Consider the following 72,089-nt stretch of genomic DNA (forward strand, 5'->3'; position numbering starts at 1 on the left):
AGTTTCCAGGTGGTGGGGGTGAAAAATTTTATTTGATGAAACAGAGTTTGGGAGCCACAGAGTGGCCCCGCTACATGGTCGGCGTCCGAAGCATATGCCGACTGTGGTCTCCAATGTGCTCCCGCCAAATCAGAGCTTCTATACGTCAGGACAAACCACAAGGACAACACGTCTCTACACATATCTCTGTCAGGCGGTCCCATCAGAGAAGTGGCGGAGCTCCGGATCCTGGGTCTGTTCATCAATAACAAACTTAGGCCGGACTCTACTATAGCGAAACTCAAGAGCATAGGTGAACATGTAGGGCGCATGATCCGCCGTGTTTCCAACAAGCGGGGTGGTCTGCGGGGCAGGGACGCGCTACGGCTCGCCTATGCCTTCGTGACCAGCCGGATCCTCTACGCCGTGCCGTACCTACGCACCACCAAACAACAAGACGAGCGCATTGACGCCATCATCAGGAAGGCAACAAAGCGAGCACTGGACCTTCCGGTGGCTACCTCCAACGCCAAACTGAAGGTGTTGGGAGTGGTAAACTCCTATCAGGAGTTGCGGGAGGCCCACCTCGTGAACCAATATACGCGGCTATCGCAGACGGTGCCTGGGCGCCGCCTGCTAAACCGCTTACACATCCAACACACATGCATACCAGAGGGGACGGAGAACATCCCGGTGCTGTGGCGCCACATGCTCTTGGTCGCTCCGCTCCCGCGTAACATGAACATGGCTTCACATGAAGGCAGACGACAAGCGCGGGTTCGCACGCTTGAGAGGCAATATGGGTATAAAGAGGGCGTCTATTACGTGGACATCACAGGGCCGTCGCCCGCGGGATTCTTCACGGCTGCCGTAGTCCACCGGGGAATGAATGTCGATGGGCTATCTTTTCGGGCCCCAAATTCAACACGAGCGGAGGAAGTCGCAATAGCTCTCGCTGCCGCCGATCCAAAATCGAAAACGGTTATTACAGACTCTCGCCGGGCCTGTGAACATTATCTTGCAGGCGAAATATCACCTCTGGCCTCGCAAATTCTAAGACGCGCTCTCGCCGATCCAACTCGCACAAAAGTGATCTGGGCTCCTGGCCACCAGGGTCTACGAGGCAATGAGGCCGCTGATGCGGCCGCCCGAGCGCTCACACACCGGGCTCCTCATCCTAGCTCTCATGGCTCAGAAGCTCATAAACCGCTTCTGCGGTTCCGCGAAATCCTAATTTATTATTGCGACAGCCACCGTCTCTACCCGGCACCTGCCAAAGGGCTGAGTAAGGCGGAGGAGCGAACTCTGCGGCGCCTGCAGACAGGAACCCTTCTCTGTCCTGCAATAGCAAAACACTTCGATCCGAACACAGATGGGCGCTGCCCGCACTGTGGAGAGATCTGCGATATCTTTCACATGGTGTGGGCATGTACTCAGAATCCTCACCTTCCCCCCTCCCCCACCCCCACCCGAGAGGCATGGGAGACTGCCCTCCTCAACTGCTCCACACTGGAGTCCCAAAGGGCTCTGGTCAAGCGGGCGCGAGACGGGGCCTCGTCATGCGGTGTCCCGGACTAAGGATACCGACCATGCAGCAGGGTTATTTATTTTTTTTTTTTAACCCTCAAGCTCTCTTTGATTAAAGTTTTTCACCACCACCACTAGTCCGGGACACCGCATGACGAGGCCCCGTCTCTCGCCCGTTTCACCAGAGCCCTTTGGGACTCAAGCGAGGAACAGTTGAGGAGGGCAGTCTCCCATGCCTCTCGGGTAGGGGACGGGGGGAGGTGGGGATTTTGAGTACATGCCCACACCATGTGGAAGATATCACAGGTCTCCCCACAGTGCGGGCATCGCCCATCCGTGTTAGGATCGTAATGTTTTAAGGCGAAAGCCTTTAATGTCTCATCGTTGTAAGCAGCAGTTGTCGACAGAAATGTCACGCTTTTCAGTTAGTCGAAACGGTCGTGACGTCACAGTGCGCGAATTTCAAACGGGGTTAATTGTACTTTGGCTAGTAACCAGGCAACCAATTGAAGGGATCGTATAGTGATAGTCCAAGTAAGTGAGACTGAGCTTAGTTAATTGCTTAATTACTCAGTTAGCCTAATTAACTTTTCTAGTCAGGGCATATAAATAAATAAAACCGAGTAAGAAATTGGTCGAGCTCGGGAACCGAACCTCGGTCTTCGGAGTGTGAGACGAGCGCGCTATCCACTCCGCCATGCCTGCTCGATGGTTTGGGAAGAACAAAGGTGCGTCTAATGAATACGGTGTCTTCGCTCACTTCCATCCTCCTCCCTTCCCTTCCGGTGAGGTTAAGGTGTCCACCGAGATATGCGAGACAGATACATTTCCTTTCCTCAAAAACCAGTTTACCGACGAGCGAGGCATAGAACCGAATGGGCGATGACGTTCTATGGACTCCTGGAAGTGTTGAAAGACGCTGTCGCGTTCCACTCTAAGAGGCGAAGCTTAACATCTTAACCACACATCAGTGACCGCACTTTAGGTCAAAAAAGTGCCCCCCTGAATTTTGACGGGTGTCCACCGAGATATGTGAGACAGTTACTGCGTAATTTCCTTTCCTCAAATACAATTTTCATTTTCATCCCTACGGGCCATCTTTGTCTTTCTTCTTCCACTCCCACTTCCTCCTTTCCTCTACGGTGCGGTTCAGGTGTCCACCGAGATGACAGAGAATTACTGCACCATTTCCTTTCCTCAAAAAGCGTTCAAAGGGCAAGGCATCGCGCCGAACGGGTGGTGGCGTTCCGTGGACTCCCTGGCAGCGCTACTACACGCTGTCGCGCTCCACTCCTAAAGGCGAAGCTTAAGCGTAATTAATTAGCAGTTAATTTGTATTCAGACACAATTCAGTAATTAACCATTAATTAGTGGTTTGTCGTCACTTAGTAATTAGTACTCAATTACATGTGACGCCACCAGTGCCACAGAAGCAGTCAAAGTGGTGCGGAAAACGCTTTCGCCTCTACGCACTTTAGACAGTCAAAGTGCCCCCTGAATTTTTTACGATTGCAGGACAGAGTAGAGTACCTGTGTGCAGGCGCCTTAAAGTTCGCTCCTCCGTCTTACTCAGTCCCTTTGCAGGGTCCGGGAAAAGGCGGTGGCTGTCGTTATAATGCGTTATTATTTCCCTGAATCGCAGCAGCGGCTGGTTAGTCTCTGAGCCAGAAGAGCTCGGATGAGGAGCCCGGTGAGTAAGGGCTCGGGCAGCCGCGTGAGCGGCCTGAATTACCTCGTAAGCCTGGTGGCCAGGAGCCAAATGATTCTTTTCGGTGTTGGATCAGTGGCAGTCCGTCTTAGAATACAAGCAGCTAAGGGGGAGATCTTCCCTGCCAAGTAATGATCACATGCTTTTCGGGAGTCCGTGATGATGATTCTCGAATTGGCGTGGGCGGCAGCAAGCGCTATCGCTACCTCCTCGGTTCGCATTGAATTCGGGGCTCCAAAGGAGAGTCCATCAACGTGCATTTCCTGATGAACGACAGCGGCCGTGTAAAATCCCGTGATCGATGGCCCTGCTACGTCTACATAATATACACCGGGTCGGGAGCAGTGTTGTCTCTCAAGAGCCAGAGACCGCGCTTGTATGTTTTCGTGCATGTCGGTGTCCATGTTACGGGGGAGCGGGGAGACCCAGAGCATATGGAGCCACCGTACTGGGATACGCTCCGCCTCCTCTGGAGTGCAGTCGTGTTGGATGTGTAAGCGGTTTAGCCGGCGGCGCCCAGGGGCCGTCTGCATGAGCCGCCTGTATTGGTTCACGAGGTGGGCCTCCCGCAGCTCCTGGTAGGAGTTTAGCGCCCCCAATGCCTTGAGTTTGGCATTAGAGGTAGCCACCGGGAGATCCAAGGCTCGCTTAGTTGCCTTGCGGATGATGGCGTCTATTTGCGCCTCATCTTGCTTAGTAGTGCGGAGATATAGCACGGCGTAGAGGATCCGGCTAGTCACGAAGGCGTAGACGAGCCGAAGCGCGTCCCTGCCCCGCAGACCGGCCCGCTTGTTGGAAATGCCGCGGATCATGCGCCACACCTGTTCGCCTACTCTCTTGAGTTTCGCAGTGGTGGAGTCCGGTCTGAGTCTGTGGTGAATGGAAAGGCCCAGAATACGGAGCTCCTCCACCTCTCTAATAGGACCTCCTGACAGAGAGATGTGTATTGCTGTTCTATCCTTTGGGTTCGCTCTGACATGCAGAAGCTCTGATTTCGCTGGAGCACATTAGAGCCCACAGTCAATATCATACGCATCGACTATGGAAGCGGCCTGCTGAAGGCGGTCCTCCATGTCCCCAAGGCTCCCCTCAGTGGTCCAAATTGTAATGTCATCTGCATATAACGCGTGTTGAATGCCTTGCAGCCGGGCCAGTTGGCTTGGGAGGCGCATCATGGCTATGTTGAACAGGAGCGGTGACACCGCTCCCTGAGGGGTACCCCGTGTTCCCATCATGTAAGGGCCGTATTCCCCGTCCTCAATCCGAAGAAAGGTCAAAGCGATCGTCAGTCCTGAAGGCACAGAAAAGAGTGTTTCGGATTTTGAAGGAGCTAGGCCTGGGCCACTAATTACGAATTTGAAGCACAAATCTCCTTACATGATGTCCTTTCTTCTTACGTTATCTCTCTCTTCTATCCCTTATAGATTTCCTCTCCTTTTTTACGATAAAAGGGTACCAAACCCGAACATCTCTCTGGCTAATCTCGCTCATTTTCCTGTTCACTTCGACTCTCTTTTATGTACATTATAATGGGCCTAACACTTCAGAAACTTCGGTTTCCCGCATCTACCTGCAATCATAAACTCTTATAGGACATCAACCGCCAACAGTCAGTTATTCTATGTACAAACTGTCAAACTACTGCACTGTGGTCGGGGAAATCAAATTTGCAGTTCTAATATTCTTAGCTTGTTCCCACTCATTCCGCCAAGACAAAGTTTTTATCCACTAAGACACTCGACTTTAACTGTTGCGTCGACATCTGTGTAAAACCGCAAAAAACTGAGTCACTCTGCTCAATGTGAAGACCAAGAAGCAGCATGACATAAAAGTCGTGTATGTGCGGTGTGTGACGGACCGGTCATTTCAGACGGCCCGGGGTCCCATTGCTGCAGGCCGGCGCACCCCCACGCAGGAGTGGTCTCCTGGCCAGAGGGCCGCTGAGCCGGGCGGAGGCCGGACATCCTGGGGCGCGCTTTCTCCCCGCCCATTCGCGGCCAGCCAGGCGTCTTGCACGGCAAGCGAGCCCAGCGCGGCGCTCTTCTTCATTACGCAGGATTCGAACTCCGTGGCGCGTGAACCACGCTGTGGCGGCGTGCAGCCCAATTTGGGAGGCGCCGCGTCTCAGATATTCTACTGCGGAGGAGGCACAATGCTCGGCGGGGGAAAGCACAGGGCCACGAACAATCGGCCGGGAGGGAAAGAGCGGTGGGCAGCAGAGCAAATAAAGGCGCGAGTAGGAAGAAGGTAAAGGAAGTAGAAAAAAATGAACGACACGCGCTAAGGACGAAAACCTTGCGCGCCCGGGCCCTCAGTTCTGGTCAAGCGGAAGAAAGGCGAGAAAGAGAAGAATAAATGCTGGAAAAAAAAAAGAAGGAACCCGGACGCCCACGCATTCGCGCCCCGTGATGCGGTCCTCCGGGCCCCACGTGTGAGGCATAGGCCTGAACCGGTCGCTTGCGTTGCCCGGCTTATTCTCTAACAGTGCTATGCGATGACAAGCTCGTTTGGTTAGAGCTTCGAGCATGAGGGTGTCTGTCCTTGCGAAGAGCTAGCTGAGGCGCATGCGCTCCCGGAGAAAGGTCTTTAGAATGCTCAGTTACGACTATTTTTAATGGGCTAGAATTACAAGCCCTACGGGGCGAAAATGTATCGTCGGTGGTAAAATTCGCTTATTGGCTGAAGGAAGGTAGCGTTACCCGACAGGAGCATTCTCATTGGCTGGGCGGAAGTGGCCCCGCCATACCGAAAATGACGTCACTTTTGGTAAAGGCATGCGTGCATGCGATGACTTACACTGCCATCGCATTGCCGACACATAATGAAATTATATGCCCCTGTGATTTTTTAAAATTTGTGGTTGTTCTTCAAAAGTGCAAAGACATTTTATCGGCCTTGGAACCCTAAGAGTTTACATAACCGATTCAGCCCTGTTGGCATGAATTGACACCAAAATATAAATGTTCCACTTGCACCTCGGAACCAGAAGAAAAAGATAATCGTTTTTACTAGGAGACCTCTTCTGGGATTCTTGTTGATATAAGCATCCCAGTTCTCGCATTACTACTCCACTCTGCGGTGCTGAACAATGTCAATAAGCGCAAATAATGAATGACAGGAAATGAAGACACAAAATTCGACTTCACAGACGGGGTTCTTAACGATTTTTTTGTGATTGGTTCTTTTCCTCTCTGTTATTGCTACGCTGCACATTTGGTGCCAACTCCTGGCACATATCGCTGCCTGAAATGACCTGCTGTGGTCATTTCAGCACTCTAGCACTCTGCCACTCTAGCATTAAATTCACCTTCAACTCCTCGAAAACGCAAGTCAATTTCCTTGACACCACTGTCCGTTTAGAAAATAGCAAGCTCAAAACCACACTTTACAGGAAGCCCACTGACCGACAACAATACTTAGATTTCACTAGCCATCATCCAAGACACTGCAAACAAGGTATATTCGTAGGACAGGCAACGAGACTAAGAAGAATATGTAGCGACGACGACGACTACCTGAAACACCTACACTCGCTAAAAAACACACTAATCACCAGAAAACATCCACAGACAACCCTCAATAATGCGTTCCAACGAGCAACCACTTTGAAACGAGATGTAGTTCTTAAAAAACGAACAAAAGCTAACAGTCAACGACCTCCTGCACTTATAACGAAACACTCAAACGCGCTTCCAAACACAAACAATATCCTGCGGAAATACCACCGCATTTTAACTGGTAACGACCGTCTCAAGAAAATATTTCCCGACGCACCAAGGGTAACATACAGACGCAACACAAACCTGAAGGACATCCTGGTGCATGCTAGGCTCGGTAAGAAACCACCACCGACAGTAACTTCATGCTCTAGACCTAGATGCAAGACATGCAAACATTTACAAAGGGACACTACGGTTAAAAGTACGGCAAACGACTTCAGTTTCGATATAAAGACTAGTTTTGACTGCACATCGTCCAATATTATCTACATGCTCCAGTGCTCCTTCTGCCAGAAACAATATATCGGGGAAACCGGGCAAACAATGAGTGCCAGATTAAACGGGCACCGGGCTGACACAACACGGAATGAACAGAAGGCAGTGTCGACCCATTTTAATCAACGCCATCACAAATTCGACGAACTCAAATTGTTCATTCTTCAGTCAGGCTTCAAATCGACTAGGGACAGAAAATACAGAGAAGCATTCCTAATCCACAAATTTAAAACACTGCAACCAACAGGGATTAACATGTCTAGAGGAAACCTGGAATCACTCAGGTACATTCCAGGGTTAGCATAATTTTAAATTAACAAATGTCTTGCACGTGCTCAGACCATTTCCTAGAACCTCGCAGAAGTATATTATCTTTTCAGGAGGACACAGGGGCGGGATGGGCGGCACGGGCGTGGAGGTAGACAGGGACAAGGGCTTGTCCCTGTCTGCTTCTATGTCCGGGTCTTTTGTTGCGCCCCTGTGTCCTCCTGAAAAGTTATGAACCAACACGGCCAAATACAAGTACTTCGGAGTATACTATCGCTCTTTGCACCCTTCCCACGTCATATCTTCCACCACATTTCCGCCTTCTCACCGTCTCCCTGTTACTCACCCCCCCCCCCTTTTTTTTCTCCTAATCCCCTACTATCAGTTCTCGGAAACCATGACATTCCTGTTACCCCCTCCGCCTCACCTTTTTCGCTTTCTCTGAACTCGAGCCATTCCCCCCCCCCCCCCCGCCCCCCCCTGCCTTGTCCTTCCTTGGAAATGCCCCTCCTTCCAGTGCCAGCCTATGTTGTTTGCCTTCTTCTCATTTCACTGTACCATGCTGACTAATCCTCTTATCTGAGTTTTTCAGGTCCTACAGCGCCTCCCCCCGTCGCAGCCCATTCAAAGCCTTTGTTCAATACACACCCCCCGGATATAAGTTTTTTCACTATTGCAGCTTAACGAATCAAGGTTCACCTCCCTCCCCTTCCTGACACGCATCCCCTCTCACACCACTTTCCTTCCCCACCCCCGGGGCCTTCCTCCTCGGAGCGAAGGCCCTATTTAATCCCTGCCAATGATGAACGCTTTGCCCAGACGAAGACAAGTCCCCTTGTCGAAACGTTGGCTCAAGCAATCTGAGGTTTTCCCCTCCCTTGTTGATTTTTGTGATCGCAAAGGACCATCAACCACACCCTCTCTCTACCATGGACTGCTGTGGTAATAAGTATATATGGCACAAAAGAATAGACTGGAAACTTATACAAGGTCTGTTCGGAGCTCCCAGTTCTTGGCAAAGTCTTTTTACCATCCCCATGTAGAAGATATTGTGTAGTAAAAGAAATTGCGTCGTTATTTAAGTTAGTTTTTGGTACCGTGCCTCAGGTATCGTGCTGTTCGGCAGCCGAACAAGAGGTCGCGGCATCGAATGCCGGCCGCTGGTTCCACGTTTCGGGCCAAGTAGAATGCAATAAGACGCCGAAATATATTCCTCCACTTTACCGACTGCTTTACTTTCCTTTTTTTCTCCCACTCTTTCATTTCTTTCCACAAGGCACGATGCGGGTTCCCTCCAGGAGCTACAAAGTTACTGCGTATTGTGTTTCCTTGCAATCAGTTATCACTATTATAATTCACAGAATATAAGCGCAGCTTCTCTTGGAGCAGTCAATCTCAAGCCTCACAGGCTGATAGGGGTAGAAGGCGAGAACGAGAAAAACCAGTCATCAAAGGCACGAGCCAATGACAAACACGGAGCAGACTACAGCATTATTGATCTCAAGTGTCAGCAAAAAAACAAAAATTCAGACACGTCCTTCTTTCACTCCATGACTGTTTACGAAGTCTTGTTAAGAGCCACGCAAATAATGTGCCCCGCGACAACATGCCCGCGGTAGTCAATGCGATTTGGTCGTGCATTTTTTTATACTATGTATATTGTGGTTACAGAACCTTTCTATTAATTTTCTTTCAAAGTTTGAGATTCTTTATTATCTGGGTTGTTTCTTTTGTGCCCTTTTTGAACGGCACTCGCCACCATACCTTTGTCTTTTTTTTTTCGGGCACAAATCAACATACTGCGCGAATCTTGGAAGCCTTCCCGATCGTGTTCGACTTAAGACGTACCAGGGCTCTTTTTATGCGAGAGAATAGAAGGCTAACCGGAGTAAAAAGCCGGCGCCTTTCTGCATCGTCCCGAAAAATCCTGATTGGTTTGGTTTGGTTTATGGGGTTTAACGTCCCAAAGCCACTAAGGCTATGAGGGACGCCGTAGTGAAGGGCTCCGGATAATTTCGACCACCCGGGTTTCTTTAACGTGCACTGACATCGCACAGTACACGGGCCTCTAGAATGGGTTGCGTTGGGAACGGTGATGTCTTTGATTTAAACTGATAGTTTTCAGCGCAACGGCACACGGCCAAATAAAAGACGCAGGAAGAGAAGAAGGACGAACACAGCGCTGAAATACTATGAGTTTAAATCAAGGATACCAACCAGTCCAAGAACTAACTCTACTGAGGTGATGTCGTCAGTGTCGTCACCAAAGCGGTGAAATGTCATTAGAATTTATTTAATCAATATATCCTCCAACTCTGTTACTTTATTACGTTGTCTCAACTGCTCACCATAAACGCTTTTTAACGGTTTGGAAGCACGCGACTGCTTTTCTAAATAAGGCCTCTTGGTGGTGGATGAAACAGTTTCTAGAACGCGTGCCGCACGGCTTTATGACATGTGAACTTCTTCCCTCACGTGTTTTTCTCGGTGGTCCTGAAACGTTAGTGATTTGCAGCAATGTCTGGAGAGTAATGGCGGATGTGGGAGGCAGTTCAACTTCAGGCATTAGGTAGGTACCACTACTGCACAGGCAGTATGGGGCCGCTTGTTGTGCTGCTTGAAAAAAAATGCACTCGGGAGGTCGAGTCATTTCAACAGGATTGCAAGTCACACGTGACTTTCAGGAGCTCTGAGTACGTTACAAAGATGACGGATTTTCGTTTGGTTTCGCAATCAACCCTTTTTAATCTCAAAATATGTCCAGCATTGACTTTCTAGGAGATGGCTGAGTCCGGAATTATTTCGGCATTCGCGAACTAGTTTGGTGTCTTTCTTTGCTAGCCATGTTTGCGTCAGGCTGTAGGTAACACACCAATATTTCATTGCATGTCACAATGCCCCTTAAATTGTGATCGCCTGCAGCTTCAGCATTATTTGAGGGCAGGCGTCAAATCGCCGGTATTTAGCTCATCTGGGACGTAGAGTGGAAATCATCTTATGAACCCTTTGTGGCGCTGCTAAACAGTATGGAGAAGCTGGTGTGCTTAATCATGCTCCACACCGAGAATGGCGGTTAGTTCGACTCTTTTAACGCATCGGCCTTCTCACCTTCTCCATTTTTTGTGACCGCTATGACGATGTTTCTCAGCGCAGTCACCTTGTTCCTGGGTTTGCCCAGCGCACTAGTAGGCATCGTTTAGCGATAAACGGACTTTATATTAATCATCTTTCGTTCGACGGCGAGCATTATTTGGCTTCACTCTTTCGCTATACAATAAATTGGTCGCAGAAGGTCGTCACTCTTTCACTCACGTGACAAGCGCAGGTGGAGTGCCGAAATTCGTAATAAACCATTTCGCAACTCTGCCGGTCTCGATACCACCTGCTGGTCACTCTAGGAATGAAAAAAAAGCGCTTTCAGGATAATTCTGCGGTTGTACAAATTTTAAAGAAATATCTAAGGCTTTTTGTTGACTCATGCCCAGCATAGAGATAGGTTTTATGCGTCATTTTTCAAAAGTAACAAATACATACGCTCCACACCACCTATATAATATTAAGTATTTCTGCCTGCCGGTTAGCATTCCACCACATATTTCATGTGCAAGAGTTATTCAGCACATATGTAGAGTCACAGCCTTTTTTTGAGACTTCAATTCATGCTTCCATCAATTATCTGTTGTCTTATGTCCATCCCCAGGATTTCCGTTCGTTAGAATTTCTAGTGACAAACATAATTTATGTTTGTTTGTTTGTTTATTGGGGTTTAACGTCTCAAAGGGACTGAGGCTATGAGAGACGCCACAAACATAATTTAAAAGCAGAACAAGACAAAGTATAAGGTTTAAGCTTTGAGAAGGTATGACATGATAAAATAAACTAGTTTAATTCACTGCACACTTTTATTCACCTATCACGTCTACTAATCTTGATGAACTGCACAAGAAATACTGCAACTGCGTCAGCTCACTTAAAAAGTTTACCGAGTGCACACAAGTAGTCTCTGCCAAAAATTCCAGCCATGCAAAAGGAGGAGCTTGTGAACGAAATAATAACTAAGCTCACTATTCCGCTGCTGAGAACTAACTAGCAGTTTTGTGCAAGGCAGGGAGTCTAAATAATAGTTCCTTTTTGCCGCTAAGGTATTTTTAGAAACACGGTACTACCTCCCGCAGATGTAGTTTTTCCCTATAAAAAAACGCCAATGTGGGCAAGTCACGACAAATACAGCGGTATGTATTAGGCTTATGTATTTGAGATGCGTTTTGCGGAAAGTCAACGCCAATATGCAGCTGATCTGATCGCATTCGTGTCAAACAATGAAGAGCAATATTGTGTTTTGACGTAGAGTAACTTACTATTCACGAAAAAAAAATTGTGGTGAAACATAAACAAAAAAAAAAAACACCGAGATCCGGCCAATTATTTTATTCGGCATTCTTCGAAATAAGTACTGTGGTGGAGCCCTTTGTCCAAGCAGTTATGTTCTGAAGTGATCACCTTCGCACTGATTCTCACTCTGCATGTCTGGCTTCATGCATGAAGTACATACTCATTGATTTCGAAAATCACTAAACGAAAAACAAGCGAAATTTCTATGGAACTACGCGCCCACGAATAAAAGCAATAATGTGACACGGATCCTGCAAACTTTATGAGAGCCGTTTGAGGAGCAGAAACCCACACGCTTTGTGAGCAATTTTCATTGACGTAAGGGGTTTTCTCTCTCTTCGGGAAGGGTGGTAATGAACCTTCGAGGTCCTTAAAATATCTCAAATCGAACAACGTCTTTGTAACGGAGCGACCTGTTGTAGCGCCGAAGTTAATTTCCGCGTTTCAAACACACACACATATATATAAAAAAAACAAGAACAACGTCGTGTCATCGCTGCGCACAGCACAATGTCGTCGCGGAAAGAGGTAATAGCGACGTCTTTCACAAAGGCGCCGATGGAATCCGGATCAAAGGCGAGGAACGCCGATGGGGAGGAGTGGCTCCCTATCGACTGGCTATGAAAACGGAGGAGAGGGCGAGCGCCGGGAGTAACCGCGTACCTCCTCTCTTCTTTTCATTTCTGGAGGAGAGTAAACGGAAGATGAATTCGACGGCCCATTGTCTAGGCGGACCCTCTCCCGTCGGCCCGACTGGCTGTCTGGCCGGTCGGCTGGGTGGCCATTTTTAAGAGGCGCGGGACAAAGGGAGCGGCCGCGGACACGAACTACAATGGAACGGGGGCTTCGGCGAAAGGGAGTCGAGAAGATATGGCGCATGAAAGGCAACGTCATAAATGCACCGCGCAGAAAGAGAGTATAACGGCAAAAGTTTCCTAGGGACTGGAAGAGGAACAGGAGACGGAAGGCAAGGTAGTCAGTGTCCTACGTGGCGCTATCGGCTTTGTTTGGAGATGCTTACTTACGAGGAGAGGAGGAGGCTTGTGGTGGACTTTCATTTTAGCCCGAGCTTTGATCCCGATCTCTCACTGAGTTGGGTTCTAGGAGCTCGTTTGCAGTCTATCTTCTTCTACGGGTTCCTTTAAGGCATAGAGTTCTCTACTTCATAGAGCGATACGATCTACTGAAACGATCATTACCCTCGTCGCATGAAAGAAAGCAAGAAATTCATGTTATTTCTTCGCAAGATCACGCCAAAACCGAGCTATCTCGAAAAAAAAAAAACATTTAGGACCAAGAAGCGTAGCAGGTTTTAACTCACTGCGCTTTATTGCAGTTCTTTGCTTTAAGAAGTAAAATAAAAGCTCACTAGCAAAGCATTTCAATTTCTTTGAAAAAAGGCAGTCTTGAGAATTTCAGCTACATCAAGGGGGCGTTTTAATCTTATCTTTTTTATCTACGTGCGCAATTTTCTTTCAGGACTGTAGCGTAATGCTTTCGGCTTAAGGATACGTTCGGTTATAGAGAGAGAGATCCTGAGTAGCCTGGAAACAACGGAAGCCAAACCTGCGGCGTCAGACACCGTGACTTCGCGTTAGAACGATAATGCTTAGGTCACTGTTTACATAAACTGGGAAAGCGTATTTCAGCCACATGTGGCCACTACGGGAATAGCTAATAATGAATTGGTCACAATTCTTCTGAGGTTAGGTGAATCCGACGATCAGCACCTGCGTAGTTGGCGTACCATACTTGGGTAGACCTCGTTGCTTCGGTAGCTCTGTGCGGTCAGTCTTGAGTTAATCCTGGCGCTTATCAAACAGCGGTCCGTGCATATCCTGCAGATGCGCAGTAGTGTTTTCGTCACATTCACGGCCAGAAAGTGCATTTACTGCACACTGCACTTAAAGAAAAGACTCATAACGAGGGGCAGTCTTGCAAGAAAAGCAGCTGCAAGTCCTAGAACCCATACGGTGCATGAAAAAACGCTGAACACGTGTCAAACTGGCGTCGATGGCGATCAGCGGAGGGACGAATGTTACGTATAGGCGCATGTTCAGTTGCAGCACCAGGTAGGCGACTACTGGTGGCTCGTTCGTATGCATGTTCTCCACCGTGTGTTGTGTACTTTCACTTATTACAAGCTACAACTGTTCAGTGCCGATTCTTGTGCTTCGCATCGGTGGAGTAGTAGTAGTTGGCTTAACCGCTCGGAGGTTGCCATGGGAATCATCGGGATGATGGTTACCTTGAAAGAAGCAGGGCATGAGGAGAGGTTTGGTTTAGGTTTGTTGGTTTATTGGGGTTTAACGTCCCAAAGCAACTAAGGCTATGAGGGACGCTGTAGTGAAGGGCTCCGGAAATTTCGACCACCTGGGGTTCTTTAACGTGCACTGACATCGCACAGCACACGGGCCTCTAGAATTTCGCCTTCATCGAAATTCAGCCGCCGCGGCCGGGATCGAACCCGCGTCTTTCAGGTCAGCAGCCGAGCGCCGTAACCACTGAGTCACCACGGCGGGGCAGCATGAGGAGAGGGTAAGAATGGGTAACTGAAGGGTGGTTACCACCAGAATCAATTGCAGGGTGTTTAGCGTGGAAAGAGGAGGGTTACAGTTGAAAGAGGCTATGGCTGTAGCAGAATGAGTGCGCAACCGGGAAGTGGTTACTGCGGGTACCATTCGGAGGGCGATTACCGCGGAAGCAGGAGGATATGGCCAGCGCAACCTAGTGTGGTCGTCACCGGAATAATTCGGAGCATGGTTGCTCTGGAAAGAGGCGAGATAGTAATACCTCGAAAGCTGCCCCTGAATCTCGAGTTACAAAATGGTAACAGTCCTGTGAATTTTTTCTCTCTCCTAATTCTCCCCCCTCCCACACTTTCCTTCCATTATGGTGCGGTTTTGGTACGTATTCGGCATGGGACAAACATCGGTAAGTCTTCTTACTCTTTTTCTTTGAAATCTACGTCATTTCTGTGACGTTGCATCCCATTGAGCAATTGGTAAATCAATGTCGAGGCGCTTGTAGCACAGGGGAGAGGCCGGAAATGCCAGTATAACGTTTAAAGAAATCAACGCAATAAATGCAAGGAATTCGCAGCTTTGACGTCCTTTCCCTGAGTGCGTTGCATAATCAGCTTTCATGCTGCTACTGCTGATGAAATTTCGGTCGGAAAAGCTGGGGTGCACTTTGAGCCGCGTGCAGATTGAGCTAGCCCTCAGCACCCGGATCACTGGTAACGTTGCGGCCGATGGCGCCTCACTGATGGGAACCACTTCATCCTCGAACTATGCGCAGCGCGGAGCTCTGACTCGCTTCACAAGCACGAAGCCTAATCTTGAGAAAACGCGATGCGTTACATATGATGTGAACGAGCCGCTCAGACGGGCCTACTTGTAAGCTAATTGGTACAAGAGAGCTTTCAAACAAACTGCTCCCGGAAGCACCACGGCCAGACGCAAGGATGAATTCCCAACCTTGGGTGAGACAAGAACTGATGGTGAAACATTGGGAAGTGAAACAACCCTTCGCAGACGGGATAAAGCTTGGTAGTTCTCGAGAAGCTGTCAGGCGGTTTATCTCTTGACCTCGGACTTGACAAATGCCTTGTCAGCAGGCATTTTTGTATGCACTGCAATTCCTTGTCAAGTTTAGTGCTCTCAAAGGCTTGATAATACGCGTATCTGTGTGGGAGTTGACGGAGAACACCTGACCGAAAGAAAACCTATCGGTGTGCCGAATAGCCAGTGTAAAGTAAGGCGACGCCGGATCTTCGACTAGAGGGAAAACTAAATCACTTGAAATCTCCGACCACTCGAGCCCCTCCTATACTACCAAACCCCGAGAACTGAATCCTACGAAGGTGCTGCGTACAGTACTTTTAAACATGCCGAGTGGGGCGACTGAAAACTGAACAGCGGTCGACATTCTCATATACCAAGTGTTTCAGGGGACGCTAAGTAATTTTCAAACATAGGCTTCTGGGTAAAAATATGGATTTGCGGCGTAGCATTACGAGAGTTGGCGGACACCGGAAAGCCGCTGAATTGCCTTAAGTAGTAAGATGGTTGAGCAATTTCTGATCCATCTTACTACTTAAGACAATTGAGTAATTTCTGATATTGGCATGTTAGGCTCATAACCAGGCAGACCTCTCCTTTATTCATTCAAGTCTCTCTCTCTCTAATTTCTGATAATCAACTTTTAACTATGACATCTAGACAACTGGTTGCAATTAGAGGTTTGTAGACGGTCGTTAGTAATCATCGCTCTGCCGCGGTGGCTCAGTGATTACGGCACTCGGCTGCTGACCGAAATACGCGGGTTCGATCGCGGCCGTGCCGGCCGAATTTCAGTGGAGGAGAAATTCTAGATGCCCGTGTACTGTAAGATGTCAATGCACGTTAAAGAACTCCAGATGGTCGAAATTCCGGAGCCCTTCACTACGGCGTCCCTGATAGCCTGAGTCACTTTTGGACGACAAACCCTAATAAACCAAAGCCACACCGTTAGTAATCACCATGTCAGTTTTTAGAATTTCGAAAACGTGATTGTCCTCGGAGCTCTGGCTCGATAAAATTCGGCGATATCTTGCCAAAATACGCGCGCTTTCGAAAAACATGCAGGCAAGGCACCCTTTCCAGTGCACGTGACTGGTCAAAAAAGCCAAATCTTGTCGAGCCACAGCGCCAAAGGTAGTAACATTTTCTAACTTCTAAAAACTGATGTGGCTATTACTAACGACCGCCTACAAATCTCTAATTTCAACTAGGCGCCTAACTCTAATAGTTAGAGTTGTTTATTAAAAATCAGTTAATCGACTCACTACTTAAAATGATTCACTGGTTTTCTGGTGTCCGCCAAGACTGGTAATACTTCGCTGAAGAAGCCGTAATTTTATCTTAAAGAAAAGCTATTTTTGAGAATTACAATCTTCCCTGAAAGACCTGGTACTATCTGGAGTGGCAGTGTTGCTTTTTCTCTGCTGCGAAGTTACTTGCTCGTAAGTATAGTATTCCACATAAAAGCATTAACTATTTAAAGCCAGCGGAAGTGCAAGTGAGTTTCCGCCTGGGTACATTTTTTTAACATTTAACGTACTTTAGCTTATCAAGCTCTATCCCCAGTAAAAATTACATATTTGATTCCTTTGCAGACTATTATCACAGTCTAGCTTGATTAACACCCCTTTCAAATGGGGTATAGTGAATCGCAGGAGCACAAGTTGAAGCTATGCTTCCTACGTAGTTGAACTATCCTCAGTTGTGGTTATGACCGGCGTAACGTACCAACTGCTTTTAATTTTCCCTTGAAGGTGCACATGCACGCCTTCAACCTTTACACCAAATGCGCCGCATGAGTGCAACTGGGTAAGCATAAGTCATGAGAATTACCACAAGGTGTGCCACAAGTGCCAAGCGTTCAGTGGGTGCCTTCGCCCATTGGTCATCTGGGCCATCAGAAAGCTAGCAGTCTCGCACATTAAGCGACCAGCGCTAACCATATAAAAAAAAAACAGAGAACTTACCTGACGGCACCAGGAGGCTCCTCACAGAATACGTGAACAACTTGTTTTGATCCGTGTAGTGTGCGTGCATCCAGCCTTCCGTGACCAAGGGGTTGAAGGGGGCGCATTATGATAGCGCATCTGCACGGGAACGGCTTGGACAGCAACGTGGATGCACAAGGCACGAGTGCCATCATGTCCAGAGTGTTATGTGGTGCTAATGGTGATATCGAACAATACTTTGTCTGCTTCCCTGAACAAAAGGCTGAGAGGTGTTTCTGACAGGGAAGCTGAAAAAGGCTCTTTTTGTTCGTTTTTTGGGATTTAATGTCAAAAAGTGACTTGGGCTATGTGGGACGCCGTAGTCGAGGGCTCCGGATAATATCGACCATCTGGGGTTCTTTAATGTGCACTGATATCGCACAATACACCGATCTGAACCAATTCGCCTCCACAAAAACGCAACTGCCACGGCCAGGACCGAGCTAGCGTCTTTCGGGTCAGCAGCCCAGCCCCATAGCCACTGAGCTGCCGCGGCGGATTTTTTCATAATTCGACATTATTGCTTGGACTCGAGCGTATGAGGCTTGTAGGTAAAATACACCATGTTCATTGTGCTACCAGTTGAAATCGCGGCGTAATCAACGAATAAAGACAGCATGATTTTCATCTTCTGCTCAGTTCCCCAGAGCAGTGCAAGAAGCTAAGTGATGGCGTCATTTTGTGAGAGATTTCAGATTTCCTCCGCCATCGCCCACATCCCGCTGAGCGTTGTCCGATGCCGACAAATAACGCATCGCGGGCTATACATTCGGTGGCGATGGCTTTCTTGTTCACAGGTAACGTTTGTGCCTTGGAAACACACCACAGCTGAAGATGACGTCAACATCTACTCCCTCTCATTTACACGCCGCTGTGCGCCGCGGAGAACCCTGAAGATTGCCGTGGCATTATTCGGTGATTGCATCTTCGTTTAAAATGGTAGCACACAAATGCGCCGTATATTTACCTTCAAGATTCACACATTCAACCCATTTCATCATTATCATTACCATCACCATCATCATCATCACCAGCCTGACTGCGACTACTGCAGAGCAAAGGCCTATCCCATGCCTCTCCAATAGACCCCTGTTGCGATCCCGGGTAGCATGGTCGGACCAGAGAGGGTATGAGGGAGGTCGGAGACGAGGATGCAAGACAGACAAGGAGAACTTTATACAGGTAAATTACATTACGTACAAAGAGCAACTGAGAATGTGTCTCAGTAAGAGAGTCTCGATGACAAGGAGCTACTCAGTCGTACTCGGTGCCGAGTTTTATAGGGTTTTCTTTCCCTGAAATCCCTAGATGGAGGCCAGGCCTGCCGAGGAAGGCGTGTCCTGAAAAGTTCACTGTGGAACTCACCACACACTCTCTCATTAGGAATACGCCCCTATCACGTGTTGTGAGAGGGAGAAGGATGCCATCTACGTCGCGCAGACTCCGGAATGTCGGCGAGCGGCGTTCCCATGCTTTTCATGTGGTCGCCAGTGCAGGGTCCAGGCTACGTACAAGTCCACGCAGGGGAGGAAAAACGCTCGCTGCCAACTTATTGGAAGACGGAGGATGACGGGACCCAGCTGACCCCCGGTCCCCTCGAGAAGGTCAAGTACTGCCGGCCTTGGCAGCTAACTTCGTTGTGTAGATGAGAACGCAGTGCAGAGCTGCGCTGGCTACTTTCGAGGAGGATTACTGTCGTCGCTTCCGTGGCTAAACAGGGAGTTTACCCCGCGTGTTTTTAGTCACTCATCGGCATCCGGCTGCAGCTGCGTTGGTTTTCCCATCCGACGAAGCCGAAGCGTAACACCTCGTAGTGCACCAGTCGCGGCCATCTTATGCGGAAAACTTTTTAATCATCATCATCCTCCTAACCTTTTGCCGCTCCCTGCTACGCTTGCCTTCTCTTGGAAACCAGGCAGTTACCCTTAACGATTACTTAAAGGCATTTACACGTCAGGTTCTAAAACCACTTCAAATTCCTTTCAGGGGCACAATGTAACAGAGCACGGCAGTAGAAACCACCTCCTGACGGTAACCGATATTCGAATGGAGGCTTCTCTGCTTCTTCTTCGGTATCTCCATAGTACAAAACTAAGTGAGATAAAGCGCGAACGGTGGCTAGAAAGGTACTGGGCGCTTTCACGGAACATATAGCACATTGAACTCTTCTATGACTTGTGGCGTTAAGTTTATTAGTGTTGCTGTCGCGGAGTAGCAGCCGGTAGCAAGCGCAAGGCTATTCGGCCCTGTAGTCAGCGAGCATCTCAACCTCAGCCTCTACTTCAGTGGATCATCATTAGCAGCAGGAGCATACAACTACGATTTTCTCGGGACAAATGCATTTCCCATATCCCTGCAGTTAACCAATCTGCTGCTGCCTTACCATCGCTAACTTCCTAATCTCATCCGCCTCATTGACGCGTCGCGGCCGCCTGTTGAGGATGCCTTCTCTTGAAATCCACTCTGGTATTCTTACAGAACATCCGTTGATTTGCCTACGCATATAGTAAGCCCCGCCCACGCCTATTTGATTTCAGCTTGGATATTATCAGCTGACGCCCTTTCATGACTAACTCTGTTCTCTTTCTGTTGCTTGATGTTATACCAATCAGCTGGCTTCTGACTTGACCATGGTATAGACCTCTACAACACCGTGCGTTCTCTGGCCACAATGTGAAAGACAAGAGCTTCGTCTAATGATACTTCCCTGCGCTGACTTCACGCATGCAAAGCGTAGTGCCTGCGTGAACCTCTGTTAGGTTCCCCCGCTGTTAGGTTCCCTGAGGAGCGTGTTGAGACCTCGGCTCGTCTATCCGAGATATTCTTGCCCACAAGGTAATCCAGATAGAGCAGTAAACTTATGAGAGCGTAGAGCTCAGCTTTCGCGCCTGCTTGACGTTTTTCATATCAACTATTTTGAACATGCGACTTTGAGTGGGCCATAGGCTGTACGAAAAGCAATTCTGTTTGTCGTTACGCAATGGAAATTCCGTAAAAGGGGACAAAACTGTTGTTACAGAAATTGAGCCATCCCATCCCATCACATTTTTACTCTTGTTTTTTGCTCCGCCCTTCACCTCTCTTTGTAACAGCCCGTTTAGGGGCTTTTAAGTATAATGACAAGTGATGATGAGGATGATGATGATGAAGATATGTGACAGATTTGCAGACCTGCGAACGCTGTTAATGGAATAACTTCCGACATGAGAATTTATAAAAATTACAAACTTTATGCGCTGATTTTAAGATCATCAGTAAAAGGCGGCCTCTACGCCGGAAATTAGCAAATGATTCTTCATAGCTCACTTCGAAACCACGGACGTGACCTACACCTTGCCTGGTTATATGCGAATGCCCTTATTAGGAAGTCACCTGCATAAAATTTTTAGATTATGTTGACTAACTATTCTGGGGTATTAGTCCCTTCTCAAGACATTTCGCACTGTAAAAGATAAGCTCTCCAAATACCAAATCCACCTAAGGTTATGAACTGGCGTGCGCTTTCCTGCCGGAAAATGTGAGGGCTAAGCTGTTAAAATAAGCATGAGATAAAGGGCTAGCGAGATACTAAATATGCACGAATATGACAGGATCTATAATATAAGTAACAGTTTGCTAAAAATGTGCAAATTTTGTCAACTGATTAATTTAATTATTTGCTTCAACAGATATAACAGTACAGGAAAGCAGTGGTTGGGCCATTTTCCAAAGCTGGTGCAGACCCGTTTAACAAATTTGTTCAAAAGCTAAATTTATGATCGATATCAACTGCATGACATAAAGGCTCCAAAAGTTTGAGGATAGTTCTAAAAAGTAAGCATAAAATTAGTAAAAAAATAAATTTCCGAATGCTACCAAGAACACAGCAAGAAGAACGGCAACAGAAGTAAAACGCGTCTACTTGATAATGACTAACTTATTAAATTACGGCATGGATGAACAGACGAGTGTAATGCATATTTAATTCAGAAACGATATATTTTGAAGAAAATATTAATTTAAACAATGTGTCACAATCGAATTGCTCGCATTAAATATTTCAAGATTAGACAGAAATTCAGCGACCATTTCTAGAGGCATCCCATTCCAAATTTCAGCCCGCAGCAGTGCAGCGAATGTTGCTTTATGCACATTAATGTCTACGAGAGCGCGCTAGCAGCTCTAGTAACAATAGGCTCTCCAAATAAGAACGCTCTAAACCATTCCACAATACACTTATTACTCACAAAGCATCACGGTAACGAATTTGTACCAAAATACGAGGCTTTCCACTGAAACGAAGAGTCAGGTGTGCCAGTTCTTGCGGCACCTAGAGTCCCCATAAAGGAGCTGCTCTAGAAGCGTGCGGTGGGTCCTGCGGATCCTTCACGTCGGCGATCAGCAGGTAGCGCCTGATGGCGCACCAGCAGTCCTCGTTGAGGTCGTCTAGCTGCGCGCGGTCGTCTCCGGACGGCAGACACGTGACGCAGCGGCTCACGACGCCGGTGAGCCGCATGTACTCGTTCATGTCTTGCAGCGCCTTCGCGGCATCTCGGATCATCGCGGCCGCCTGGGCCTCGGTCACCGACGCCAGCTCGGCCACTTGCTCGGGCAGCGCGGGGTGTCGGCACATCCACTCCACAGCCTCGCCGCAGGGCCTGTTGGTGGAGGCAGGATTCCAATTTATTATCTATTCACTTATACATACTGCAGCCCTATTGGGCTATTGCAGGGGTGGGTGTGAACAACAATGTAGGAAAACATGGAGCACAACAATGGCAAACATCCGAAACAGTATGAGTGAAAACAAGAAAAACGGAAAAACTATTGACGACAGCCGCTAAAAACAGCTCTAAAGGAAGAGAGCGAGTAAAACCGGGTAAACAATTCGAACATTCGATTACACACGGAAAGAAACTCTATTTAAAAGTGTCCGTGCGGGCAAAATAAGGCGTGATGTTTAGGCTCTGGTGACATCTAGTTTTAGATGGTATAGCAGGGATTAGGTAATCATTCGCGGAGGTCCGGCAGGAAGAGTTAATAATGCAATACAAAAATTTAAAGGCTCAGTCCTTCGTCGTGATGAGAGTGGTTGCTGGCCCAGTGATGAAATTGCTGTGGAAGGCGAAAAATCTCTACCAAACCTGTGGCATATGAAGCGAACGCCTTTCTTCTGCACTGCCTCGATTTGGTTAATTTCGCGTTGTTTGTGCAGGTTGCAGACAGGGGAGGCGTGTTCACGTAGTGGACGAATTAGCGATTTAAACATTAGTAGTTTCGTATCTGTAGGAGCAGCTTTTATTGTACGGCGGAGGTATTCTAACTTTTTAAGTGCCTTTGAGGTTATGAAATCTGTATGTTTGTACCATGACATATTGGGTGTGAAAATAAGACCAAAGTATTTGTATTGACTCACACTCTGGATGGGGCTATTGCTAATTTTTTAAGTAAACACGGAAGGTGCCGTTCTATTAGAGAAAGTCATAACAATGGTTTGGTGGCGTATGTATGTATTTCGACTTGTGCAGTTAAGTACTTGTCTTCACACGTAATTTGAAAAAAAAAAAACGATAACTTTGAAATGAACAGAATAATATCATAGGAGACGTCAGGGAGTGGTGACAGTGTGGCAGAAGGCGAGCTGAAACTATGTTGGCAGTAGCTAGAGCGCACAGCAAGTAAGTAAGGTGTCATTTCACCGCGAACGCAAGTCCCTTTTATTCCCTTACGTAATCTCTGGCATCGCAGTAGAAGTAACCCACTCCTATAAACACTTGGGTGTAACCTTAAGCCAAGAATTAACCAGGAATGCGCATGTCACATTCTATCATCAGCTAACAAAACCCTCGGTTTCATGAAACGTCATTTGCGCCATGAACCGCCAAACATTAAGCTTCTTGCCTACAAGTCCTTCGTTCGAACAAAGCTAGAATATGCATCCCCCATTTGGAGCCCTAACCAAATCTATTTGTTAACATCACTAGAATCGCTACAGAACCGAGCCACTAGATTCATTCATTCATGTTATTCATATGATATCAGCATACCATCTTTAAAAGCGGAGTTGAGCCTAACAAACCTTGTCTGTCGTCGTCGCATCGTCAGTATGTGTTTATTTCAGAAGTGTTTTTACAGCTCATTGCGTATTCCACCCTACATTAGCCCTCTAGCACGCATTTCACTCCGCCTTGGTCATCCTCTGCAAGTTTCCCGTCCACAGACTCATACCACAACGTTTTCTGCATCATTCTTTCCTCGCTCAGCCAAAGACTGGAACGGCCTTCCACACGACGTCGCTGCAACCACCTGTCCATCCTCATTTTTTAATTGTATAGCTGCCATATTTAACGAATAACATCTTTGTGCATAAAGTTTGATTCTATCTGTACCCACCCCTTATGTAATACCCCCTAACTGGGGATCTTTAAGGTAATAAAGTGAAGTGAAGTGAAGGGAAGTGCACTGTGCTGAACATTTGCTGAGCACCAATCTTTAACAAGGAATGGCAAGCCCTTTTTGAAAACGAATTTGTTTTGAGTGCGTCTTTTAAAAGCAATATAAAATACTCATAAGTTGGCATCTGAGCCATCCGTGCTTTCGTGTGAGCTGTTTTAACTCCTCACCAAACAGCCAGGAATGATCAGTAAAAAATTCGCTTCCTTAGCGGCCCACATATGACTAGTTGCACACCGCCAGATCCACAGAAAACTTTCTCTGATCAGCCACATGCACTGTCATGAATTACGCTTTCTGGTGCATCCGAAGCACTTATGACTATATTTTCATTCGACACCATTCTTCACGTGTTACTGCTATATAAAAAAAATAATTATCGCTACCTTGAGACCGACCTGTTATTGCGGTTCGCACTGTGTAAGTCGCAAAAGCACAGAGGCAAGTGCGTCACACCCTCCAGTTAATTCGCGTGCTCCAACTTGACAGAAAACGAGATTCTGCTCCGTTCGGTGCCCCGAAAGCCTGTGACTTCATTCCAAGTAACGTGACGACGAAGCAATGTGACGTCACACCAAGTCACATGACAACGATGAAATAGGACGTCATGCACAGTCACCTGACAACGATGTTATCTAATGCTATATCAAGTCACCTGACAGACCATTGCAAAGAGAGGAAGCCACGTGACAAGCAAGCTACATGCCAGTTTTAAGAAAATTCCCATATCCACTGAAAGAAGGATGAAAAGGAAATTTCATGAGGCCGCCGCGGTGGCTCAGGGGTTATGGCACTCGGCTGCTGACCAGAAAGGCGCAGGTTCGATCCGGGCCGCGTCGGTTGAATTTCGATGGAGGCAAAATTCTACAGGCCCGTGTACTGCGCAATGTCAGTGCACCGTAAAGAACCCCACCCAGGTGGTCGAAATTTCCGAAGCCTTTTACTACGACGTCTCTCAGAGCATGAGTCGCTTTGGGACGTTAAAGCCCATAAACTAAACTAAGTTTCATGAGCCCGCCTACTGGTTATAGTTGAGCCACAACAGCTGCACACGTTCAAAAGAGGCGAGTTCAAAGATATAAGAGGAAAGAGTGAAAGGACAGACGCGCGTTGCAACAGCCACGTCCGCCGAAGCGACGGCGCCAGCTGTTACAGATGACAGACACCCCCCAGCAATCATCCGAAGGCGTAGACGAAATCACAAAGATCGCGTTACTGTCTGGCCTTAATGTGGTGCCAGTATCCCAGACTACATTCGCACAAACATTTTGAGCAACCGTACAGCGTTACGGGTGGTATCATAGCATTTCTCTTTCCATATACAGCTTACATATGTTAGTTAAATTGGTCGTTATCTTGAGATAGGGGTTCGGATTGATGATATGTGCACCTTCAGTTGCATGCTTTAAGGCGTGGTTCATGTGTCCACCGCGATGTCGAGATATAAGAGCCACGGCGCCCTTTCCTCAACAGACATGCTATGGCATTCCTTTGCGTAACCAGACTTAAGTGACAATTATTTTGGCTTCCTAAGCGAACAGCACGGGTTCTCCTCGTATACTATTGTCTAACGCATCATGTAGATAAAGAAAACAAGGAAAAAAATTGGTGTTTGTACTGCTTCAGGAGAAAAAAAAACGACCTACGCGAACTATACGCCATTGGGTAAGAAGAGGGGGCATGTTTCAGATCCGCAACTTGCTCTTCATTGCCAGAAAAAGACAGAGAGTATAGTGCGTAATCTTTAAATAAAAGTAACTCTAGTACTGAACGGGACAGTTTGTACCTCCTTCCTTAAAGGGGGCAGAGACACAAAGTTTGGAACGAAAATAAACAATATAATTTGTTCCATGGGCGTAATGAGATGCCTTCCAGCAAGTTTCTGACGGAGGTGTTCAGTAGAACAAAGATTAATTTGATTTTGAATATCACCAGATGAGTCGCTCTTAACTTCCATCCGTATCAATAATGTCAAGGAACACTTGCTACATTCACTGTGACGCCACCCAAACCAACAACCAGTGCTTGTTAGCCCCGCCGACGCCATCAGTATTGTGGCAGCGAAAGCAGCATAGACACCTAATTTTGATCGTCTCCTTTCTTCTCTACAATGATGCGGACTAATATACATAAATCACCATGTAGCATTCGCCTATTAGCGCTAAACAATTTATAATTGAATTTTTGTGCCATGCAATTCAGTTTTCGTTTGAACAGCCGAACGATGACTGTACCTCATGGTGCTTATAGGTGACGTGGACCATTGAAAAACTGCAATACAATCGCTGCTTCTGCATTCTTTGTCATTCCCCCACTTCAGGCAGGCTGCAGCATTGTAGCGAATTAAAATGACGAAGCAGCGATTATATCGCTTGTTTTTTCATGTCTCACGTGACCTATGAGCTACTTTGTCCACATAGTCATTGTTTGGCTGTTGAAACCGAAACAGCACGAGAAAAACATCTGATTACGAATTATTCAGTAGTCGTAAGAGAGAACCACCTGGTAATCCGCGTATAACATTGCCTTATGCATCATTACAAAGAAGAAAGCAGACAGCCAGAAGTTAGGTGTCCATGCACCTTAAGGTTTGCCGGTCGACCATGACGTCAAAGTCCAGTTCAGCGCTAGCGCAGAGCAAGACCAAAATTTCCTGTGAAAAGTGGTTGTTATTAATTACTAAAGCAACACGTTGGTGTTTTGTGCCCGTTTTCATGATTACTAGGACGGCGGGCCTTTTTCAGGGCAAAAAAGTGAACACCCAAGAACCTTTTGGCTGTACCCCTTTAACAAACAATCCAACCACAATCATTTGAACGGATCTGTCGCGAAGACGTTTGTGCACACTCCGCGGATTAGAACAGCACAGAGTTAGCTTTTCAGTACTTCCATCATCAGGAAGATGAGATAAGCGGCAGTTGTGGCCTCCCTTTTTCTTTCTTTTTGGACAGGGGGGGGGAGCCAAACTCACGGCTCAGATGATAATCAGATGATGAAATCATCAGAGGTCAAAGAAAATATGATGACCCCTTGAAACAATATACCGCACATTCTCCACGACAACACCTTGCAGTTGCTTTGCTGGACATTTGGCAGAACTTTCACTTACTAGTTTTTTTCTTTCAAATTGAGTTTAAGGCGTAAGTAGAAGAAATGGAACATGACATTTTTTTTTCTAAATTTAAATGTTGACCGAATGTAAAAGCAGTTTCATAAAGACTCGGCCTTCTTGTAGAGAGCCTTACATCCCGGAACACTTAACTTATTTAACTAAACCGTACTATCTATGTGCGCGATTCCTCCGTTCATACCTCCCACATAAAGTTCCTTAATACGTACAACAGATATTTACCATGTAAAGCAAAATGAGCCGCTCAGACCCAGTGGTTAGCTTCCTTCTAGTAATCGCTGCACGGTATCCAAGTTAAGAAGAGCGCATGACTGTAATGGCAGCCTCATCCAGCTCCCCCTTTCTACATACCTGTCGCAACGAGTACCGCTCACGAACAGGGCTGCGCGGCTGAGTAGGCCGGAATTCCGTCGTGTCGTGTCCCAGACGGCGAACCAGTCTCTGGGTGCTTGCACCTCGTCAACGGACACGTCTACAGTCAGGCTGAGCAGCGTGTAATTGCTGGCGATGTCTTTGGACAAGACCCTGAAGAACGCGTTGGCGTCGCGGGCTCTTTCGGGCACGAAGTACATGCGCTGCATATTGGGCAGGGACTTGACCATGCGCGCCAGCAAGTCAATGTCTTCGTCCTCCATGTCTGGAACTTTCATGTGCAGTTCCTTTATACTGGCATTTTGAGCCAAAGATAAAATAAGAGCCTTCAAAAAGCCGTTGTTGGGCACCACAAAAGCTGGGTCGCAGTATAAAATCAGGTGAAGTTTTTGAAGAGTAAGCGTGCCTCTGATATAGTCAGCAACCGCTGATATTAGCGAGTCATCTACAGCATGCGTCGACACCCCTAGCTGCACCGATGTAACGTGAGACGCAGAGCGGAGCTTTTGCATTATGCGCAGAAACTCGTTCCTCGTATCACTTCGTAGGCACGCATATATTTCTGAAAATCCCTTGTAGTCAAGCATATCAGCGCTGTTTGGAGGGAAGTTAGTCTCGAAGAAAACCTGTTCTTCTGCGTCGGCTTCTTTGAGTGCTTTGCAGATCTGCGGCAAAACATCATAGTGAGTGAAGTTCATTTCGATAGTGACTTTGAGGTTTCGTTTTGTTGGCAGAATCGAGAAGAATTCACCCCATTGCTTTCCATTGCCAGCACAAAAGGGAAGCCTGACAGCATCTAATGTTTTATTCTCTGTGAGAGTCTCAAGCCAGTCGTCGTACATGCCGCTGTCGAGCATTTCCGAGTCTTGTCTCGTTGAAATCATATTGAACGCTTTTACAGTCACATTTTGTTCGAAAATCTTTGGAACGAGTGTGGCGCTCTCCTTGTCGACTATGAAGTTTGTGAGGGTCACCTTCAAGACAGTATTGTTTGCTAGCAAGCCTTCAAGAACGTACTTCAAGGAGTCCTGCAGTTTATTACAGGCCACTATAGTCAGGGTTGTTAGCGTCGTGGTAATCCCCAGGTATTCTGCGAACCCTGCTCTGTACGTTGGAGGAGCCTCGCCAATGAAGGATTCGTCCAGAGACAGATTCGTTAGAATGGAGTTGCCTCGGAGTGCGTCCAAGAAACTTTCCGCGGAGTGGCTTTTGACGCATATCATGGGGATCCGCAGGGCTGTCAGCGAAGCATTGTTTCGTAGGTGCCCGGATAGCACCTCCAAAAACGCCGCAGGACATTTCCATGCAGTTGGGCAGTCAAGTTCTTCTAAGCTGCGCAAAGAAGCGATCAATGCACAGAGGTCCTCTTGAGTCTTCGCACTGGCGAATCGAGGATTACGGAACTTGAGCACTCTCACGCACGAGCTGTCCTGAAGGGCGTCGACAAGGAGGGTCAGTTCGCCCGGCTCCATTGCCACAACGCTGATGTCCAGCGTCGCCACGCACCGATGCGTCTTTAAGAGCTGGCACGCGAGCGCGATGCTTTGCTGCCGCTGTTCTCGCGATGGAACTGTCAGGCAGGGTTTTTCGAAGCTAACCAGAGACAGCTGCCCAGATCTCCCTTGTGATTCTCGCAGTTCGAAGCGAGCCTGGCAGAGCAGTTCGTTCCATGTAGACTGCTTCCGGACAATCTGGCATGTTTGAATGTCGCTGGCTGTGCAAGGATGGAGGTAGTCGAGGGAGGTGCCTGTATAGCAGCCACGGATTTCCCGCAGGGCAGTAGGGTGTACTTCGGGGCCTTCAGCTGGCGTTGACTGCCCACAAGCCTGTCCGCCGGGGGGTGTGGTTCCGCGCTGAGCCATTGGATCTGCGAGCATTAACATTTGTTTTGAGTTGATGACAAAATTACATTCCGAAGCTCTGGGGCATTTTTTTTTCATTTAGAATCACGTTGTAGCTCGGAGACAGCGAGAAGTCAGTACATTACTATGATACTGCGTGTTTGTGCTTTGATACTGCGCGATGGAGGACCGCGTATTGGCCGAAATTTGTTTTTTTTTCGGGGTAGTGAACTTGCTCATTCTTGATAACGTAAGCGCTCATTTTCTCGTGCGGAACGGAGAGCGAGAGATTCTATTCAACCAGGCCTCGTCTTAATGGACACGTTTTGATCATTTTAAGTAAACTGAAAAAAAATTCATCTTTTTAATGACTAAAGCTAAAGATACAGTGTGTCGCACTCGAACGATTATGATTATTTTTTACAACCTGAAAATGTTAATTTTGTAATGAGATGTCCCTGCCAGAGCAGTTCGACATTTCGCTTTCGCCAGCGCACCGTAGCCGTGACCGCGATATAATCCGTGATCTTGCGCTCGACAGCAGGCCAAAGCCACTCAGGCACGGCGGCAGGATCTCACTAGTCGTGGCATATAGACAACCGTAGATCGCACATTTTGCACTCGGTATTTGTATTTACGCAGCGGAAATTTCTCGACGCAGTTTAAGGGAAGTATTGTAGCCTCAAGCCAAGCTGACCAGCCTTTAACTTGGGACGTTTTTCGTGTTCTGCAGATAGGAAGAATGGGTATCGCTCTCGGTGCAGGATCATTAGGTTGGTGCTATAAACTGACAGCATGTTCTGGTATGGTGCTTGGGTTTTAGGCTGTCATAGCTTCACACAACCTCAGAGATACGCAGTAGGGGACTGCTTCAGAACAGTTTAGAACACCTTGAATTCTTTAAAGAGCATTCACACCACACCGCACAGAGGCATTTTCGCATTTAGCCTCCATCGAAATACAGTCTGTGAGGTCAGGATTCGATATCATGTCCTTGGGCATAGCAAGCGAACGCCGTAGCCTCTAAGCAACTGCGGTGGGTCGACAGTTTGATAGCAACAGACCTGACACACTGACATTATTTAGCCGCTAGCGGGTGCAACGCTGTACACAATTGTATGGCAAAGCCAAACGAACGCAGGCACGTCTGGGAAGAGTGGAAGTAACGGAGTGCTAAGGTACAGCATAGAGCAGATGAAAAGGAGCGGTTCTAAGATCCCAGATAAGATAAGACCCCTATAGAATGTCCACTCACCGCCAGATGAGATGGGACTAATGCCTGTTTGAAGCTGCTGAAAAGTAGAAGGCTCATTCAATACCGGCGTACTGCCTTTCGTGACTAGTCAGTGGCCTTGCTCATCTCCTTCTTCGTCTTCCCGCTTAGCCTCACTAGCGTGCGTCAGCAGCGCCACAGCAGCAGTAAGAGCTGCGAAATATTCTCTACCAAAATATAACACATGAGAAGGAAAGATATGACGCACTTTATCGTAATGTGGCCCAATCAATTAACAATTTTGAACAAGCACGATAGTAAACGGACACTGAGGAGAAATCAATGCAATTCTTTTTACTAAAAATCGATTCTAGGCCTCTTTCTTAGTAGGTTAATGAGATATATATTTTTTTCAGGCAGCGAAAGAAAATTTTCTTCCCAGAAAGCTGCTTTCAAAAACGTTGCCATCACTTCGACTCAAAGTTGTGACATTCGTACTAAAACAACCATGATCCGGTGCAGCGTAGCATCTTTGGTAAGCGCCCAAAAACTATCGACCCGAGAAGTTCATTCTGAAATGGGCCAATGAGGACGATGCTCGTAATTCCTTGACTTTGAGATCTTTTCAGCATACAAAAATCCGCGTTTTTAACGGCAGTAGCGTCGTTTTGATCAGAAAGGCGCTGATGTACCATTACAGGCGAACTTCAATTCTTCCTCTGTGTCCCTTTAATATAGGTGCACTGCAAATGAACGAAAAAACATTGACGGGATGATTACAGTGTATAGTGCGAATTTCAGTGTCATCTGAATGACCACGTGAGTGTGGCCAAATGGGTACTTCTTGAATTTTCTAGTGAAGGCCTTTGTCGCTGTTGTGTCCCCTTATTGCTTTTGTGTGTGTGCGCCCCCGCATCCTCCTCCTAACGACCACTCGCATCCTCCTCCTAACGACCACTCGCATCCTCCTCCTAACGACCACTTGCCCCTCGTCGCACGCTGTCGCCAGATGCCCCCCCCCCCCCCCCCCCCCCATGGTGCGCCCCCGCATCCTCCTCCTGTTTTGGGAAGCCACTCCCTCCCGTGGACGCTTCTCCGCTCCCTCCTTTCTTCGGGCGGCCAGTTCGGCTCCTGCCTCGGTCGACGCTGGTCGCACCCTCATCGGCTTTAAATAAACGAAGTCTTAAAGTACCGTGTGCGTCTTTCGCTGCATTCAACACAGCGACCGGACACGACAGTGGCGACGAGAAAGTGGATTCGACCCGCGCTACGCAACGCTATTGACAAGCCATGGCTACGCGAGGGTTTCCCAATCAGATACCAGAGTTCAACGGCTCATCGTGGTCATCGTGGGTTGGACGCCTTCAGTTCTACTTTGAAGCTAACAACATCACAGACCCAGCCTTGAAGAGGGCCAACCTGCTGACGCTGTGCGGGGAGCAGACCTACGATACTGTCTGCGCCCTTATTCAGCCAAGCACACCAGCGGCAGTGTCTTACGACGACATCGTAAAAGCGCTGCAAAAGCACTACGACCCAAGGCCATCCGAGGTCTACAGCCGGGCTCGCTTCCAACGACGAGATCAACTGGGAGGAGAAACTGTGAGCGCCTACGTAGCCGCGCTCAAGAAGCTCGCTGCCGACTGCAATTTTGGAACGCTGTCGACAACAGCTACCGGGCAGGAGGGAGACGCAGCTTCTTCTGCTAACACCACCATGCTTCCCTTGGACGTGATGTTACGCGACAGATTTGTGTGCGGACTGAGTGACGAGTCACTGCAGCAGCGCCTGTTCGCTGAGAAGGACCTCACATTCAGCAAAGCTTACGACATCGCCGTTCGAGCGGAGAGCGCCGGTCACCAGCAGAGAGGGATTCGCCGGAACACCGAGCCGGTACACCAGACAAGCAACCAGGTGCGCAAGCCTTCTGTTGTTGTAAAATCGGTCAAAAAGGCGCAACGCTGCTGGCGGTGTGACGACCAACACAACCCCCAGGGATGTCGATTCCAGTCAGCCACGTGTAATTTTTGCCACAAGCGAGGGCATATCGAAAGAGCATGCATTACGAAACGGAGACTTGCCAAGATAAAGTCACCTTCCCAGCCTAATCACAGCGTCAACGCCTCAGAGAATACGCCGCTATCTGATCTCCATGGAACAACATCAGCAACACCATCTGTGTTGTACGACCTGAACACCATGAATCTCGGCACGCGACCGAAGATTTTTACAGAAGTAAGCGTACATCACCAGCTGATTAAGTTCGAGGTGGACTCCGGCGCAGCCTGCACTCTGATCAGCGAGGACACGTTCCGAACGTCATGGCCATCTGACGCACCAGCCCTGCAACAAGACGACACGCACCTACGAACGTGGTCAGGACAGAATCTGCCACTATTGGGCTCTGCCAACGTGCAGGTTAATTACAACGGCCAGACCCATACGCTACCTCTGCTTGTTGTGAAGGGCACAGGATCAAGCCTTCTAGGGAGAAATTGGTTTTCTCCACTAGGCGTGATGATATGCGGCATACACCAGACGCCGAGCCAGAACATGGTTGAGCAACTGCAAGAGAAATACGAAAGAGTATTCTCGGAAGAGATTCCAGGAAACGAAGGGCCCCCGGTCACACTGGAGTTGTTGGACAACGCGCAACCCAAATTTCTGAAGGCCAGGCCGGTGCCGTTTGCTCTCCGAGATTCAGTTGAAAAAGAGTTGGACAAACTGGAGCAGCAAGGTGTCATCGAGCCGACGCAGCATTCAGAATGGGCCACACCACTTGTCGTAGTTCGCAAGAAGAACGGAACCATACGCCTCTGCGGAGACTACCGGAGCACCGTCAATCTTGCGACTAAAGCGTCCTCTTACCCGCTACCGACACCTGAAGAAGTATTCAGTGTACTACGTGGCGCAAGAGTCTTCAGCACATTGGACCTCACCCAGGCGTATCAGCAGCTGAAGGTGAGCGAGTCAACTGCTGAATTATTGGCAATTAACACACTGAAAGGCTTGTACAAAGTCAAGCGACTGCCTTTTGGCGTAGCTGCAGCCCCGGCCATATTTCAAAAATTCATGGAGACAGTGCTTCAGGGCATCCCAGGAGTTTGTGTCTACCTTGACGATGTCATCATCAGTGGCACTTCCACTGAAGAGCATGCAGTGCGCCTAGAGCTCGTTCTCGAAAGGCTAGCAAACGCTAATTTGTGCATAAGCAAATCGAAGTGCTGTTTTGCGGTGCCAGAGGTGCAATTTCTGGGACACCGAATTGATGCGGAAGGCATTCACCCTACCGAGGACAAAGTGCGAGCGATCACAGAAGCACGAGCTCCAACAAACAAGCAGGAGCTACAGGCTTTTCTCGGACTCTTGACGTTCTACGACCGGTTCTTGGAACAAAGAGCTACCGTGGCCAACGACTTATACCAACTCCTTCGGAAAGATGTGACATGGACATGGTCGCCACGCCATCAGCAGTCATTCGATGCCCTGAAAGACCTGATTCGAAGATGTACAGTCCTCCGCCACTACGACGAAAGGAAGCCTCTGCTTTTGGCTTGCGACGCATCACCGTACGGAGTCGGCGCGGTTCTATCGCAAACTGACGAGCAAGGAAGGGAAGCTCCCATCGCCTTCGCCTCACGTACGTTGTCGCAAGCAGAACGCAACTACGCGCAACTTGACAAAGAAGGGCTAGCCATCGTCTACGCGGCGACACATTTTCACCAGTACATTGCCGGCCGGAAGGTGACCTTTATAACCGATCACCGACCGCTATTGGGCATTCTGGGACCACAAAGGCCTATGCCAGCAACTTTGTCTCCGCGAATGTCACGTTGGTGCATCAAACTCTCAGCGTACGACTACGCTCTGGTCTACCGCAATGGGAGTAAACATCAAAACGCCGATGCGCTAAGCCGTCTGCCACTAGACGCAACTGTTGACGAACCATTTCCACCAGGAGACGTTCTGATGTTCGAAGCACTGCCAGAACCTCCGCTTACAGCAGGCACAGTTGCAGCATCTACGCAGAAGTGCGCAGCTCTCCGGCTAGTTTACACAGCTGTTCAACAAGGCAACGTGCATAAACTCAAAGGGGACAACTTCGACGCTTACCGCAGGCGAGCTACAGAGTTGAGCACCCATCGCGGCTGCATCATATTTGGGTCCCGAGTTGTGATGCCGAGAGAACTACGCGCACAAGCTATGTCTCTCATCCACGCCGGACATCGGGGCATCGTTGCAATGAAAAAGTGTGCCAGAAGCTGCATGTGGTGGCCTGGCATTGACAACGACATCGAAACAGTGGTGCGAGAATGCAAGCCTTGCCAGAGCAGCCGGAGCGCCCCGCCGAAAGCTCCTGTCCAAGAATGGGAAAAGCCAGACACACCATGGCACACACTGCACATTGATTTTGCAGGACCAATTGAGGGCTGCACTTTCCTTGTGGTCGTAGATGCCTACACAAAGTGGCTTGAGATAAGGCAAATGGGACAGACGACTTCGGCAGCAGTCATTGACAACCTCCGATCACTATTTGCAACGTTCGGCCTGCCGCGCAAGGTAGTGTCGGACAACGGAACACCGTTTGTGTCTGCGGAGATCCTCAAGTTTTATCGCGACAACGGGATCTCATCAGTTACATCGGCCCCCTACCACCCAGCGACAAACGGACAAGCCGAGCGCTACGTAGCCGAGCTAAAACGCGCCCTTGAAAGAGATCAGACAGGCTCGCTGCAGCGCCGCCTTGCGCGCTTTCTCTTCAAGCAGCACACGACGGTTCAGAGCACAACAGGCGAGACCCCCTCGAAAATGATGTTCGAGCGTGAAATGCGAACCCAGCTCACAGCCATCCTCCCCGAGCCAAAGGCAGAGACGTTCCGGGAAGAAAAAGCAATTCCGCGCTGCGGCACGCTTAATGAGGGGCAGCGCGTCCTCGCCCGACAGTTTCTGAAAAAGCCACGCTGGGAGGAAGCTACAATTGTCAGACGCATAGGCCTGCGCTCTTGGCTCGTCAACATACATGGCACAGTAGCACGCCGACATCTCAACCAGCTGCGTAGATTTACGACGCCGTCTGAGAGCTGTCCGCCAGCGGAGAGAACACGTGCACCATCTTCCCACATAGCCTGGCACCTCTTCCCGGAAGAAGAGACTTCGCCCAGGACAGACCTAGGAGACACAGCGAACAACAGCCAGCCTACAAGTGTTTCTCCCCCGAGCGCACAAAGCCAGCGCGCCTCCACGCGTGAGCGCCGACCCCCTGCACGATACCAGGCAACTTTCTAAGGGGGAAGGAAGTGTTGTGTCCCCTTATTGCTTTTGTGTGTGTGCGCCCCCGCATCCTCCTCCTAACGACCACTCGCATCCTCCTCCTAACGACCACTCGCATCCTCCTCCTAACGACCACTTGCCCCTCGTCGCACGCTGTCGCCAGATGCCCCCCCCCATGGTGCGCCCCCGCATCCTCCTCCTGTTTTGGGAAGCCACTCCCTCCCGTGGACGCTTCGCCGCTCCCTCCTTTCTTCGGGCGGCCAGTTCGGCTCCTGCCTCGGTCGACGCTGGTCGCACCCTCATCGGCTTTAAATAAACGAAGTCTTAAAGTACCGTGTGCGTCTTTCGCTGCATTCAACACAGCGACCGGACACGACAGTCGCTTCATTGGCTTTTCCTTGTCTCTCATGCGTCTGTAGCGCCACCTCACGTGCCAGCGTGTAGAAGACGATGAAGTGAGAGGCTTCCAGTCAACGTCCATGGCTGCATCGCACAGCTGCCTTGCTAAAGCTTAGAGTATTTTCTTTTTTATGCTTTATTATATTTTGAATTAATCTATCTCTGTTTTTCTCTCTCTCTCCATCCAAACTCCTACTTTTTTTTTTACTCCCTGGCCTCCTTGTGGTAGACTCCCCCGGTGTTGCTCTCCCGTGTGCTTTTCTTTTGCGTTTACTATGTACAGGTGAATAGCAACCTTTACCTCCCGATTCTTGGCCGATCCCCCAGTGTGGGTATGTGCCATTCTGTCAAAGGCTACAACAACAACAACAACAACAGCTGACGCGTCGTTCAGCTCACCGCCGCTTTCTTCACCAAGCGTCATGGGGCTTCCGCAATAAATGTGGACCACATTTCCACAACTGGTGACCGCGGACTTCCGGAAATTCGAGGCAAGCAATCACGCCGATTTCACTTACACAGCCATTCCTTCACTACCTGCGGCGCCATGACCGCGTCACACTCGGCCCCATCCAGCCAAGGCGAGTCCGTTCTAATGCCTTGCAGTCAGACTGATTTCCCTGAGCTGCACGGCAAGCGTCTTTTTACATCAATGACCCACCCCTCTGGTTCGCGACGTCCGAGTCCCATTTTTACATTCATGGCGTCTCAAGCCAAGCCATCCGCTTCTACTTCGCCATGCAGCATCTTCGTATGGCCTGTTCCACACCTCACTTTGCCACCTCTTGGGCCCAACCTATACGATGACCTTAAGGCGGCCGTCATCAGGCACTACAGTTTCGCGCTCGCACGACAGCCGCATTTTGAGCGTGCCGCGACGGTGCAAGTGGAGCCACTGCAGTCTCATGAGCAGTCCTTCTGCGTCCCGACGGATTCCCTTCGTACTACCACCGCAGACCCGTTGCCATGAGCGTCTCAGGAGCTGGTGTCGCCGGATTCGCACCAAGCTCCTGACCCCTTACCGCACCTTTGTGCCTCAATCGCTGAGGTTCTCCCACACAAAGGTGAGACGTCTAAGGACTCCTGTAACCCAGCGTCTCCTGCGTTCAACCGTAGATGCGATGTGGAATCCTTGCCACCAAAATGGGCTCACACTGCTCCCGGCCTGGCAGCTCGCGAGGCCTGTTCCACCGCGCAACCGTGCCCACAGCAACACCAAATGCCTGCCTCCATTGTTCTATCATCAGCATCCTTCAGTAGGCAACGTCACGGCCCACGCCCACCGACTGTGTCGCTGCATTGTTTGATGGAGGTGGCGAATCACAGCCTCCACTTTTCACGACCACAACTTACAAAGGGCACCATCATTCGCAGCCTCACGCATGTCGTGCACATCCCTCTAGCTCAAGGACCTCCACTGTGGTGACGCTCCCAGCCTTTCTTCCTCGGCGTCGGCGCTACTACCACCAACAACGCAGAGTGCAAGCCGCTGCGAAGCCAGACCTGCACCGTCTCACCAGCTTTTATCTGCCAAGCTTTGCTAGAGACGTAAAGGTTTGTGCATGCGGACTTTTCAGACAGAATACAGCACGCGTCAGTGGCTGCTACGTCTGCTGTACCTTCCATCTTCTGACGTCTTCCGACTGCGAGCCTGCCCTCACAACGACTTCTGCTTTACTGCTCCCCAGCAAGGCGGTACCTACTGGCCGACCTCTACATTTCACTCAAGCGCGACCTCCTGAACTTCGATTTTGGTTTTTCCTCATTAGCCATCGGACTACGACCTGAACGCGGACTTACTGTACATACGTGTAAATAGTTAGTACATAGTGTCCCCATCACTGTAATTCACCCCCCCCCCCCCCCAACCACCCCATTTGTTTCATCTCTCGAGCTTTATTTTTTTTATCGACCGAAGGTCTAGGAGAGGGGCTCCGTAGGGCCACCTTACGTGCCAGCGTGTAGAAGACGATGAAGTGAGGGCTTCCAGTCAACGTCCATGGCTGCTTCGCAGAGCTGACGCGTCGTTCAGCTCACCGCCGCTTTCTTCACCAAGCGTCATGGGACTTCCTCAAACGTTACTAGTCCTACGCGACGCATGAACGACACAAATATAAAAATAACAGTTACTGCAGCTTCTCTTTTATCCTCAAATCCACACACACGCACGCACACGCGCACACACACACACACACACACACACACACACACACACACACACACACACACACACACACACACACACACACACACACACACACACACACACACACACACACACACACACACACACACACCGCCTAGAAGTTTATATAGCCCCCCCTAACTCTGGGTGATCCCCTTGCTTCGCCTCTGCTTCGGTGGCGCACAGTGCTGGATCTCCTCTTCGAGGTCGCTTTCCATCGAAGTCGGCGTCACTACCAGTGATCTTGTCCTCGTACACGACCAGGTGGATGTTTGTTAACACAACGTTTCCCTTGGCGGTCTCATGCTCGCTCCGGAGGTTGCACGTGAACGAGGCAAGATATTGATATGGTGTTTATATCTGTCACTGAAATGTTTATTACGCAAATATCTGGCATTTGCAACATGTCACGTCGTCAATCAAGCATTTCGCACGGAACCGTATGCCGTTTGGGTGGATGACGCATGCACGGGCGAGGACGCGGTTGTCGCCCTCACGAACCCCTCCCTCCAACCCATTGCCACACTTCACATAACCCCTACTGCCACTTCGGAGGAGGCCGAAGAGGCCGCCATTGCCCTGGCCATCACCCGCACGGAGGCGCGATATATACTGTCAGATTCCAAAACTGCCATACTAAATTTTGCTCGCGGGAGAGTTCACGTCCCTGCATTTCGCATACTGGACTCCCTCGCCGCGCACCCGCCCCGCCATGTGGAGCTGATATGGGTGCCTGCCCACTCCGGGAATCCCGGAAACGAGGCCGCCAACGCTTTAGCCCGAGCTTTTCTCAACCGGGCACCGGCGGCCTCCGACCTGGGGTTCTCGCGGGAGCGCATGCACTCATTCAGTGAAATGACGCAGGCCTACAAAGCCGAGCGTCGGCTCTACCCCCCACCTCATCCTTCGCTCGACAATTACCATCAGACACTTTGGAGGCGGCTCCAAACACGCACTTTGCCCTCCCCTTATATACGCTCGCGATATCACCAAGTCCACACAAACCCCCCCTGTACCCTCTGCCACCACCCCAAAGCCACCCTCGACCATATTCTTTTCCTCTGCCCGGCGGATCCTCCCCCGCGGGGCCTGGAGCACCTTACCTCATGGGAGGCTTGGGAGACCCTACTGCGCTCCGAGGACCCTGCCAAGCAAGCCATCGCCACCGGCCGGGCTGCCAGCGTCATGAGCCTCCGGGACATGAACGTTTGAGTGCAGTGGGGCCGTGCGGGGGCCCAAGGACCGACGTGTCTAAAACTCCCTTGTTATAAATAAAGTTTTCATCATCATCATCATCGCTCGTAACTGGCGAAGAGAAAGATGATTAGGATCGCAGTGGCACGCGCCTTTCCCTGACCCCGCGTGCGCCTCTCTGGAGAGACAAGACGCCGCTATCTTCGAAATAAACTTGGGTGCTAAGAACTTTTTCAATTAAAGACAGTCTCTGGTCGAAAATGGTGGCTTTCAGTGATGGTCATGTCGACTCATTTCTCTTCCTGCAATGTAAACGACTTCTACGAGGAATAAGGTGCAAATGGCTGGCATTTGAACGTGTACAACAGCCAATTGACAGTCGTGCACATGAGCAGGGGTATAAAAGGAGCGAAAGGACAGTGAGAAGGGAAGCTCGAACTTATTCAGAGTGAGGAAACTTTCTGTCAAAAGGATTCAGGCATGGAGAGGAAGAATATAACTGGCCGCTGAATGCATGCAGAGGGAAAGGGTGAATTTCTTGGTTACCGATAAATGGAAACAAAAACTTGGAATTGTCCCCAGGTGAGCCTCGATTGACAAAGCACTAGAGTACAATAAAGCTGTTCCTTCTTCCAAGAGCTCTGGGTAGAGTGCGCTGCTGTAGCACTTTGTCCTTTAACACAAGGCTACGGCTACGTTAGGTGAGGGCGCATGTGACTTCATTTCGCAATTCAGCCTGCTTTGGTGATGTGCGACTGAGGCAGAAAAATCATCCATGTAAACCGATTTCACAGCATATTTACTGCTTTCAGCCTGACAATGTTTGTTAAAGGACATTAATTTAGTTCTTTTTTAAATGCTTGCAAATGGCGAAATGTATGGTCATTTCCACCTCTGTAAAATGTGCTGCTGTAGCAGTTGCAGCCGCTAAGCATAAGAAACGCTGACTACAAACGCTTTGCGCCATTGAGTCAGTTTTTCTGATTTCTGTGCTCGACTGCATACTGGCGACCTCGAGTCGTAAAGTGCCTAGCCATGCCGCTACCATTACGCGTTCCGTCGTGGCATGCAGCCCCACTTCCCCGCGCACTCTGCAGAGAGGAAGCTACAGACAGACATCAACCCATCTCCCCAAAACCGACATTGAAAAGACTTGCTTACACTTACTTACAATCCGTCTTTTTACTTCAGCCGCTCTGCGCATGCGCGCCTCTTCTCCTCCAGCTCCACTGGTTGGAAAGACAACTGCCAGTTTTTATTTATTTATTAAGGTACCTACATCGCCCGTTGAGGGAATTTTTGCAGGGGGGATAGAGTTGCAAAGCATACATCGTCATGCAGATGACACTGTGTACAAAAAAACAAACAATAAAAAAAACGCATTCCAATACTGAGCAAACTGATAACAAAATAATCATGAAAGCAAGAGGGACGCAAAAAAGGTTAATTCAACAAAAGTCGCGACAGAGCATTTTCAAAAGAAGATGGCGGGGCTAAGACAACTTCTTCTGGCAATTTATTCCAGTCATGCACTGTTCTGGGAAAAAATAAGTTTTTAAAGACATTTATACGGCACTGGTATTCTTGAACCTCTAAAGAATGATCTAAACGGGAGGATATATAGCTGGGAGCTTTCATGTACGAATCTTTAGACAAACCTGTTGCTCCTATAAAAATATTGTAGAATAGCTTAAGTCTAAGGTATTTGTGTCTATCTTGCAATAAAGGCCAGCCTAAATTTTTGCACATATCAGAGGAGCTTTTGGTTAAATCATAGTTTGCGGACACAAACATTGTTGCTCGTTTTTGAATTAGTTGAAGTTCGCTGATAAGCGATTTTGTTGTAGGGTCCCAAGTCGCACAACCATATCCTAAGATGGGACGCACGTTTGTCAAGTAGAGTGTCTCCTTCAAATCAGCAGGTGCATGCTTGAAATTGCGTTTTAAAAAGTTTAACACACGGCTACCTTTGCGAGCAATATGGTTTACGCGGTCGTTCCAAGGAAGGTTGTTGGCGAACATAACACCTAAGTACTTGCAATTCTTAACAAATGATAAGTTTCGGTCGCATAAAGAGTACTGGGTAGGTAATGGTTGATTTTTATTTGTAAATTGCAGAACTTTACATTTTGAAAAATGTAATCTCATGTTCCCTGTTTTGCACCATGCTAGGAGAGAGTCGAGGTCACTTTGCAATTCATAGGAGTCGCTTAGACAAGTGACGTCGCGGTAAATGCAACAATCGTCAGCATACAACCTGATTCGACTGGAAACCCGGTAAACTATATCATTGATAAATACTAAAAAAAGAAGAGGGCCCAAAACCGATCCCAGGGGAACACCCGATAAAACAGAAATGTCTGAGGAACTTACACCTTCAAGAATAACGCGTTGCTTTCTGCCGACGAGATACGCTTCGAGCCATTTCAGCAGGGTGGGTGGAACTTTGAGGGTAGACAGTTTCAGTAGTAATAAATTACGTGCGGCAGAATCAAAAGCTTTTCGAAAATCCTAAAATATGCAGTCAACCTGGTTAGCATTGTTAATTGAGAAAGCGACATCATGAGCAAACTCTATCAGTTGCGTATCGCACGAAAAGCTTTCTGAAGCCATGTTGCATTGGACAAAAAAAAGTTGTTATCCTGGAGGTGCTTAAATAAATTAGTGTAAATGATGTGCTCTAGCGATATGCATGTGATACATGTAAGGGAGATAGGCCTATAGTTTACAGTGGATCGCGAATGCAAAGCAGAGTCAAGACGGCCACAAAGAGCACTACAACGAGAGTGCTCGAGTGAGGCGCAGTGGGTGACGATGTCGGCCGGCAGAGCAGTGATCCGGGAGGAAAGTTGGGCATTGTGGGGTTGGGAGCGAAAGGAGCGTTGAAGGCGTGATCCACATGGTCTCTCTTCAAATCCCTCCTTGGCAGTAAGCCTGCCCTTGCTCCCACTCTAGCTAAAGCCCTCACTCAGGGGACTCCCTCTGAAGTTTTTGATCAGCTCGCCTCTCTCTACCTCCCTCCCCCTCTGGCACCCTCCTACCCAATGTACTCGGGCGGACCTAAACCTGATCTGGACCTCTCCTTCACTCTTCGAGAGCTCGAATCGGCTCTGGCTGGTAATGCTACCCGCTCGGCTCCCGGTGAGGATGCCATTAAATAAACCACACTTCGCAACCTTCCTTACTGCGCTAAAAAATTCCTCCTTCAAACCTACAATGAGGCCTCATACAGCGGCTGCCTGCCGAGCTCCTGGACCTCCACCCTCATTTCTATGATTCCAAAGCCGGGAAAACCTCCCTCTCTCTCTAACCTCCGCCCAATCTTCCTGATGTGTTGCTATAACCCTTGAGCGAATGGCCCTGACTCGCCTCTCTAATTTTCTAAAGGCGAGGAAGTTCTTCCCCCATTCTCTCATCGGCTTCCGACGCCGCCTATGTGCACAGGACATGTTTCTGATTCTCCAGCACACTTTTCTGTCACCTACCCCCCCTCAAATTCACGCACTTGGGACCGTCGATGTTCGCAAGGCCTTCCACAGTGTTTGCCAAGACCACATCCTTTCCCAACTCGACTCCCTAGACTATGGCCTACGCATGTGCTCTTATATCCGTTCATTTCTTTCTAAACGTGTGGCTCGCTTTCGAGTAGACACCCATCTGTCCGACCGCATCACCTCACCCGTGGCACTCCTCAAGGTGCTGATCTCTCTCCTACCCTTTTCATTTCGCTATGGCTCCTCTCGCCTCCCAGCTAACTCAATTTCCTGACGTGCATCACACATTTTACGCCGATGACATCACTCTGTGCTGTTCGTCGGGCTCTCCCGGTCACGTACAGGACACCCTACAACGTGGCCTAGATCTCACTTACTCCTTTCTCACCATCGCTGGCCTCTCTCTAGCGCCTGAAAAATCCGAGCTTCTCCTTCTCAACCATTCCTCATACCAGCGCTCACACAACCACTTCGTCTCTCTCCGCCCGTGTACTGTGCGATGTCAGTGCACGTTAAAGAACTTCAGGTGGTCGAAATTTCCGGAGCGCTCAACTACGGCGTCTCTCATAGCCTTAGTCGCTTTGGGACGTTAAACCCCATAAACCAACCAACCAACCAACCTTTCTGGCTCTCACATTCCTGTCGTCACGCAGTGCAAAGTTCTTGGCTTTCCTTTGCATGCGGCCAAGAACGTGCAAGCCCTCCACCACGCTGTCACCACCTGCCACTCCGTAACTCACCTCCTGCGGCGCGTGGTCACTCGGCGCTCAGGTCACCACGAGGCTCATGAGTGCCAGGTGCCCACGCGCTGGCCCTCAAGAAGGTCTTGTACTTTGCATCCTACATTTCCTTCAACCAGACTCAACTCAACACTCTCGAGACTGCCCTTGTGGGCCTCTACAAGGCAGCTCTCAACCTCCCTATCACTACCTCTACCGCTAAGACCTTTGCCACAGGCCTCTGTCATACTCTCCGTTTTCTTCTCTCTCTCCGTCGAGACTCGCAGCTTGCCCGGCTTTCCCTTACCCGTCAGGGTCAGTGGTTACTAACTCAAGCGGGTATCTCGCCCAATCCCATCACCCCTTTTACCTCTCCTATTCGAACCCCGGCTCCCAATCTTCGTATCTTCCCCCCCCCCCCCCCCTACTAACATGTCCCTCGTCCTGCACGCAGGCCATCGTCATGTGGCCGCGCATCACCATTCCCCTCTCTTTGATACCCAGAGTGTCGCCTACACGGATGCCTCCTTCGTGGCTCCTCGAGGTTCCTGCGGCTACGCCCTGTACCATTATGATGTGCACACCACACTGTCGAGGGACTTTTGGAACGCGGCAGTGGAGCGTCGGACATCGGAGCGCCGTGCGTGCCAGCCCCGTGTTGCGCGTGTGCGCGTGCGAGTGGTGTGCGCGAGGCAGGCACGAGGAGCGTAAGGCTACGTGCCAGGAAACCGAGGTGTAAAGGAAGACACCGCACCACAAGTCTAGTCGTTCAAGCGTGGAAGTGGCAGCGGTCGGACGTTGGGTTCGAGCTGCCAATGACTTCCCTTGAATAATGGACTCAAGATCATTAAGCCTCATTCAAGCGTGGAGGTGGCAGCCGTCGGACTTCGGGTCTGTGCTGCCGTCAGCTTCGCTTGAATCTACGACGCAGGCTTACCGCAATTGCCATTTTGCTGCCAAGGCTTCCTTGGATAGGCTGCACAAGCCTACGGCGTTTTGGAACGCCATCGACAAGACCTGGCCACGGTTTTCCTGCTGCTGCTGCCCAGGTCTTGGGGGCGACTGACAAGAGTTCGTCAGCGTCTCCCGTGTCATCTCCGTTCCTCCTCTCCGGGCTCTCTACCACCGCCTCCCTGGACGCAACGGCAGCGACGCATCGCAACTCGCCAACCCGCGTCTGTGTCACCTGCAAGGCCATCCCGCTCCAACTGGGACGCTTTGTATCCGGTGAACTCTCTCCTTTTTGTCTCTAGTGTTGTACGCGTTTCTAGTGTGTGTTTTCCTTGATGTTTTCGTATCTTTTATTGGCTCCTTTTCTTTAAAATATAAACACGGCTTCGATTTGTTTTGTTTGATTTCTTTGTTCCTTTCCTCGAACCTGCACGCGAAAGCGTTCCCCTTCAGCAGTCGGGGACGCGTCCATCCGATTCGCGACAATTTGGCGTCCGCGCGACAGGACGAAGCCGCGTTTTTTTCTCTTTCCTTTCTTTAGTGTGTAAAAAAAAAACGATGGCAACACTAAAGGAGTTGGTTGAATTACGCGAAAAGATGGGGTTGAGATATTCCGAGCTGCGTTCGTGGGTTTCCGCTGAGCAGGAGAAGGAACGCGCTGCACGTGAAGCTAAACGCGCTGCACGTGCAGCAGAACGCGAGCACGAAAAGGCTCAAGCAGAAGCCCAACGCGAGCATGCAAAGTTGCTGGTAGAGGCTGAAGAGCGGAGATTGCATCTCCAATTAAGGCTTACAGAAGCTGGTGGAGGTAGCCGAGAATCCGCACCGGGGCCCACAGCAGCGGTTAGCCCTCATAAGTTGATCCCGCCTTTCGCTGATCGCAGGGATGACTTGGATTCATACCTGAAACGCTTTGAACGTATCGCAGACGGGCACAGCTGGCCTAAAGAGAAATTGGCTACAGCACTCTGTATGTGTTTGACTGGGGAGGCTCTCCCTGTGTTCAGTCGACTATCTCCAGCAGAATCAATGGATTACGATAAGGCGAAGCTAGCCCTGCTACAGCAATTTCGGCTTACAGCAGAGGGTTATCGCGAAAGGCTTCGTGAAAGCAAACCGCTTGATAAAGAAACAGGCAAGCAATACGCAACACGCTTGCTCAGTCTTTTCGATCGGTGGGTCGAGATGTCGGGAACGGCCACAACGTACAATGATCTACGGGACTTCGTGGTGGCCGAACAGTTCATGAGGAACTGCCATACTCGTCTAGCGATTTTACTGCGAGAAGGAGAATGCAAGACGCTGGACAAAATGACTGAGGCAGCAGACAACTTTCTAGAGACCCAGTGGCAAGGAAACCTGTCTGAGTTCAAATATCCTTTCGAGATGGGCGTTCCGAAAGAGAAGGATGCTACATCAAATAGACAGCCAGTGAGGTGCCTGATTTGTAATCGGCTAGGACATAAGGCTGCCGACTATCGGTCAAAGCCAAAGCAGCTTTATTGCGTTTATTGCCGGAAAACAGGACATGAAGTTCTTGCTCAAGAAAGCAAGAAAAACAAAACCAGTTGTCCTGTTGCGTTCAGCCAGAGTGCGCTGCGCCTGAAGCGATGTACACAACAGCAAGTATGCTTGAACCTGCGAGGATAAGGTGGTTGTCGGACTTGTCCGGGAAAATCTTGCAGACGCACAACCCATGCCTGTCTTAGGGGGAGTGCAGGAGGATATTAAAAGGTATGTCAGGTCGTGCGACCCCTGCCAGAGGACGTTCCCGAAGGGCAAAGTAGGGAAGGAAATGGGACGCATGCCTCGTATCGACACCCCGTTTGACCAGGGAAGAGTCTGTGGTGCAAGATCTCATTTGTAAATTGCCGAAGGGTGATGCCCAATGTGCAGTGCTTTGTAATCCAGTGTTTGTAACTTGTGCAAATGCAGTATGGTAGAGTTTGTGGTTTGTTTTTCTTCTGCCTTCGTTCTCCGGTTATGGATTGTTCGGTGTGTGTGTACATATTAACCTGTATGGTATAGACGTGTTTAAAGTTTGTGCCTGATGTTTCGTATGTTTTTTAGTTTGTCTTTTGAGAGATCTATAATGTTTGATCCCATGTTTTCTGTGTGCGCGTTTCCATGTGCCTCCATATGTGACTGTGTACAGCGCCTTCGTGGACTTCAGCGAAACTTAACTTTTTACTACATGAACACAAGTGTTGTGTGCACCGACGGCAGTTTTTTCTGCGAAAAAACTTTTCCGAAGGGGGGGCATATGTGATGTGCACACCACACTGTCGAGGGACTTTTGGAACGCGGCAGTGGTGCTTCGGAAATCGGAGCGCCGTGCGTGCCAGCCCCGCGTCGCGCGTGTGCGCGTGCGAGTGGTGTGCGCGAGGCAGGCACGAGGAGCGTAAGGCTACGTGTCAGGAAACCGAGGTGTAAAGGAAGACACCGCACCACAAGTCTAGTCGTTCAAGCGTGGAAGTGGCAGCGGTCGGACGTTGGGTTCGAGCTGCCAATGACTTCCCTTGAATAATGGACTCAAGATCATTAAGCCTCATTCAAGCGTGGAGGTGGCAGCCGTCAGACTTCGGGTCTGTGCTGCCGTCAACTTCCCTTGAATCTACGACGCAGGCCTGCCGCAATTGCCATTTTGCTGTCAAGGCTTCCTTGGACAGGCTGCACAAGCCTACGGCGTTTTGGAATGCCACCGACAAGACCTGGCCACGGTTTTCCTGCTGCTGCTGCCCAGGTCTTGGGGGCGACTGACAAGAGTTCGTCAGTGTCTCCTGTGTCATCGCCGTTCTTCCTCTCCTGGCTTTCTACCACCGCCTCCCTGGACGCAACGCCTGCGACGCATCGCAACTCGCCAACCCGCGTCTGTGTCACCTGCAACACCTTCCGGCTCCAACTGGGACCCTTTGTATCCGGTGAACTCTCTCCTTTTTCTCTCGAGTGTTGTACGAGTTTCTAGTGTGTGTTTCCTTTGATATTTTCATATCTTTTATTGGCTCCTGTCCTTTAAAATATAAACACGGCTTCGTTTTCTTTTGTTTGATTTCTTTGTTCCTTTCCTCGAACCTGCACGCGAAAGCGTTCCCCTTCAGCAGTCGGGCACGCGTCCATCCGATTCGCGACAACCATCCCCACCTCCCCGCTCCTGAAACCCACACCAGCGGGCCGTATCTACACCCTCCGGATGCATTGTCCCTCGAGGTCCTCGCCATTGCGCATGCCCTTCAGTCATATGCTCTCCTTCCCTCTCTTCATGAGTACACAGTCTATTCAGGCTCACAAGCCGCTATACACCACATACAGAACCGCACCCTAACCCCTTCTCTCCAACAGGAGGTCGAACGAGCGGTCCCCACATAGCAGCCTTCCCTTGTTTTCCTCCGCTGGGTCCCTCGGCATTCAGGGATTGACGGCAATGAGCTGGCCCATCAGCTAGCCCGCGACACACTTTTCCGGGCACCGTTGATCCCCTGGCCCAAGCCCTCGGAAGGCGGTGGGAGACTCACCCTTCGCGGCACCATAAAACAGGTCTACCTCGAGGTCCGCCTTGACAAACGCCTTTACCCTCCCCCTCATCCATCGTACATGGTGCTGGAGGCTCGCCTTCTTCGGCACATAAAAATGAATGCAGTTGTCGCCCCGTCTCGCCTCTTTCTCTATCGCAATCGATCGGACCCTCCTGTCCCAACTGCCCCTGTATCTATCCGGACCTTGCCCATTGCCTCTGACCAGTCGGGTTCCTACCCCCCACGTTCTTTATTCATCACCACCTGGCTCGACTGCCTTGGCGTTGAAGGGGAGGAAGAACAGCGACTTCTGGTCGCCGGGCGGTCGACAAGCTCGGCCTGTAAATTATGGCCGAATGAAGGTCTTGTACTACTACTAGTTTAGAGTTTTTGTTTTGTCGGCACTTTTATATAGAGGAACTACGTTGGCGCTTTTCTAGTCATCGGGCAAGGCGACAACATCCATTGATTTTTAAAATAGAGTTACTAAAAAGGGGGCGACAGAAACTGCACAGTTCTTCAACATATAGCTCGGGATACTGACATCGTCCATTTATCGTCGTCGTTCGACTAGAAGCACGAGAGCGCGGAATGCGCGCGCGAGCTGGCTTTAGAAAGAAAGAAGCCGAAGTGTCTGGCTGCGAATGCTCCGTTTTTGGGGCTGCTACCGACGTCCGCTGCAGTCACCTACTTTGACGTATCCAACCGAGCCGAACGTACTGTACCACCCGTGACAATACGGTCAGGACAGTGTGCCGTGTTCACCTTGAGCTTCTGCAAAAGTAACGCTATTCCATGTACTGAGAAATCTATGCCACTCATCTCCGTAAATTCATTCACGATATGTAAATCGTATGTAGGGCATGCCGATAGAGAAAAAACTGACTGAAAATAACGATTAAACTGTTCAGCCTTGACTTCCAGATCCGAGCTATAGTTGAAGTTATCTGTAATATCAGGAATGTTGTCTATCACACGCTGCTTACTCTTAACATACTTCGATACTTGCTTTGGATTATTCATCATTTTTCCACCCAGATACGCACGTTCGGCCCTGCACATCTCTCGCTTTATAGTCTTGTTCACCTCCTTCAATTTACAGTGCAAGAAAGGCTCTGGTGATTGACAGTACCCACGGTATAAGCGGTGCCTTTTGTTTTTCAAGGATCGAATGGCGGTGTTCATCCAGAGCGTATCTGTTCGACAATTCGACGAACTGGTGCGTGATGGAACGTACGTCTGCACTAAGGACAGGAGTTTCGTCTTCAGTAGGTGCCAAGTGGAATGTATATCAAGTCTGGAACTGTGGTGTGTAAATTCTGGGAGAAAGGCATCGAGCTCACGCGATAGCGAGACATAGCCTCCTCTGTCGTAATGAAATACCGTACGGGTTTCGGCTTTCTGCGGTGCACGGCAAAACAGTATATTCTTGCGATTACCACTTCATGGTCGCTTAAACGGGAAATTGTGGCGGTTGAAGAAACGAGGGTGCGGTCGTTCCAGAAAATAAAATCAAGTACATTTGCATTACTGCAGCCTACTCTAGTTGGGCATTCCACAAACTGAAGTAGGGAATGAGTGTTAAAGGTGCACTGAAGAGGATTCTGAACTTGTCTTTTTGCCGCGGGAACTCGATCTACACGTTCCTAGCATTCTTAGAAACTGCCACTTATTGCCCTGTATGGCCGATTTCTCTAATTAAATCGAATTAACGTCCGGCTCCCGCCCTATTTTTTTAATTCTGCCTCGTACGATGGGCGGAGTCGACCAACGCGTGAAGTTCCTTTCAGCCAGCTCCGTGGAGGCTTTGCTTTCGCTTTATTTTGTTTTTTAGGTTTCCATGAATAAATAGTTTCATTCGCAGATAATATAGCCGCAAAATAAGCCCGCAGAAATAAAAATACGCGCGGACTATTTGCTACTACGGACTACTACGTATTACTCCGCCGATGGCAGAGCGGCAAGAGAGAGAGAGAGAGAAAACTTTATTTACAAAGGAATTCGGGGCACGCCCCAGGGTCCCCGCACGACCCCACTGCACTCAAGTGTTTATGTTCCTGAGGTCCATAACACTGGCAGCACGGCCGGTGGCGATGGTCTGCACGGCCGGGTCCTCCGAATGCAGCAGGGTCTCCCAGTCCTCCCAGGTCTTGAGGTTCTCTAGGTCCCGCGGGGGAGGGTCCGCCGGGCAGAGGGAAAGGATGTGGAGGGAAGAAGCGAAGGGTTCTGGGCATAGGGCGCAAGCAGGAGTGGGGAAGGAGGGGAAGGAGGGAAGCCGCCACGGGACTGGGTGAAAGGCACTCCACGCGTTGGTCGACTCCGCCCACCGTACGAGGCAGAATTAAAAAAAAGGGCGGGAGCCGGACGTTAATTCGATTTAATTAACGAAATTGGCCCCACAGGGCAATAAGTCGCAGCTTCTAAGAATGCTAGGAACGTGTAGATCGAGTTCCCGCGGCAAAAAGACACGTTCAGATTCCTTTTCAGTGCACCTTTAATCATTTCACGAAAAGCAGTATGGAGAAGCGATGTAGTGTTTATATTCGGCTTAAGGGAGACCCATTCTATATTAGGTAAATTAAAATCACCAACTAAAATAACATAAGATACATCCAGTGTTAATAGGATGTTGCTCAATTCAAATAGAGGTTGCGGTGTTTTAAGGGCTGGAGGTCTGTAAAATGAACCAATAGCCATTGAGGAACCGTTAGCCAGTATGACCTTACACCAGACCGTTTCGCATGTCTTGCTTTCTGTGTTAAGAGGTATGCTGTTCAGTCCATTATCGACAATGACAAATACGCCACCACATGCTTGTTACGGTCCTTCCGGTATACATTTTAATTAGGCCGAAATATCTCACAGAAGCCTATTGTTTCGTCCAACCATAACTCGGTGCCAATGACCACATGTGGCTTGACCAATTCCATGAGTGCAGCAAACTCCTCTTTTTTATTCTTGAGGCCAACGTTACTAGATTACCTGGTAATCTAGTAACGTTGCTTGAGGCTGCGGCAGTTCACAGCAATAATTATCAAGCCGGTTTTAGGATCTGCTTTTTTCTGCTATGGAGCATTCCTTGATGGCTACGGGTTTATGCTTTTCACGGCAACAGTAGCGCTGTCATACATGTAAACTTGTTTTGCCAACTTTAGTTTGTTGACACTAAGTTTGAAGTCACCGCCACGTTCCTTGGCAGACTGTACAGCCTCTTCCGCTCATGCCTTGCTTTATTCGAGTAGTATTCACTGATATCCAAGACACGTATGTTTGAATTATGAGCCAGCTGTAAGTAAGCGTTCCTTGTCTTTGAACGATAAGAATTTCACGGCATGCGCAGTTCATGTTAGTGACAGGCGCATGCGACAGATGGTTGCAGCTCTAGAGGACACATTTGCCTCTTGGCAGGCACAGCGCCTGGAACCAGGTCGCGCTGAGTCTACCACGTGCGTTTTGTTTTAACCCGTTTGAGGTAAGGAAATGGCGCAGTATCTGTCTCACATATCTCGGTGGACACCTGAACCGCGCCGTAAGAGAACGGAGGAAGGTAGGAGTGAAAGAAGAAAGAGAGAAATAGGTGCCGTAGTGGAGGTCTCCAATAATTTCGACCACCTGGGGGTCTTCAACGTGCACTGACATCGCACAGCACATGGACGTCTCTTGAGTTTCGCCCCCATCGAATCTATCAAAATTGCATACGGGATACGGACCTCGCACACCGTTACCTTATATGGGTCCCTGCTCATCAGGGGTTGGCAGGAAACGAGGCAGCAGACGCAGCCACCCGCGCGCTCTCTCACCGGGCTGTTTCCTCCTCCCCACCCGATCAGAAACCCTTTCCTAATCCGATCTATACCTTCGAATATATTACAACCTATTATCAAGACAGTCATCGCCTTTACCCTCGCCTATGTAAAGGCCTGAAGGAAGGAAGGGAAAACTTTATTTTCACTAATGGTTTTTCCTGCGGTTTGGTGGTGGTGGTGCTGGTGAAAACATTTATTAAGAATGAACAGGAGGTAAGTTTGGATCAGCCTGTAAGGGACCGATCCTTACAAACACTAGGTGGAGGTCCCTAGTATGGGACCCCAGTGGCGGTGGCCGCCTCCCGGGCGAGCCCGACTAAGGCTTGTTGGGCCTGCAAGTCGTGGCAGCCGAGCAGGGTCGCCTAAGCTGCCGCTAAAGGAGGGATCAAAATGTTTTAGCGCTGCCGGGCACAGCAATGTATTGGTGAGAAGGCGGAGAAGGAGCCGCTCATCCGCCTTCTTCAGACCTCTACATGGGCTAGGGTAAACGCGATAACAATTTTGATATGTTGTAATATCTTTGAATGTATAGACCGTATTAAAATCGGGTTCCTGATCGGATGGGGAGGAGAAAACAGCCCGGTCAGAGAGCGCGCGGGCGGCTGCGTCTGCTGCCTCGTTTCCTGCCAACCCCTGATGAGCAGGGGCCCATATAAGGTAACGGTGGGCGGGGTCCTTATCCCGTATGCAATTTTGGTCGATTCGATAGGCTTGGAAGGGAGTGAAGCCTTGTTCGACGTTCCGACAGGCCCCTCGCGAGTCGGTGATCATGTATTTTGAATCGGAATGTGAGGCCGCAAGAGCAATCGCGACCTCTTGTGCTTGTGTTACACTGCTGGCTCGGAAGGTGAGGCCGTTAACTGTGCTGCTGTAGCGAACCACCGCATCCGTGTACAATCCCCCGTGGTGAGGACCGGAGGCGTCCACGTAGTATACACCTGTTTTGTTGCCATAATGTCGGGCTAGCGCTTCCGCTCGTGCCAGGCGCCGACAATTATGGTCTTCGTGTGACATGTTTGCTGGAAGAGGCCGCACGTGGAGGGCACGTCACCACAGTTCTGGGATGCGAAACCTGCCTTCCATTGGAGGGGTGTATTGGATATGGAGTCGAGCAAATAGGCGGCGACCCGACTCCGTTAGCGACAAGCGCGTGTACTGGTTTGTAAGGTGCGCCTCCCGGAGCTCCCGGAAAGTATTCACCACCCATAGAGCCATAAGCCGGCTGTTTGAAGTAGTGATGGGGAGGTCAAGGGCACGCTTAATAATTTTGCAAAGGATGACCTCAAGCGCATCCCCCTCTTGTTTCCGTAGGTGGAGATAAGGAGTCGAATAGATAATTCGACTGGTTACAAAGGCGTTTGCCAGCCGCAAGGCATCCTTACTTCGTAACCCCCCGCGTTTGTTGGAAACCCGGCGGATCATGCTTCCCACCTGGTCCCCCACCTTACGGAGTTAGGCCAACGTAGTGTCTGGCCGACTGTATTTGTGGATGTAGAGTCCTAGTACCCATATCTCGTCACTTTCGCCTATGGGACCACTCTCAAGAGAAAGAGAGATTTTAGTTGTGCACTTCTGTGAGGGCCGGAGGTGCACAAATTCTGATTTTTGAGGGGAACATTGAAGACCGCAGCGGCGGGCGTAGCGGTTTACTATCGTCACCGCTGTTTGCTGGCTGGTTTCAATGTCCCCTGTGCTACCCTGCGTGGCCCACAGGGTGACGTCATCGGCATACAGTGCATGCTGCACGCCGGCAACACCCTCCAGCTGTACCGGCAGGTGCATCATAGTAAGATTGAAGAGCAGCGGGGAAAGTACCGCCCCTTGGGGAGTTCCCCGCGTGCCGAGTAGGCAGGGACCGTGCTCTCTATCTTGTATTCGGATGTAGGATAGACGATCCATTAAAAATTGGCTTATGCATCGGAATGTGTTGAGACCACAGTCGGTCTGGCTTAGGTTAGTGAGCATGATCTCGTGTGTTAGATTGTCAAATACCCCTTTAAGATCCAAGGCGAGTACTACCCGGTCATTATGGGGGCATTCGAGGGGGTCAAGGATTTCCCTATTAAGTTGCGGGAGGACATCCTGTGCGGATCTGTGTGGGCGGAATCCGAACATGGTGCTCGCAAAAACATGTTTGTGTTCAAGGTATGCAGATAACCTATCCCGCACCATCGTCTCCATTAGTTTGCCCACACAAGAGGTGAGAGAGATGGGGCGAAGGTTATCTGTGTCAATTGGTTTGCCTGCTTTAGGAATAAATGTGACCAGAGCCGTTTTCCAGTCAATTGGCAGGCGGGTGTCCCCGCGCCAAATTGCATTGATGTAGTCGAGGAGGGACTGGTATGCCAAGTCGGGCAGGTTCGTCAAAAGCTTGACGGTGACCTTATCCCTTCCTGGCGCAGTGCCCTGTTCCATTTTGGCGAGAGCCGCCCGCAGATCATGGAGCTGGAAAGATTGATACAGCTCCGTGTTATCCTTGCCTGCATAAGAGTACGCAGATCCACGGGGGTCTTGGGCTGTACACAGATACTGGTCCCGAAGTTTCTGTGCCAGTTGAGTTGTGTTGCCAGGGAAAGCGCGCATGGCTCGCTGCAAATGTTTTTGTGTTTCGGTTCGTGTTTGGGTTGGGTGGAGTAGGCCTCGAAAGACACGCCACGTGTTGCGGCTGGACATTTGTAGCGCGGCCGTGTTATATCTATCCAGCCAGTTGGAGTCGACGAGTTGGGCCGCGTACTCTGCCGCTTTCTGGGTAAGCTCGGCAATTCGAGCTTTGAGCTTTCTGTTATGTTTTTGGCGTCGCCAACGGCGGACGAAGCTGCGACGGGCTTCCCAGAGGTGTAGAAGGTGGTTATCCACGTCCGTGACCGCCTATGAGAGCTGGATCTGAGTTTCATGCGAGAAAAGGTGTGTCAGCAGCTGTTGAGGCCATGCTGGGTAGCCTTGCTCGGAAATGGGTGTGTTATCAAGTGAGCGAAAATTTTGCCCGAATTTCGTCCAATCTGGGATACGGGCTTGTGTTCTGGGACGCTTGAGGGGGCGTGTGCTTAGTGTAGTGTTAAGGATGCAGTCGTCGCTGCCGAGGGTCTCCTCGGTGTTGAGCTAGTCTGCGTGTCGTATGTTGCGAGTGAAGGTTAAGTGCAGTCACATATCCCGTGACATGGAATTTCCTAGCCGGGTTGGGTGGACAGGGTCCGTGTGGAGGGTGAGGCCCAACGTGGACGCAAGCTCCGCCAGCTTACGCCCGTAGACTCCTCCTTGCTATACCCACACAGCTGACTGGGAGCGTTAAAGTCGCCCACAATCAGTAGGGGATCGCGGCCCGCTACTCTTATCGCGCGGCTAAAGAGGTCCGCAAAAGTCACTCGCTTTAGTTTATGAGAGCAGTACACGTTGAGTATATACAAAGGTGGGTCCCTGCGGCGGACTGGTAGGAGGGTCACCATTACATAAGAATACTCTCGTTGGAGGTCGAGATCCGCTAAGTTGGCTGCGTAGTCTTTGTGAACGAGAAGACAAGACGCGGGATCCTGTTGGAACATCGTGTAATTTGAAATTTTGGCGCCCAGGCCTGGCTCTTGGAGGGCAACCACGGCTGGTAAGGACTCGAAAGTTTCAAGGTAGAGGCGGAAATTGGCCCGCTTAGTGCGGTCCTTAAAGCCTCTACAGTTCCACTGTGTTATTGAAGTTGACATGGCCGAATTGGAGATGGCGGAACTCCTTTGATTAAGGTGTCTCGCCATGATTTAAAATTCTTGAGGGGGGAAGAGGAGGGATTGGCTGCCCCAGAGCCAGATACTTGCGCCATCAAGGGGGTGATGACGGAAGGAGCGGGGCACCTGTCCTCATTGTCCGAATCAATAATCAGACGGTTTAATTTTGAAGGGCGGGATACGTCCCTAATGGGCCCCGTCCGACGGAGGAGGCGGGGGTTGTCCGAGATATGTTTTGAGACACCGCGGGGACGGCAGATTTGACCTTTGTCAAGACCTGGTCCATGGCGGTCTCGATCATATATCGCAATTTAGAGGTTAAGCGCTCCTCCATCGAAGAGATGGCTGTTACGAGGGAGGCGAGATCTTCGCGTCGCTCTCCATTGCGTCCGAGTTCTGCGGGCTCGGTGCGGAGGACGCAAATTTTGACTCTAAATTTTGAATGTTGTTGAGCAAAAGCTCATTCTGTGCCCGGAGCACGTATATCTGTTTTTTAAGCATGAAATGCTTTTAGCTCCCGTTGTCGGCAGTGTGGTGACGTCACGCCGAGACCGAGAGCCAACATCCGGGCACTGAATTCCACTCATCCGGGCACTGAATTCCACACATCCCGGCACTGAATTCCACACATCCGGGCGCTGAAACGAGAGCATCCGGGCACCGTACGAGATTTCACGAGATTTAATGAGACTCTCTAAGCCCTCCTAGAGGACCGGCATACAAGCGCCGGTAGCTTCGCGCCGAACGGGTGGTGGCGTTCTTCCCTTCCTGTATGGCGCGGTTCGGGTGTCCACAGAGATGACGGGGTTACTGCTCCATTTCCTTTCCTTAAAAAGCGCTGCGTTCAAAGGGCAAGGCATAGCGCCGAACGGGTGGTGGCGTTCCTCCCTTCCTGTACGGTTCGGTTCGGGTGTCCACCGAGATGACAGAGAATTACTGCGTAATTTTCTTTCCTCAAAAAGCGACGCGTTCAAAGGGAAGGCATCGCGCCCAACGGGTGGTGGCGTTCCGTGGACTGCCTGGTAGCGCTACAACACACAGTCGCGTTCCTCTCCTAAAGGCGAAGCTTAAGCGCCATTAATTAGCAGATAATTAGTATTTAGTCATTAATCAGTAATTAGTCTCTAATTACTAATTTGTCATTACTTCGTCATCAATTATGTGTGACGTAATCCAGTGGTGACGTCACCACCACGATTACAAAGATGAAAGGCAAACAGAAACCGGATACAGCTGACGAGGCAGAGCGGAAGACATTCCCCAGACACACACAGGAAACGATTGCGTCCACATGGACCAGTGCACAGTATGTGTGGTGTGGTGTCTTGAGCACTAGACCCATTTCAAGATTTTCATTAGTACCATCTACAACCAATGTGTTATGCCCGTAAACATTTCATGCTTACTCTACTCTCGGTTACGGGAGAGGCAGAGATTTTTTTTTGTATTCCGCGTCGAGTGCGGAGACGGTTACGGGGGAGGGCGAGGGATGGGAGGAAGAGGAGGCGATATCAGCCCAGCTGCTCACCTGTTTGTCGTGTTGAGGCGCTGATGCCCGGGCGTCGGCAGCGGCAATTGTCTTGAGAGCCGGGTAGTGGCCAGTGTCTCTGCCGCTGGGCGGTGGAGGCGCCGTCTTCTCCCGGGCGCTGGCTTCACCGACGGTGAAAAAGGTGATGTCTTCTGGTCGGTGCCGTGAGCACCACGCGGCGTTCAGCCACCGGCACCTCATTTGGAATGATTTGGCTGCTTGCCAGGTCGCTGGTGTTTTGGCAGCAATGGGCGTTTAGCCTTGGGGCCATGCACCTTGAGCTGCCGGAATTTTCCCGTGCAGTCGCGGGAGGTGGTAGCGTGGGCTTGCCCACAGACTGCACAGGACAGAGTACATTCATGCGGCGCCTTGACTCCGTCGACGGTCGGCGCCGTTTTGCCACACAGGCCACACTTTTGATCCGGGCAGGGGCAGGTGTCTGCTCGATGGCCCACAGTGCTGCACCGCACGCAGGCCGGAATGGTCTTCTTGTACGCACGCACAAGGGTCACCTCGGAGTTATAATGCACATATCGCGGCACCACTTTACCCACGAAGGTGAGCGCCGCGACGTCGGATTTGCCAAGGTTGCGGATATCGGCAAGCTCTGCAGCACGCCACTGGATCTTGTTTTGGAGGGACTCACTGGTCTCGTGCTTGGATACGGTGATCACGCCGCGGCACACGTCTCCAGTGAGTTTCAACTGGCCGTAAATGGAAAGCTGGCCCTTCGGTGATGTTAGTTGAAAATCCCGCAGAAGCTTGCCCGGGACGTGCGGCTCTCTCTCTGGTGCCTGCGACGATCAGGTTTTGCTCCCATGTGGGGAGCAGGCTGAGGAATGCTGCGGCCTTAGCGCCCAGGTAGGCCGCGAATGCTGCTCCCAGCTCGCCATGTTGGTATACATCCCTGAGAGCGACGGTCACTCGGGGCTTCAGGATGATGACGATGTCTTCTGGATGATGACGCGGAAGTGGATTTGGTTTCCAAGAGGGTCCGGTCTTAGACTGGGCCCCTCAATGAAGCGCTGCAGCGCGCGCAGCAGCGTTGTGCCGTGTTGAGCGGCCTGCCGACGTGGCGTCCGCAGTCTTGGAGGCGGCGTTCCGCTTGCGGGAGCGGCGTTCCACTAGTTTGAAGAGCCTCGGGTTCTCGATGGGCGGAGAATCGGGGCTCTCAGGCGCTGGAGCTGAAAGAACCTCGGACCAGGCCATGGCGTCCGGGTCGTAGCCGCGTTGGACTTTTTGGGCAGCCATCTTGACACGGGTGGGCGACACTCACGGCCGAGCGTCGGCGTAGGCGTTAGGCCTAGCACCGTCGCCACGAAACGCGTGAGGATCGGCCCTAAAATGCGTAAATGTTGCCCCACCTGTGTGTGAGTGGTATCCACTGGTAGCTGTCGACTTCGCGAAGACAGACGCGGCTGTGTTGACGGGGTTCCGGCCGAGTTCCAGCCAAAAGTTGGCGGAGACGATGCGCTGTACGTCCACTCGCTCCGCGCGCTCACAGCGCCCCCTCTGCGGTTTGGGGGCATCTTCAGAGACGTCTTGGTTCTACCCCCAGGAGCCTTCTCTGCCGAAGTCGTCCGCCTCTAATCAGTGGTCAGTCGCCCTCAGTCCAGGGCTCCACTGGCCACTGCCGCCCGTTGAGCTCGCTGTACCAGACCTTGTTGGTCTTCACAGCGGTCTCTGGACAGCAGAGTCTCCCACTGCTCCGCACTTTGGTTTTGTATTTTGGGGACCACGTCTATGTTTTGGGAGGCCCATGTGATGTGGTATAGAGTAGGCTTTTCTTCGCACCAGGGACACTTGTCCGCGTATATCGTAGGGTGCATTTTGTTTAGTATATGTAGGTTTGGGAAAGAGACTGTTTGTAATTGTCTCCAAGTGACAGCTTCCTGTCTGCTGAGAGGTGTGTGCGGTGAAGGATATCGCATTCTTCTGCCTCTATAGTTTTGTAGTATGGCCGAGTATTCCTTGGGTGCTGGCCCGAGTTCCGCGGTCTCGTCGGATGCTCGGAAAGTAATGTATCCTCGAGCTATCCTGTCGGCCTCTTGGTTCCCTGCCACTCCCGTGTGCCTCGGTACCCAAACAATTTTGTGTGCGATCTTGTCGTTTTGTTCTTCCTGGTTTTTAATTCTGTCGCTCGCTGTGAGGAGTATACGGAGCGCGTGACGACCTCTCCTGCCATTCATGTAATTTCTGCAGGCTGTTTGAGAGTCAGTGAGTATTCTTAGTGACCGCCCGGTTCTATAGCCCTACACCACCGCTAGAGCAACGGCTACTTCCTCCTGAAGAAGGCGGATGAGCAGCTCCTTCTCCGCCTTCTCACCAATACATTTCTGTGCCCGGCAGCACTAAAACATTTTGACCCTTCCTTTAATGGCAGCTGCCCACACTATAGTGCAGTGTCTTCTGACACCTATCACATGGTGTGGGCCTGCCCCTCCAACCCGGCTATTCCCCCTATCCCCAACCCAACCCGGGAGGACTGGGAGGCGACCCTACTCGGCTGCCACGACTTACAGGACCAACAAGCTTTAGTCGGGCGCGCCCGGGCGGCGGCCACCGCCACTGGGGTCCCATACTAGGTACCTCCACCTAGTGTTTCTAAGGATCAGTCCCTTAAGGGCTGATCCAAACAACCTCCTCTCCCTTTTAATAAATCTTTTCTCCACCACCACCACCTCCATCCAAACGTGGCCACCATGGTCGGGTTCAAACCCGGGTACTCCGGCTCAGTAGACGAGAGCTTTACCACTGAGCCACCGCGACGAAACAGTAGAAAACGAATTTTCGCTACTCTCCAGAGAGCGCCACTTTTTGTGAAAAAGGCGGATTGTGCGCAGGACTTGCAGACCGCAGACATAGGAAGCAAGGCTGAAAAGCTACTAGTAGCAGTGGCGGACGGCTATAGAACTGGGCGGTCGCTAACAGTAATCACGGACTCTCAAACAGCCTGCCGAAATTACATGAATGGCAGGATAGGTCGTCACGCGCTCCGTATGCTCCTCGCAGCGAGCGACAGAATTAAAAACCAGGAAGAACAAAACAACAAGATCCCACACAAAATTGTATGCGTACCGGGGCACACGGGGGTGGCAGGGAACCAAGAGGCCGACAGGATAGCTCGAGGATACATTACTTTCCGAGCATCCGACGAGACCGCGGAACTCGCGCCAGCACCCAAGGAATACTCGGCCATACTACAAAACTATAGAGGCAGAAGAATGCGATATCCGCCACCGCACAAATCTCTCAGCAGAGAGGAAGCTGTCACTCGGAGACAATTACAAACAGGCTCTTTCTCAAAACTACATATTGCTACGGACGCTGGGCGGACGACGAAATGGTTTTGTTAAGAAGACGACGCTGAGGTGCGCGCTTGTGTGCTTTGAGACTACTCGTCGTCAACGTCTGTATGCTGCTTTGGTTACGCTCGACGTCTCTAAAGCTTATGACAGTGTAGAGCATTCCATCCTAATACACAGGCTACAGTCCCTCCAGTTTCCGGAATATCTAGTTGCTTGGATTTCTGCGTTTCTCTATAACAGGGAATTCTTCTGCGTCCATAATGGGGTAAAATCCGAGAGGTACAAACAGACGAGAGGTGTTCCGCAGGGAGCTGTCCTTTCGCCTGTGCTGTTCAATATTCTCATGAGCTCCATTCCTCTCCACCACCATGTTCGCACTTACGTCTATGCGGACGACATAGCATTTTTTGCGGCTGCGCCTGATATACATTCCCTCTATGATCAGTTGCAGTCATATTTGAGTTCTCTTGAGCTCTGGTTGAGCAGTTTACACCTCTCATTAAATGTTAACAAGTGTGCCGTCCTTGTTTTTCCTCTGCAGGATCCTGTCGTGCTCTCTCTTTCATGCAAATTTCAACCAATTCCTCAAGTTCAATCCCTAAAATACCTGGGCGTCATTTATGATGACAAACTCACCTGGCGGCCTCACATTGACCATGTTGCTGTAAAAAAGACTCGTGCCGCAGGCATGTTACGGAGGTTATGTAGTCACAGGTACGGCATGCGCAGGGATACGCTCCTAATGATTTACGTATTGTATGTTAGGCCAACTTTAGAATTTGGCTCTGTGTTGTTTTCAGGCTCGGCTTCATACAAACTTCGTCCTCTCATCCTTTTGGAGAGGGAGGTGCTTCGGATGTGCCTTGGCGTCCCCAAATTCGTGGCTACCAATGTGCTGTACCTTGAGGCCCGCATTCCTCCTCTGTTAACCCGATTTCACTTTCTAACTGTGCAGACTTTCCTCAAAATCTTTGAATCCCATTTTCACCGTTCGCAAAGCATTTTCTGTTGCCAGCCGACCTCCTTTTTTGGTGTCCACTGGCCTCGTTTTCATACCCCACAGGTTGTGTTCGTGCAAAGGCTGCTTGAGCCTTTAAACGTGCAGATTTACAACATCCTTCCAGCATTAAGTAGTGGGTCCTCTGTCCACATTGTTTTCGACAACATTTTTCCTCAAAACGCGAAACTTTTACCACCCCGTATTTTAAATGGTCTATTAGAGGATCATTTAAGGTCTCTACCTACAAAAATTGCAATAGCAACCGATGCCTCTCAGTGCAACGAAAAGGCAGGGGTGGGAATTTACTGTCCGAGTTTAAACTGGTCCTTTTCGCTGCGCCTTCCGGATTACACCCCTATTTTTCAAGCTGAGTTTCTGGCAGTAGTTCTTGCTCTGCGCAAGCTTGATCCTTCTATTTCTGCAGTGGCAGTCATTACCGATTCTTTATCTTTGTGTTCGTCCCTTGCGTCGCATGTTGACTGTCCCACTTTAAGCACTTTTTTATCGCTTCTTCCTTCGCATTTGAGCCTTGTTCACTTGATATGGGTACCCGGCCACAGCAGCGTGACTGTCAATGAGATCGCGGATAACCTTGCAAAGGCTTCCCTAGGCGGCCCTGTGTTGCCCATCATCCCGGCTACAGCGTATATCACAGCATCTAGGTTCCGGCGTCGAGCGTTATTAAGTGTGCAAGACAAAACACTTTTAACATCGGTGGAATATCAGCATCTGAAATATTCATGGAGCAGGAAAATTTGTTCATCTCGGCAGCTAGAAGTATCTCTGACGAGGTTGCGCTGCCGCATCCCCCCTCTAAATTTCTATCTGCACAGATCTGGTTTGGCGCTATCTCCCCTCTGTGCATTTTGCCGTGAGCCTGAATCTATCGATCATTTTTGGCTCCATTGTCGTCGTTTCACCTCTTTGAGAAGAAGACTGCTGGAGTTGCCCTTACAGCAACTTGGCCTCAGTTTGAGCAGCCCACACTTGCTATCATTTGGTGCCACCACACTTGGGTTCAGCCACAGGTCTGTTTATGACGCTGTTCAAAATTTCTTGCTGGAATCTCATCGACTACCTTGCTAAAGCTTTCAGTATTTTCTTTTTATGCTTCATTTTTTCTTTTTTCTTTTCGAATTATTCTCTTTTCTCTCTTTCTCTCTCTCTCCTCTCTCCAATCCAATCTCCTTTATATATATATATATATATATATATATATATATATATATATATATATATATATTATGATTATTATTATTATTATTATTATTTGTTTTTAGTTTTGTTGATTTTTTTTTCATCCTCTCCGTGCCCTTTTTGTGGTAGACTCCCCCGGTGTTCCTCTCCCGTGTGCTTTCCTTTTGCCTTTACTACGTACAGGTGAATACCAACCTTTTCCACCCGATTCTTGGCCGATCCTCCAGAGTGGGTTTGTGCCATTCTGTCGTAGGCTACAACAACAACAACAACGACTACTCCAAGCCGTCGGTCTCTTGCGTAGCAGATTACCTCTGCTGTTTCTATTGCTCCTTCTAGCCGCCACGTAACATTTGGTGTGAGGTGCTGGGGTCCCTTCATCGCCATCCTGGTCACGGAGCTTCGGTGTCCTGGGCCTGCCGTGGCCGTTGGCCGTGAGTACCTGGTCAGCGCCGCACGGCCGTGCCCCAGCCCGCCCGACCTGAACCGACCTCGACGCTCACCCCAGCCCCGTCCCCCGCCCGGACCACACTACACGACGACCCAAGACCCGACGGACCCAAGACCCCACCGACCCAAGACCCCACTGACCCAAACGTGAAGACACCGTCCCCCTGCCTCTGCCGTTCGGTGCGTCCAGAGACCTCGGCAGTCAGCTCGTGGCACCCTACGGCCCGGATGCTTCTTGGACCAGGACTCATTCTCTCATCTTTCTCATCGTGACGGCCAGCACTGCACCATCTTCTACATATTGTTCGATCCTTCACTCAAGACCATCGCCATTTCGCCGTCTGTTCGTCACCGATCGGGACGATCGCTCGGAGGCCCCGGGTAGTGTGACGAAGACGAAGCTGGCATTGGCGCGGGACGGAGCGCCCGCGCTAGGCCAGCGGCGATTACATCATCTCATAGCCATGGTTCACCACGTCTCATTCTTCGGCTGGCCGCCGCGTAACAATATACTAAACAAAATGCACTCTACGATATACGCGGACACATGTCCCTGGGGCGACGAAGAACCTACTCTATATCACATCACATGTGCCTGCCAAAACATAGACGTGGTCCCCCAAAAAATTCAGGGGGCACTTTAACTGTCTAAAGTGGCTAGAGGCGGAAGCGTTTTCCGCACCACCTTCGCTGCTTCTGTGGCACTGGTGGCGTCACATATAATTTAGACTAATTACTAAGTGATGACATCACTAATTAATGGTTAATTACTGATTGCCTGAATACTAATTAACTGCTAATTAATGACGCTTAAGCTTCGCCTGTAGGAGTGGAACACGACAGCGCGTTGTAGCGCTGCCAGGGAGTCCACGGAACGCCACCACCCGTTCGGCGCGATGCCTTGCCCTTTGAAAGCAACGCTTTTTGAGGAAAGGAAATGGCGCAGTAATTCTCTGTCATCTCGGTGGACACCTGAACCGCACCGTAGAGGAAGGGAGGAAGTGGGAGTGGATGACATAACAATTTGGACTACAGAAGGGAGCCTTGGGGAAATGGAGGACCGCCTTCAGCGGGCCGCCACCATAACCGATAGCTACGCTATCGGCTGTGGTCTCCAATGTGCTCCCGGAAAATCGGAACTTCTGCACATCAGATCCAATCCTAAAGACAACACGAGTTTGCAAATCTCTCTGACGGGAGGTCCTATCAAAGAGGTCGGGGAGCTCCGCATACTAGGTCTGTTCATCCATAACAGGCTCAGCCCGGAATCCACTATTGCCAAACTCAAGCGCGTAGGCGAAAAGGTCGGACGCATGATCCATCGCGTTTCTAACAAGGCGGCCGGTTGCGAGGCAGGGACGCGCTTCGGCTCGTCCATGCCTTCGTGACCAGCAGGATCCTCTACTCCGTTCCCTACCTTCGCACTACGAAACAACAAGAAATAAGAATCGACACCATCGTTAGGAAGGCTACAAAGCGAGCACTGGGCCTCCCAGTGGCCACCTCCAATGCTAAGTTGTCAGCGTTGGGGGTGATCAACTCCTACCAGGAGTTACGGGAGGCCCACCTCGTGAACCAATATACGCGACTCTCGCAGACGGCATCCGCGCGCCGCCTGCTAGACCGCTTGCACATCCAACAAGAGTGCACTCCAGAGGAGACGTGTCGGATTCCGGAGCTATGGCGTCACAAGCTCTGGGTCCCTCCACTCTCGCGCAACATGGACACACATACACACGCAGGCAGACGAGAGGCGCGCGCTCGGGCACTCGAACACCAACACGGATCCAAACAGGGTGTATACTACGTTGACGTGGCAGGGCCGTCGCCCAATGGATTCTACACGGCCGCAGTAGTTCACCAGGATCAGTTCGTTAATGGGCTCTCCTTTCGAGCTCGAAATTCAGCACAGGCAGAGGAAGTAGCCATTGCGCTTGCCGCCTCGGACTTGAATTCGAAGGTAATCGTGACAGATTCGCGTCGAGCCTGTCAACACTACCTGGCTGGCGAGATTTCACCTTTAGCCTAGAGTATATTAAAGCGCGCAGTGAGGGAATCGGACCCTTCGCCCAAACGCATAGTTTGGACTCCGGGCCATCAGGGCGTTAAAGGAAATGAGGCTGCGGACGCGGGAGACGCTGAGGGCGCGCGAAGGGAGAAGACGGGCGCACATCGGCTCCTATTCTGATCGCTCCTTATTGCGGTCTGTCAACTCGGACCCCACGAATCTTGGCACCATCGTCTCCGCGAAGATCAGCGGCACAAGTGGGCCCCACTTCCATCAAGGTGGGCCCATTTTTGACGAAATTCTGAGATTTTGAAGCTTTCGCCCACCGCCGCGGCGCTAAGCCTAACGGCGGCGGGGCGTTCGCCGGCGTTCGCCAGCCCCGGCTGGGGATTCCCCGGCGATGGCGGCTCCAGATACGGTTACCGGCTATGATCCGCTGTCCATGCAAGTCGTACGCATGGAAACCGTTCAACCCGAGGACCTTCCAACATCGGAAGATGACTATTTGGCAGATATGGTCAAAATCTGGAGACGCCGGCAGAAGACGAACGCTCCCAAGCCAACTGGAGCCGCCGCCCAGCACCAGGCGGCAGCTCGGTCCCCGCACGCTTCGCAAGGAAGTGTCGGTGGCGCGGCCTTGAAGGATGCAACTTGCAAACCCCAGTGGCGGCCGCAGCAGACGCCGCGCATTGGACGCGACGACCTCATCGTGGTGCTCAAGCCACGCGAGACGCTGGATCTGAAGGCCACCTTCGCTCCAGGTGAAGCCGGAGTTGCCATGCGCAACATCATACGGGACTGTGGAGAGGTGCAACTCTCTGTATGGCCCGTGTGGGACCAAAATGTGCTGGTGTGTGGCGTGAACTCTGTGCCAGCCGCTGAGAAGCTCCTCGGCGATGTCACGCTGACGGTCGGCGACCGCCAGCTTCTGTTTCGCGGGCACGCCAAGGCTTCTGGCGAGGTCTGCAAGGGAGTGATCAACGTTCACCCCGGGGAAACGTCGGCCTCCCTCAAGCAGAAGCTGGAGTGGAGACACGGAGAAATACTTTCTGTGCGCAAGCTGGGCGGCACCGCCATCGCAGTGGTCACCTTTCAAGGGAAGAAGGTACCCCGCCAAATCTTCTGCAGCGACCAGGGCATTCCTGTGAGACTGTACAAGAAGACGATCCCCGCCTGTCATCGATGCGGCACGGTGGGGCACCGGGCTGACATCTGCCCGCGGCCGCAGTCGGGACGCTGCGGCCTCTGCGGCTCTCAGGTGGCCACCACACCCGAGGGCATACCACAACATGAGTGCACCCCCCGATGTCTGCTGTGCGCGGGTGCCCACTTCACCAGTGCTGCCGGCTGCGTCGGCAAGTACCGGAAACCGATCAAGCCGGGACCATCACGGAGTCAAAGCAAGCGGAAGTCGGCTCAGAAGCAAGCTCCGCCCACCAATGCCAAGGACAGCAAGTCCACTTCTGCGCCGGGCAAGTCCGGTCATGTCAAGACGGCTGTGAAGTCCGGGACCCAGGCGAGTTCGCCGAACTTCAGCGCTGGGGATTTCCCGCCTCTAGCGACCGCCCAAAACAAGGTGAGCGATTGGGCTAGGGCTGCCTCCGGGCCTCTTTCTCCCTCCCTCTCCCCTACGGAAGCCGCCCTACAGAGGCAAAATGTTGAACTTAGGCGCCAAACAGAATTCCTAGTGCGGAAAATTCAGGAGCTGGAGGCTAAGTTAGAGGGACGTAAAGAACCTCAAGCTGGTCCTTCCGAGCCTATAGAACTAGCCGAGCCGGAGGACCGAGATGAGAATGCCTCGGTCGCATCTGGGCTGACAAGCGTGTCGCAGCAGTCGGCCAGCACAGTGGTTGGTAGGCTGCCAATGGTGGAGAGCCGCCTGTACAACCTGGAGAACGAAATTGATGCTCTGCCAGGTAAAATCATGGAAGCGGTCCGGGGCTCCATTCAGCAACTTCTTCAGGCCGAATTGGCAAAAATCATGCCTGCTATAGTGGCACAGGTTACTGAGACAGCTCTCTCTGTCGTTCAGGACCAAATTGAAGCTCAACTCAGTCAAAGCCGCTCCCGCTCGCGGTCTCCGCGACCAGACCTCCGCAGGCGGAAGGTGGTCCTTCGCCAGGCCACAGGCTCACTAGAAAACATTCCGGCCGCTCTCTCTCCGGACGTGCTGGTGCCTCTGCCTGAGGCCCCATCACCTTCGGGGGTGGGACCTGGCCCCCAAAATTAAATAATCACGTTCAGGATGGCTAGCCGACCCCAGCGGAAAGCCAACAACAATTCGGAGCAATTCGAGATCATACAGTGGAACTGCAGGGGTCTACGGAGCTGGAAAAAACGGTCACACCTCCAGCTCTACCTGCAGTCTCTCGGTACCGCACCGGCGCTCCTAGCTCTTCAGGAACCCGGCGCAGATGCTAAATTCACAGGGTATAGCTCGTTTCAAGGCGGTCCTACAACGTGCATCCTGGTGAACAAAGCGTACACCGCAGTCCCAGTAGACCTCGAACTGGAGACTGAACAGGAATACAGTATGGTCAAGGTCCTGCCGCTCAAGCGCCGCGACCCATCAATACATGTCCTTAACATTTACTGCCCCCCGCATAAGCCGCGCGTGACCTTCAACGAAATCTTCTACCGCGCGCTCAAATCGGCTGACAAGGAACCTCTAGTGATCGTTGGGGACTTCAATGCTCCAAGCCTACATTGGGGCTACCACTTTGAGAAGGCCAGAGGACGCAAGCTGGCGGAGCTCATCTCCACACTTCGTCTTACACTCCTCACGGATCCGTGTTGTCCCACACGTGTGGGCAACTCGGTTACGCGAGACACATGCCCTGACCTGACTCTCGTTACGAACACCAGAGACGCTACCTGGGAGAACCTGGGAGAGACTCTTGGTAGCGATCACTGCCTTCTCCGGGTCACTCTTCTGGCGAAGGCGGCTCGCAAAAAGTGGGGCCACACTAAATTGACCGATTGGCATAAGTTTCGAACAAAAGAGATACCTCCCGTGCTCTTATCCGGCGGATATGCGGAGTGGGCAAAGCAATTAGACACAATACAAAGACAACACGTCACGACACTTCAGACCACTGAAGAGATCCCTGCAGTGGACAATCACCTCCTGCACTTGTGGGAGGCTCGCCGGAGTCTTACCAAACGGTGGAAGAAGCAAAAGCTGAATCGCAAACTTAAAGCTCGCATTGTCGACCTCACGGAGCAGGCTGCGGCGTATGCTGCCCAGCTCACCGATTCAAACTGGATAGAGAAGTGTAATTCGGCAGCGCGTCAGATGAGCTCGAGAGGAACATGGCGCTTCTTTCGCAGTCTCATCGACCCCACTCAAACGAGAGGGGAGACGCAAAGACAGCTCCGGCGGGCTTTGCACGGGTACCAAGGTACGACGGCTCAACTCGCGGACACCCTGTGCGACAGATATCTCTGCCGCATAGAGGACCCAGTTGGGCCCGAGTACGAGTACGCGGGAAAGCCGAATCCCGACATTGATGCCCCTTTTGAGTTACACGACCTTAAGGCGGCTTTAGCTAAAATGCGGCGAGGTACGGCTCCGGGTCGGGATCGCATAACAGTCAATCTGTTGGCCAACCTCCCAGATTCGGCCTACCACCACCTGCTGGGGTACATTAACCAGATTTGGGACGGGCGTCCACTCCCTCCCGAATGGAAGACCTCCTTGGTCACTTTCATCCCTAAGCCAGGCAAGCCAGTGAATACCGACAACCTGAGGCCCATCTCACTAACCTCTTGTGTGGGCAAGCTTATGGAGACGATGGTTAGGGATCGCCTCTCTCCACAAATAGAGACCAAGGGCCTCTTTGCAGACACTATGTTCGGGTTCCGACCGCATATGTCTGCGCAGGACGTCCTCCTCCAGTTACACCGCTACATAATACGACCCACTGCCATGCGCCACAACGACAAGGCCATCCTTGCCCTTGATCTTAAGGGGGCCTTTGACAACGTTCGTCATAGCAGCATCTTGGCTAACTTGAGTACCACTGATTGTGGGCGCAAGGCATTCACATATGTAAGAGACTTTCTCTCCAAGCGTCAGGCCTTCCTCAAGATTGAGGATGACGAATACGGACCATACACGATGGGTACACGGGGTACACCCCAAGGGGCGGTCTTGTCGCCACTTCTTTTCAACATTGCCATGATGCAGCTTCCCCACCAATTGGCCCGGGTGGAAGGCATTCATCACGCACTATACGCGGACGACATAACAATTTGGACTACCGAAGGGAGCCTTGGGGAAATGGAGGACCGCCTTCAGCGGGCCGCCACCATAACCGATAGCTACGCTATCGGCTGTGGTCTCCAATGTGCTCCCGCAAAATCGGAACTTCTGCACATCAGATCCGATCCTAAGGACAACACGAGTTTGCAAATCTCTCTGACGGGAGGCCCCATCAAAGAGGTCGGGGAGCTCCGCATACTAGGTCTGTTCATCCATAACAGGCTCAGCCCGGAATCCACTATTGCCAAACTCAAGCGCGTAGGCGAACAGGTCGGACGCATGGTCCATCGCGTTTCTAACAAGCGCGGCGGGTTGCGAGGCAGGGACGCGCTTCGGCTCGCCCATGCCTTCGTGACCAGCAGGATCCTCTACTCCGCTCCCTACCTTCGCACTACGAAACAACAAGAAATAAGAATCGACACCATCGTTAGAAAGGCTACAAAGCGAGCACTGGGCCTCCCAGTGGCCACCTCCAATGCTAAGTTGTCGGCGTTGGGGGTGGTGGTGGTGGTGAAAAACATTTATAATGCAATAAATATTTACAGAGAGGTGATTGGGGTAGGCCATATTGGCCCTTTCCCCTAACAATACTAGGTGGAGCCCCTATTCCGGGGCCCCACTGGCAAGCAACGCCGCCCGCGTCCGGTGAACCAAGGCCTTTTGGGTCTTTAGGTCCTGACAGCCGAGCAGGGCCGCCTCCCAGTCCTCTCTGGTGGGGTTGGGGTTGGGGGGGATAGATGGGTTTGACTGACACGCCCAAACCATGTGGAAGGTGTCAGCCACCTCCCCACAGAACTGGCACGCGCCATCAAAGGATGGATTGAAATGTTTAAGCACCGCCGGGCACAGTACAGTGTTGGTAAGAATTTTGATGAGGAGGCGCTCGTCAGCGCGATCCAGACCCTTACAAGGGGCCGGGTAGCGCCGGTGCTCCTCCTTGTAGTAATCGGTGATTTGTTTGAATGTAATGGCCAGATTGTCTGATTGGGAGTACCCTTCCAAGGACAGGGAGATAGCCCGGGGAGAGAGTGCGCGGGCGGCCTGATCGGCCTGTTCGTTTCCCTGGAGTCCCTGGTGACCGGGGGCCCAAATCAGGTTGCGTGGAGTTGGATCTTCAGATCGACAGCTATATTCCAGTATGCGCCAGGCAAGCGGGGGAGCCCAGCCCAACTCGTAGTTCCGACAGGCCCCTCGCGAGTCGGTGATGATGTGTTTCGACTTGGGAGTAGTGAGAGCAAGAGCAATGGCAATCTCCTCCGCGTGTGTTGCGCTGTAGGCTTTGAAAGTGAGCCCGTTGACTGTGTTTGTGTTGTGTACGACTGCGGCCGTGTACCACACCCCGTGGTGTGGGCCGGCAATGTCCACGTAATACACATGTTGTTGGTTACCATAGTATCGCGCCAACGCTTCCGCGCGCGCCTGGCGACGACCGCTATGGTCTTCTCTGGACATGTTGCGGGGAAGGGGTCGGACCCGGAGGGCGCGTCTCCAGGGTGCTGGCACTCTCTCCCTTTCCTCAATATGGTAGTCATGTTTGATGTGTAGCCGGTCCAAGAGGCGGCGACCGGACGTGGTCTGTGCAAGACGCGTGCATTGGTTGACTAAGTGGGCCTCTCGAAGCTCCCGAAATGTGTTCACCACGCCTAAGGCCAGAAGTCGCTGGTTGGACGTGGTGACCGGGAGGTCGAGAGCCCGCTTGATGACTTTCCGGTGGATGACCTCCAGTTGGTCATCATCATGTTTGCGCAGGTGCAAGTAGGGGGTTGAGTAGAGGATTCTACTCGTTACGAAAGCATGGGCAAGCCGCAGTGCATCCTTGCTTCGTAATCCGCCCCGCTTGTTGGAGACCCGGCGGACCATGCGGCCCACCTGGTCTCCCACCGTGCGAAGTTTGGCTAGGGTGGTGTCGACTCTGCGTTGGTGGTGTATGAAGAGACCAAGGACGCGGATCTCCTTGGACTCCCGGATCGGTCCCGAGGGGAGACTGATGCAAAGCGGAGTTGTGTCCCGAGGGGAGGGACGTATGTGCACAAATTCTGATTTAGACGGGGCGCACTGGAGTCCGCAGTAGGCCGCGTAGTCGTCGACTAGGGTCGCCGCTGCTTGCAGGCAGGATTCCATGTGGCCCAGGTTACCTTGCGTGGCCCAGATTGTAATGTCATCCGCATAAAGAGCGTGATGTATCCCGGGCAAAGAGGACAATTTGGAGGGAAGATGAAGCATTGCCAAATTGAAGAGGAGGGGAGACAGGACCGCGCCTTGAGGTGTTCCCCTCGAGCCGATGGTGTATGGCCCGTGTTCCGCATCTTGTATGCGTATGTAGGCTTGACGGTCTGTAAGAAATTGTTTTATGTAGTTGAATGTTTTGTGGCCACAGTTGGTGTTACTGAGGTGGTCCAGGATTACTTCGTGTTTGACGTTGTCGAATGCGCCTTTAAGATCCAAGGCCAGGACCACCTTGTCGTTGTGGGGACATTCGACAGGATCTAAGATGTCGTGATGAAGCTGCAGAAGTATATCCTGTGCAGACTTGTGAGGGCGAAAACCGAACATGGTGTCCGCGAAAGTGTGCTGTGTTTCGAGAAAATCGGGGAGTCTGTCGCGCACCATCGTCTCCATCAGCTTGCCGACACAAGACGTGAGGGAGATGGGGCGAAGGTTCTCCACATCAATAGGTTTGCCGGCT

At 50.6% G+C, this 72,089-nt stretch overlaps 1 protein-coding gene across 1 annotated transcript; it reads right to left on the bottom strand.

Annotated features, from left to right (window-relative positions):
* Positions 1-20,883: 20,883 nt before the first annotated feature.
* On the bottom strand, positions 20,884-44,907 carry LOC149344190 (uncharacterized). The gene is made up of 3 exons (XM_089546203.1): positions 44,607-44,907; positions 27,333-29,220; positions 20,884-22,056 (listed from the first exon to the last, which is right to left on the bottom strand). Exons 2-3 carry the CDS (start codon positions 29,213-29,215, stop codon positions 21,729-21,731), a joined length of 2,211 nt encoding a protein of 736 aa, XP_089402329.1. The 5' UTR covers positions 29,216-29,220; positions 44,607-44,907; the 3' UTR covers positions 20,884-21,728.
* Positions 44,908-72,089: the final 27,182 nt, after the last annotated feature.

Source organism: Amblyomma mixtum, chromosome 5 (assembly GCF_055824585.1).
Source record: "Amblyomma mixtum isolate Tamu chromosome 5, ASM5582458v1, whole genome shotgun sequence".
Classification (NCBI taxonomy): Eukaryota; Metazoa; Arthropoda; class Arachnida; order Ixodida; family Ixodidae; genus Amblyomma; species Amblyomma mixtum.

Coding starts and splice junctions, on each gene's coding strand:
- LOC149344190 (XM_089546203.1), bottom strand. CDS start 29,215: ATGGCTCAGCGCGGAACCACACCCCCCGGCGGACAGGCTTGTGGGCAG. Junction 22,057..27,332: donor AGCGGTACTCGTTGCGACAG/GTATGTAGAAAG, acceptor CTCCACCAACAG/GCCCTGCGGCGAGGCTGTGG.